The sequence below is a fragment of the Pezoporus flaviventris genome, unplaced genomic scaffold, assembly GCF_033815535.1.
Source record: "Pezoporus flaviventris isolate CSIRO_AGI_PZ_B2104156 unplaced genomic scaffold, CSIRO_AGI_Pfla_v1 ptg000005l, whole genome shotgun sequence".
Classification (NCBI taxonomy): domain Eukaryota; kingdom Metazoa; phylum Chordata; class Aves; order Psittaciformes; family Psittacidae; genus Pezoporus; species Pezoporus flaviventris.
In genome coordinates this window covers 905,011-975,102 of record NW_026892553.1, presented here as the reverse complement: position 1 = coordinate 975,102, position 70,092 = coordinate 905,011, and the positions used below count along the sequence as shown (strand labels likewise).

General features: G+C 51.2%; 2 protein-coding genes, 1 long non-coding RNA gene and 1 pseudogene across 5 annotated transcripts in view; 1 reads left to right on the top strand and 3 right to left on the bottom strand.

Moving 5' to 3' along the window:
* LOC133265189 (uncharacterized) overlaps nt 1-11,529 on the bottom strand; it is a 12,214-nt gene extending 685 nt beyond the window's left edge. Inside the window, exons 1-2 of the long non-coding RNA XR_009741878.1 lie at nt 10,647-11,529; nt 3,039-3,142 (exon numbers count right to left, since the gene is read on the bottom strand). This is a non-coding gene — a long non-coding RNA (uncharacterized LOC133265189). The remainder of the gene's footprint in view (nt 1-3,038; nt 3,143-10,646) is intronic.
* Nucleotides 11,530-18,413: 6,884 nt separating this feature from the next.
* Nucleotides 18,414-28,528, top strand: LOC133265271 (endothelin receptor type B-like). Of its 3 annotated transcripts, none has more exons than XM_061445606.1 (8): nt 18,414-18,552; nt 21,640-22,167; nt 23,880-23,992; nt 24,472-24,676; nt 25,323-25,472; nt 26,392-26,525; nt 27,187-27,295; nt 28,083-28,528. In XM_061445606.1, the coding sequence occupies exons 2-8, from the start codon at nt 21,655-21,657 to the stop codon at nt 28,230-28,232; spliced, it is 1,374 nt and encodes a 457-aa protein (XP_061301590.1). In that variant the 5' UTR covers nt 18,414-18,552; nt 21,640-21,654; the 3' UTR covers nt 28,233-28,528. The 3 variants fall into 3 exon arrangements, with proteins under 3 accessions (XP_061301590.1, XP_061301588.1, XP_061301589.1); XM_061445604.1 differs by having other exon boundaries at nt 18,414-18,570; XM_061445605.1 differs by lacking the exon at nt 18,414-18,552 and having other exon boundaries at nt 20,485-22,167.
* Nucleotides 28,529-32,634: 4,106 nt separating this feature from the next.
* On the bottom strand, nt 32,635-56,421 carry LOC133265627 (uncharacterized; annotated as a pseudogene).
* Nucleotides 56,422-56,505: 84 nt separating this feature from the next.
* LOC133265626 (E3 ubiquitin-protein ligase PPP1R11-like) lies at nt 56,506-56,778 on the bottom strand (the record flags this gene model as incomplete). The annotated part of the gene is given in 2 exon segments (XM_061446374.1): nt 56,506-56,564; nt 56,567-56,778. Coding segments are annotated over 2 exon segments (255 nt in total), but the record flags the coding sequence as incomplete, so codon positions are not given.
* Between the last annotated feature and the right edge of the window lie 13,314 nt (nt 56,779-70,092).

Genomic DNA, 70,092 nt, shown 5'->3' with positions numbered 1-70,092 from the left:
CTCTTCCATGGCTAGTGGGGATGGGAAGAGAGTCAGCTCTGGAGCCTGGCATTGTACTTCACATTGCTATGAGGGTAGGAATAGGGGCTTCGCTGGTTTTGGGAGGAAAGTCAAAGAGGATACTCAGCTTTTCTTAGATCATGGAGGGCCAGAGTAGATTGATGTGGGGTTGACGCCAGTGGATGGGGATTGTAAAATGCAGGGGACTTTGTACAACGCTTATTTCCCCCCTGGCACCTGGACTTGGCAGCAGTCAGGTCCTGATGCACTTAAACATCCAGCTACCTTCAAGATTTCAGGCTCTGAAGCTCAGGCAGCTTTGTAGGTATTTGGTTAATGCTGTCTCTGAAGGGAGGAAAACACATTTGCTGCCACCACGAGCCTCCCAGTCATTTCTAGGATCCCAGAGGGCTGGTTTGTGCAGTCCTACTCCAGACTGAACCCCGGTGTAAGTGGTTTATCCATCCTGACACAGGGAATCCCTGGATGGGCTGAGACTTGAACCTGCAAACCCTGCTTTGAGCACTCCTCTTGGTCGCATTTCCAGACTGCATCCTGGGAGATGCCAGGAGAGAGCACAGTTACGTGGGAAGGAGACTTTCAGCCTCCTACAGCTCTCACCTAGGGCTCTAACTCTGGAGGAGCACAGCTTGCCCAGCCCAAGCCGGGACTCCTCTGGTCCCAACTCTGCTCAGACCTCAAAAGCGATATCTTTCTCCAATCCAGCAGAGCCAGCACCATACACAGAGGTTTGATTAGATGAGTTCTATGACCTATTTAATATGTGGAAAATAAACAGCTTTGGTATTAATAATAAATATTTAGGGCTTCTTCCAGCTGTTCTTGTGTAGCTCTGTGATATACTGGTTAGCATTGATTTTGTTTCCCAGAAAAACCTATATCTACAGATGCAATGCTTTCACAGCCTCTGTGCCTTGATTCTGCCCTTATTTTTCTTTTTTTGAACATGTAACATAAGAAATCTTCTCAGAAGTTTTGGGCAATAGGTGTTACTAGGAAAAATCCAAGAGGCCACCTTACCTTCTAGATGTGAGCATGTAAGTTTTCCTCCATCTCTCCATTTAAACCCTGAATCTCCAGTATAAATTCCAGGCTCACCACCCAACACATCTCAGAGAAGCTGATGTAGGGATGTACGGCTGTAGATTGGGCAGGGATCTGGCAGCAGATCTAATGAAAACAAAGGCAGTGATTTCCCACACCCCAAAGCATGGGATGTGGAGAAGGCACAAGCAGAGACGACACCCACAATTGAGGCAGAGACCTACGATGTCCCAACTGAACCTGCTGGCTCCAGAGACCCTTAACTCTCCGCTGCTGGAAGCTAGAAAGCCATCGGAATTGCCTCTGCATACACACCTTTCCTCTTTTGTACGTAGCTGTGACCCATAGGAGGCAGGGGGAGACACACAGGGATGCACACACCAGCGATGTAGCAGGAAAGGGGACAAGCAAGGAGGGCTTAGCCGAGCATCTCAGGTAGCAGCATCTGTCCTGGCAGATGAGGCTTTAAGGAGGGACAAGGAGGCTTCTGGAAACACAGAACACTCATTTTAAGTGATTTCTGTGCCTGAACTAGCTATTGGCACATCCCCAGTCTCCCCAGTGCTGCCATAGCCTGCAATGCAGCATCCAGAGCTTTCCTCTGCTGCCTTGCTTCTCCTTCAGCACCTTCTCAGCGGGGTGGCGGCAGGGCTGTTGATGGGCAGCCTTAAGCTACATGACCGCTCACGCCGCTGGGGCCAGGAACCCATTTCCCCCCCCTCCCCCAGGCAGAGGTACCACCTCCCAGCCTAGCCTACCGCCCTCAGGATCTGAGCATTCCCTGCGAACACCCAAGGCTGCAAGCGCCACGGCTGGGCTCGCAGGGGCAGGGGACGCCTCTGTCCCACCACAGAGCTGCCCCCGCAGCCTGCAGAGCTGTTGATCACAGCATATGACGAGAGAGCCCTGCTCTGCCCGTGCTCACGGGGCTGGCCAGCTCCCCGCAGCCATCTGCTCCGGCCACCGGGCACGGAGCAGGAGGGAGGGACGCAGGGGTGGCCGGATGCCTCCCGCCGAGCCGCGGCTGCCCCGCGGGGCTGCATGGCCGGCCCCGGCACAGACGGGCGGGGGGGGGGGGGAGAGGAGAACAGAAGTGCTGCTTGTCCTCTCCCCGAAGAAATGAATGGAAAAGGGGTTTTCCCAAGAGCTTTCCTTGAAGGAAAGGTATTCGGGTGCTGCACCTGAATACCAGCACCTTCAGCAGCAGGGAGTTACCACCTTCCCCAGCCCTTTGCCCTTCCAGTCACTATATCCTAGAAGGAAATTCTGGGACAATGGGAGCTTGGTTCCTCTTTGAATAGGCACCAGATTTAGAAAAACTATTTCTCACAGAATCACAAATGGGTTAGAAGGGACCTTAAAGCTCATGTAGGTGTTGGGGGGGGGGGGAGGAACAAATGTTGTACAAAGCCCCCTGCATTTTATAATTCCCATCCAATGGCATTAACTCCACATCAGTCTACTTGGGTCTTCCAGGAGCTGACTCTCTTCCCATCCCCACTGGCCAGCTGGGGGGTGTCTAACGACCCACATCCACCCTTTGTGCCTCAGTTTCCCCTGACTCCAAATGAGAGAGAGCCCCTTTGGTGTGTCCTTTTCCTTTGAAGACTTGAGATCGCAGAATCCCAGCCTGGTTTGTGTTGGAAGGGACCTTAAAGCTCCTCCAGTTCCAAGCCCTGCCATGGGCAGGGACACCTTCCACTAGAGCAGCTTGCTCCAAGCCCCTTGAACACTGCCAGGGATGGGGCAGCCACAGCTTCTCTGGGCACCCTGTGCCAGCGCCTCAGCACCCTCACAGGGAAGAGCTTCTGCCTAAGAGCTCATCTCAGTCTCCCCTCTGCAGGTTAAAGCCATTCCCCTTGGCCTGTCCCTACAGGCCCTTGTCCAAAGCCCCTCTCCAGGTATCTTGTTGGCCCCTTTAGGAATTTTATGACTTTTACATATATAAAAATGTGTTATTTTCTTAGACTCACCTAGTTATATGAGGGTCAGGCACAGGGTGCCTTTTCAGGAGAAAACATGACGCTCTGGGAGGATGCACAAGGTCTGAATCGCACCCGAACTCTGGGAGAGAAAACTGGGAAGAGAACACCCAGGGGTTCAACACCAGGCACTAAGAGAAGTTCCTAAAGCTTCCCTCCTTTCTGCACAGAGTCAGTAAACACATGAGTGGCACATGGAAAAGCATCAGCTCTTCCCAGGTTATTGATTTTTGACTTCCATTCCCCCGGCTGTCTCCCAACTCGTTAGCTTCAGCTCAGGCAGCCTAATCTGACCTCAGCCTTAGATCTTCAGCTGACCAGTCTGACTAAAAGTCACCTGCCCAGCCCTAATGCACTGTCTAATGGGCCATGTGCTCACCTCAGGGATTGCTGGAATCTCCTTAGGGCATAGGAGGGATATTAGAAGGACATCTGAGGCTTTCCTGGGCTGGGAACAGATTCCCTCTTCTCATTCGCAGCAAGGCACAAGTTTGGGTCAAGGTTAAAATCAGGCTTTGGTAAATGAAGCGTCGGGGTCAAGTGCAGAAGGCACTGCTCAGCCTCCAGTTTCCGGAAGCCAAAGGCTGGTGCCAAACCCTGCTGAGACCTCATGGCGCTGGGGGGGGAGGACCTGAGGTCTGCACCCAGTGGGGAAAGGAGAGCATGAGCAGGCAGCTGGATCCTGGTTTCCTGCACAAACCTGCAGCCTTCTGTTGCTCTTGGTTTTAGGCAGAACCGGAACAAAGTGGTTCAGAAGAAAGAAATCAGCTGAAAGGAGCTGTGGTGTATAGAAGCAAAAGAGGGCTGGTTTAGACGAAGCCTAAGCTCCACATCCCACCCTACTGAACTTTTAGGCAAGTAGCATTCAGACCACTGGCCTTTCCCTAGGTGATTAATTTCTACCATTTGTGCCTCAGTTTCCCCATCCACCAAAGGTTGCCCCAGGGGCTTCTCCTTTTGCTCCGACATCTCAAGAAACATCCTGTGATGCTCTTAATCCAAGTTTTCATCAGCAAGCCATGCTCTTTGTGTGTCTGCCCTGCAGAGGCTCATGGCCAGCACTGTGCCCTTCAGCCTTGCCCTCCTGTAGCTGCTGTGGTAGCAGTTTACCAGCAAGTTTTCCCAAACATTTGGACCTGGGCTGGAAAATTGCATTCATTGCTTAAAACATGCCAGGAGCTGAGAGCTGGAGTAAGCAGCAAAGAAAGGCAGAGGCAGGAGGGGAGGGAAGGGAAGGGCAGTCTAGTGTGGCCAAGGGAATCGCATCACACCAAGACATTAGGGCCAGCAGGTCCCTGCCCTACTTGGCCAGACCTTTTGCCCTGGCTGCTCAGTGCAGCTCAGCAACAGCCATCCCTGGAGAAGCCTCTTGGTTCATCCACCGCAGCCCAGCCCATCCTTGGGGAATGCTCTGACGCTGCATGGACATGAGGAAGACTTTCTTGTCTTGGGTTTTAAGTCTGCATCTATGCAACAGATGCAGGTGAGCTGAAACCCTTCTAGATGGTGAGAAACTCTTGTCCTCTCTCTCTATCCAGGGCTCTCCCCTTCCCCACTAGCTTTCAATTATTTAATTTCCCCTCCCCCCCAGCATCTGAAAGCCAACTGTCTTAAATACAAATCACCTCCAAATCATTACGTGCAGGACCTTTCGGCCCTCTTCAGAGCAATGGGCTGTGAGTAATGAGCTCTGCTGAGAGTTTGCTGGATTTCACATACAACAGATGTAAAAGATGGGCTGGAGAGGGGGAGGAAAGGGTGGAAGGAGCCAGATCTGGCTGGGGGGGTGAAGTATTTGCCACTCACCTTTTCCTTTGACTGCAGTAGACAGAGGAGGTTCGGGTCCTCCTGCACTGCTGTGATCTGGCTCCTGAGCTGGGACCAGGCAGGCAGGCAGGGTGCTGCTTGAACTTGAAGCTCTGAGCCCTCCAGGTGCTCCAGTACCCTTTCAGAAATAGGGATCCTGGCCTGGACCCTCCCCCAGCAGACCATGAGCAAACCCTCATCTCCCAGCAGTGTCTTCTCCTTCCTGCTGAGGCACAGGGTTGTCTGAGATGCCAGAACCTGGGACTGGATCCAGCTGCTCTTGCTCTTTCCAGGCAAAGGCCATGGGGATAGACAAAACCCAGTGCAGAGGTGGACAATCCCTGAGCTCACCCCAATCATTCAATGCTATCCCTGGGTGGACATCATATGACTTGGGCTCACCAAGGGCAAAAGAGGCTTTGCACCCAGATCCAGGATGCTACAGGCTCAAGACCTGAAGATAGCAAGTGATGCATGGGGTGGTTTTACCTCCACACACTGGCCTCCAGAAGGAAGCAGTGTACAGGACACCCAGCCTGGACCTCCTGCCATAAGACCAGGTCCATGCTGACACCTCCACTTCTGGGAGCTCTCTGGCCACCAGCAGGACCAGACAGGGACCTGCTGTTCCCATGGAAGAGGGGACAGGCTGCCACCCCAGCCTCTCCATTGCCCCTTTTCCTCTCAGCATCCATACCCAGAAGACACAAATTGCTCCCTCCAGGGGCTCTACTGGTCCTGCCACCAGCAACCACTGCCTCCAGCAACCAGCAACCTCCTGCTCCAACAGCACCAAGCACCAGCAAGCTCCCACACACAGAGCAAAGGACCCTCCATCTCAAGCCAGACCCAACCACTGGTGCTGGGAGAGGCAGACCCTGTGAGGGCTGACCCTCTCCTTCCTGCCTGGGGAAAGGTGGGGATGGAGGAGATGGGGGGGGGGAAGCAGAAAACGAGAGCAAACCCTTTCACCGCAGACTTCAAAGTCATCATCAGCAGGAGCCTTCGGAACAGTTTAAGTACAAAATGAATTGTTTTAATATTTAATCAGTCTATAATAGGCCCAGGGATCCCAGTGGAGACTGTTTGCAGTTGAAAGGATGTCCAAACTGAGTTTCCTCCCCTGCAGAAGGGACAATGCTCTTTGTAGGAGCTCCTGCTCCCAAGACACATGTAAGGACCATCTCCTCTCTGCTGGCTTCACTCAATGCAGCACAGCACCCAGGACCAGCTCCCACCCATTCACCTGATGTGCTGAAAGCTTTGAGAGACATAACCATAAATCCTCATCCTGGAGCATAACGATTTAATTCTCCGATGAGCTCAGAATAAATTCCAGTCCTCCCCTCTCCCACCCTGTAACACCCTTCCAGGAGTCAGGCCCCCTTGGCCCACTGCACTCCATCTTCCCCGCGGGGTTGGGGGTGCACCCAGCTATTCAAAGGGAATTACTCGTGCTGGCAAGAAGCCCTTTGCCCTTCTGTGAATTGGGGTTCTTGGATTTGCAGGGAATATAAACCCAATTTGGCTCAGCCTTTTGCCTCCAGGATCAAGCTGTGGTCACTGTTGGGTTGTTACTACAGCAAGACCACATCCCACAGGCAGCTGTGGTCCTGCTGAATGACCTCCAGCAGCCTCATTTCAATGGAGGGATGCCAAGGGAAAGGTCCTTTCACTTCCAGCATGACCCCAGACTGCATACTGGTTCCTCTCTCCCTTAATGGGGTTACAGCAACACTTTCTGGCCCTGGAGAACAGGGCTCACTGCACAAGGGGCTGTCTTAGCACATGCAAACCTTTCATCTGCTCCAGGAACAGAGTCTGACTGCTTTGTTCTCTGGGTTGGGAGCCCAGGGCACAGAGCAGCCTCCGCCAAGCCCTTCAGCAGATCCAAGCACACCTCAGCGATGTGCACATGAGTCCCAAGGGCATGAGGGGCACAGGGTGCTTCTATTGCCTCATATGCTTCCTTTTTCCTTCGGGAAGGGGAAAAGCTTCTGTTCCCAGAAGGAGGCAGGAATATTTTGCTCAGCACCAAGCCCCTGATCCACCATTACTCCCAGAGAGCAGCTCCTTCATCCCTGGTTAGTACTTGAGTAGCTTCCTCCTGGTCATGGCATTCAGCCACATGCGCCAAACTCAAAGTCTCCCCTAAATTGCTGGAAATCTCTCACTTAAATTGCCCCAGCCTGGAAGAGGCGAATAACAAATCCAGCATGGAAACTGGCTGCTGTGCAGCAGCTCTTGCCACGCAGCTCCAAGTACAGCGAGCTCTGCCTTAGGTAGGGGCCGCTCGATACTCACAGGAGGGCCAGTAGTGAGCTGAGGATGCAGCACAGCAACAACAGACTCAAGTGAAGCAGAGCTCAGATCGCTGGTACGGATGTTAACTGCAAGGACTTCAACTTCGGCGCTGTTGACAGCCTTCCAACTCCTAACCGGAGCTGACGAGTACAGAGAGGGGCTTTGGATGAGGGATGTAGGGACAGGCCAAGGGGAATGGCTTTAACCTGCCAGAGGGGAGACTGAGATGAGCTCTTAGGCAGAAGCTCTTCCCTGTGAGGGTGCTGAGGCGCTGGCACAGGGTGCCCAGAAAAGCTGTGGCTGCCCCGTCCCTGGCAGTGTTCAAGGCCAGGTTGGACACAGGGGCTTGGAGCAACCTGCTCTAGTGGAAGGGGTCCCTGCCCATGGCAGGGGATTGGAACTGGATGAGATTTAGGGTCCCTCCCAACTCAAACCAGTCTGTGAGTCTATGACTGTGAAAGTGGGAAACACATCCCATTTCCAGCACTGGCATCTGGTGCAGGAAAAGGTGCTGTTTTCATTCCAAAAACTTTCAGGAGGACATCTCCAAACAACAGCAGTATCATAGGCTTAGTCTCTGCTGCCTATATACTGAAGGCTATGGGGTTGTCATCACCCCAGGCTCATGGCAAGTGCATGCAGGAAGAAAGGAGCCTGGACTGCGACAACTGATGATGGCTTTATTGCTTCTTACCTTGGCACAGGGGCAGGTCATCCCCTACTCCAGATGCTGAGACCTCTACAGGTACTACCAGACAGTGTGGGCAGGAGAAGCAGAGACCGGCCACAGCATGAGCAGCTGGAGGGACCAGAGATGCCCATGAGGCTCCTCAGCCTGCTGCAGGGGTGATGTGCAGCACCGCACAGGCATGCCCAGCACTGCAGCAGAGAGAACAACCCCTGCATGTTCAGAGCAACACCACCCCAAAACAGTCCTTCCCCAGGATGGGGTCATTCCTCCCCCTCCCATTTCCTACTTTTTGGAGGGAATCCCCAGAGTTACCCCACTGTGGAGTAGCCTGGCCTAGCCCAGCCCTTCAGGAGGATAAGAAAGATGTTGGGGGAAAACAAATAAGCCTAAAACCATTATCAATCAGGGTTATGCTTCCATTAGCTGCCCAGAAGCAGCCTTCTCCTCACAGGTTTCGAGTTACTGCAGTTTAGCTCTCAGTAACCTGCTGGATGTAATAAATAACTCCATGGGCCCTGCATGGTAGATCTGGGACCATTAAAGATGCCGAGTTATTTTTACAGTGTTTCTTGGCGGAGGGCGGCGGGATAGAAAACATCTCAACTCTCCTCTACCAGCAGAAGCAGAGCCAGACCTTCAATCACTTTCCTACCAGCACCATCTTCTGGCCAACACCAGCCCCTTGCCCTGAGGCAGGAGCACAGGCAGCAGCCAGGGGCTTGGCCAGATGCAGGCAGCTGGAGGCTCAGACTGGAAGTGTTGTGCTGGCTCCCGGTGTTCTGGTAGCACAGAGGACTGCAGACCTTCTCCATCCAGGCTGTGGATCTGAGGCAGGGTCCCAGCAGTCAGCACCATCTAACATCATGGTTACAGCACCATGTAACCCAATGGTCTGGTCTCTCCATCCTGGTACTGCTGTAGGGACCAATCATAAAATGGTTTGGGTTGAAGGGACCTTAAACCTCTTCCAGTTCCAAGCCCCTGCAACAGGCAGGGACACCTTCCACTAGAGCAGGTTGCTCCAAGCCCTCTCCAACCTGGCCTGGAACCAGCCTGGTGAAACCCAGAGGAGATACTTGGCATTGTTCACCTCCACATTCTTGGAAAAGGAAGGTTCCATCAACAGCAGGAGTTGAATAGCAGAGACAGAGACAGCCCAGCTGAAGGGAGAGCTGTGCCCAGTATCCAAAAGAAACCTTCTCCCCCACCCTGGGCAGTCAGCTGGCTAGATTTAGGTAAGATATTAGACATAAGTTCTTCCCTGTGAGGGTGCTGAGGCGCTGGCACAGGGTGCCCAGAGAAGCTGTGGCTGCCCCATCCCTGGCAGCGTTCAAGGCCAGGCTGGACACAAGGGCTTGGAGCAAGCTGCTCTAGTGGAAGGTGTCCCTTTAGTACGTCACTATTGCCACACCCCCCCCCCCAAGCACTTGGCCCTGGGAGTCATCTTCTCATTGTTCAGCTTCAACATTAGTAACTTCCAGGAAGGGGGAGAGAAGAAAAGCACACTGAGTCATTGCATCGACCTTCTCACGCACCCTGTGTCCAACACACACACATGAACATTCCATATGGATACTGGGACTTACTGTGGTCTGGGACAGCCTATGCCAATGACCCCATATCTCTCCATACAGACAGGCAGGATATGAGCAAACCAGCAGCTTGCAAAGAAGTTAAACTCTGGCCAAGTGTCCTGGGGAATGAATTCCACAAAGTCCTTTCTTCTCTGCAGGTCAATGACACATCAAAAGAGACTTGCATACTGCCAGTAAAGCCGAGATAAGCCTTGCAGACCACTGCACTTTTGGCTTCTGCATTTTTCTCCCATCACATGGCTGTGGCGCACTGAGATGCTCCTGCTCATTCTTTCTCTACTCCCCAAATGTTCCATGGTTGCCCAGCTTCTCCTAGAAGGAGAGCTAATGCGAACCAGTAAGTTCAACAATCCTGCTGAAGACTACAGTCACAATGTTATATGCTCTGTCCATAGTTAGCACTCGTAGACTTGTCCCAGGCTGAGATGTCAAGAAAACACACTGTAATTCCTCTAACAAAAGGCAAAAACACATGGATTGGCCTTGTGTTTGGTGTCTCAGCTTTCTCACAGGTGACATAACTTTCACTATTGTGAGCACATCTACCATCATGCTCATGTCTGAAGAGCTGTCAGTGATTCATTTCATAGGGCATGGAAAATATCTTAATTACACTCAAACTAGTTGTAGCTACAGGTTTGATCCCCAGTGGTGTGAGCTGGGAGAGAACCTGGCAAACTGTTATTTGTAACCCCAATGTCCAGTAGCAGACATCAGGGAGGTGAAATAAAGGAGGCAGTCCCTGACTTCACCTGCAAGCAATATTTGGCATAAGTGAAATAAAACCTGACCCAGCAGAAGCAGGGGGTAATGTTTTTTTGCTCCATTAACCAGGACAACCAGCAGCTCCCTGTTACAAGACAATCCCCAGCATCTATAGTGATAGCTGCAACCACTGCCAGCAGAGAGGGTCATTGCCAGGAAGACCAGGCACTATCTCCACTCCTCAGCCCCCACAGCTGTGGGTGCAGCTCTCCAGGTCTATGCCTTCCCTAGACCATCTCTCTGACCCCCCATCAACTCCTACTGCTCCCATGAGCATCCTTGCCATGACAAGTTACACTTCCGCCTGTTCTTAGCTCTCCCTGTAGGAGCCACACAGCTTCCCTCTCAGCATCAGGGATGCTGAGCAAACAAACTGTCCTACAACCAGCACCACCAGCTGCCATGAAGCCATCCCAATACACACACCAAACCACTGACCTGATTTAATGGGAATCATTTGGAAACCATGCAGGATTTGAGCCTGACAGCACTGGAGATGTCTCCTTTAACCCTACAGGCTGCTGGCAAGAGGAGGTTCCTGGGCAAGAGGTTCTTTTTCAGACTTTCTGCTTTTCAGGGCAGAAGGTTAATTAGCTAGCAGGGTAATGAGGAGTCATTAAATCTGCCGGCACCATGCTGTTAGCATAACAAGGGCAGACCAGGAAGGTTAAAGCTGGGATTCTTGTTTTGCCATTGTCTTCAATTAACCTTTCTGTGTTTTCGCAATGCTTTGGGCCCCAGAGAGGTTCTGGGTGCTCTCCGAGGCTGATAATTAGCAGAACACAGAAACAAACTTTCAAGTAACTAGCATGACCATTTTGGCTTTCAGCTTAAAATAAACAGGCAGGACCCAGCTTACCCTTTGAGCAATGCCACTGCCCCATCAAAGCTGAGGAGGGTGAACTAGGTGCCTGGGGCTTTTCAATTGTTATTCTACTCCTGCCTTCACCTCCTCAAGTGGGAAGTGCTGGGGGCATATTTCAGCCCTCCACCAACAAGATCCCTTTACTCTGCATTAGCATGGCATGCACCAAGCACAGCTAAGGCAACATTCCCTAAAACTGGAGTCTAGGTGGGTGGTTGGGAGGAAGGTGTTCCCACCACCTTAGTCCACACACGTGAAGTTGTTGGTCAATCAGCCTTTAAGAACCTGTAGGATGTCCACAGGGCAATTCAGGGCCTGTAGATTCAGACTCTCCCCATTCATTAAGAAGCAGGGCTATGACCTTACCTGAAGTTACCCCAAAATAGATGATGTAAATCACAAATATTTCTGTGGGATATACATGAATAGCTGACGCATCCCAGGGAGGCTCGGTATGAAAGCCCTGACCAAGCACCTCCTGTGAAGGATGACTTGACTTGGTCAGTATTGACACCACCTCCACACATTCTGTGCAGTTCGGTGTGATGAAAGGGGAAACAAACACCTGGCTGCAGGATTCAGTTCCTCTGATGTTGACTTTTGCCTAGTCTTATGCAGAGAATCTCCCTCTGGGGTCTTCAAAAACCTGACCCTGCCTCCGTTGATTGGAGACAGGCTCTTACTCTGAGGGAAACTGCTCTAGGACAGCTAAAGTACTTGCCCAAGCTTGGCCGGCTGCACCCTAACACAGGAAAAACTTTAAGCAAAAAGGCTTGTGAAGCATTTGGATGCACCCTCTGGATATCAGGACATCTTCAGCCCAGAGGGTTGTAAAAACAAGACGTGCAAGCCATGACCAGCGGGTTGGGGAGGGCTGATGGTGGATGAGGGAAGTGATGGACTAAATACTTTCTGGGATTCCTTATTCCATCAAACTTCTTACATGTGAGGAAGATCTGAGAAGACTGATGATCGTTAACATGGAGACAGAAAAGAGTCTGGAAAGGTCTGGGTACTTTTCTTACTGTGATAAAGCTCCTGGCTCTGTAGGAAGTGTTGGTTTCTCCTATAGCTTTTTATCATAGTATCGACATCTTTTTTTTTCCTCTTGTCACTTCATCTGCTCTCTGTTGGGGCTCTTCTCCCATCTTTGATCTACTGACAGATGCATGGTGAGACTGTGGCATCCCAGCACATTGAACCAGCTCCTTCCCTCCAGAGGCTGTCAGCAGAGCACACAGGGCTGTCTCACCTGCTGTGTTTCCAGGGTCCACGATGCATTCATTGGTGGAGAGACAGCTCAGCATAAAGGAGCCTCCCATCATCATGTGTTTAGCAGCTAATCAGAGGGAATCAGCTACTGCCCATACACTACTTTCAATTCCTAAAGGAAGTCTGTGGGTTGACCAATGGGATGTGTCCATAAGAAAAGCCTTCTCATCAGTCCATAGGAGCAAGAACCATGTTGCACAGCTGCTGCATGCAAGAGCACATAAAGCTCCCCAGAAAGCATTCTAAGAGCCTGAGATGGAATATTGGGAGTATTTTCAACATGAAGCCTCCCACCCAATAGTTTTCTTTCCTTCTTTGTTCTGCTTGTGGGAGTTAATGGAGCAGGAAGATGCTTCCCGAGACAGGATGTCCCACACCCACTGTCCTTAACTCCACCATCAAGATGGATTAGCCATGGTGGGGCTCACACGGGGGGAGCGGTCTCCAGTCACATGTGCTGCTTGTGACCCAGCAGCTCTCCTGGGACACACAGCCCTCCACAGAGGATCAGTGTCTCCTCTACACAGAGACACTATTGACAAGCCTCACATGAAATCAGTCAGTCCTAACATGCGTGACCGGGTTTTGTCTCCAGGCCATCCTTGATACACAAGGCAACTCCTCTTTCTGCATTTTTTCTTTTCTTTACCCCTTTAGTATTATCCCAGCTCCAGTCCAGCAGTATGAAAACCTTCCCCGAGCCCTTCCATACACTCGTATTGCTTGACTCACTCTAGACTCTGGTTGAGTTTCATGTTGCCTCTCCCAGCACATCCCCTCCAGCATGAAGCCTGCAAGGACAAGATGACCACTCCACATGGAACACATAGTGAGTGGGACATTTAGGAGATGCCAGAGTTAAAGGCATTTTATACTTTACCCTTTCTCACTTTACCACTGGTAAGCAGCCAACTAACACTGCTTGCAAGCAGCAGTGAGGGGGGGGATATGGTTGAATGTAGGGAATCACATGTTAATCTTGCTCTCCTCATAAAGACTCTACATATTGTTTACCCAATCTATCTCCTGCTGTATTTCCTCATTCCCATTTCCTGGAAAGGTCAACAGTACTTGCAGAAGATGAAGCTTGCATTGGTGGCTCCTCAGGAAGAAGCCATTAATCTTTATAATTATCTCCAATTATTTCAAGAGCAATAACCCTTTTGTCCAAACTCTTCTCAGCCCTTCATATCCCACCAATAGTGCCAAGCTGGTCTGAACGCCACACTAAGCCTGGTAGATGCTTCTTCTCTGTTTCTGGAGAATCCTCAAGATCTGAGGGATTTCTGAAGAAACAAGTCTTCTTTCCATCAACATCCTCCATTCGCACTAGTTTCAGCAACTTCATTGGAGTAGAGATGTCCACTGTTTCTGAGACTTCCTTGAAGGCTCCCTCAACACATGAGTAGTATAGTTATCCTGAACTCTGATGGCTTCCAATCAGGGCTGCCTTCTAAGGCATCTGAAGATGACAAGAGGCTTCTGCTCACTGAAAGCCCCAATTCATCAAACGGCAAGCAGAAATTCACCTACACACATGGACCCTCAGACAGAACGGACAACCTTCAAAGAGAAGGAGCTGGCAAACTTTCCTTTCTATTTGTGACTACTGTCACGAAACATTCTGTGCCTCAGAAGTGAGGCTGCAAATGCCCTCTCATCTCCAGACAGCTTGACTTCAGTTGGCCCCAGCTGATAAGTTACAAGAAAAGAAACAGAGTGTGGGGTCATCTTGGACTCATGGGAACAGCAGTGATCTGGCTTTGCGGTGCAGAGATGCCTTCTGAGACATTCCCTCCTCAAATGGGAAGGAAAATCCCAGCACCCCATGTGTTTTAAACAACCCATTCCTGACTGGTGGGGAGGGTTGTGGCTGCAAACAAACACAGAATCATACACAGATGAAAGTACTCAAGCAATTGCTATTTTCTAGCCCTTTGCAAAGGAGCACATGAGGAGAATTTGGTGGGATCCACCCTGGAATTCCTGAAGGTTTTGTAGTTGGGGCTACACGCAAGATTATCTGTAGTTCCTTTTAGACTGCTACAGGTCAGGAGGCATGACTGACAAGTATATGGGGAAAGTGAGACTTTTCATCCCACTGCTTCGAAGCTTTCCCAAGCAAAAGGAGCATCTCTTCAGACTCCCCATAAGAAAGGAAACAAGTAAAGGGCAGGACAGGTGTTGGCACCATCATTTGCTCTCTTTATTGTCCATTGCTATGCTGGCTGTGCCAGGGGTTAAAACCTGGTGAAACCAGCCTGGAGGGAGTGAAGGATATATAAGTTAATCAGCAAAATGATAGTAGCACTGGAGAGCCTGACCAGAATGAAAAGCACCCCTGGACAGATGCCAGAGCAGTTCTCCAGCACTTCAGACCTCTCAGGCAGAAGCAACAGTGTAAAGGAAATGCTGGTTGCAAGATTTAAGGAGTGGAGGCAACCAGAGCACTGCAGAAGGGCTGGAGGACAAAGGAAATGGGAGAGAAGAGAGGATGGGAAGGAACTGTAACTCCCATTCCTTCCTAAAGGCGAGCTCAGGAGGCAAGCTTGGATATAGCTTCTCCCTATAGAAATAAGCTCCCTCCATGACACCCCAAAATCAGCCACAAAACTCTCCTCCACATTTCTGCTCCTTGAGGTGCACCCCTACCACACACTAGCACCATTCCTTCGCTAGGGACCCACAAAAACCAGCAGCTCCCTCGAGGACAGGGAGCCAAAGGGATAGCACAGCTAGTGAGACAGAGCCCCACCACCCAGGGCCTGCCCCACAGTACCTGATCAAGGCAAGCAGGGCAGGGCTAGAGAAGGCAGCCAGGTCCAACCAAGAGCTGAACTCAATGGGTAAGCCCATAGCAACAGGCACATTTTGAGATAAGGGCATGGCTCAACAGCTGAGGAGAGTAAGGCTTTTAGACCTGAACTCTTATAGGATGCCAGGGCCCGTGGGTGGGGTGGAGCACCCAGGTGAGGCTGCTCAGGGCCATTAAGACCAACCAGCACCCTCCAGGTTCTGACAGCCACCTCCAGCCCAGGCCTGAATAAATATCTGCATTCATTTTGCAGGAGGGCGAAAGAGTGTGAATGTGTCCACAAATTAGCGGGGTCTAAAATGAACCTCTTAAACAATTCTTCCAGATATCTCTCTACTGGAGGGCCACACCTGTGTGATCTGATTCCTCTCATGCGATCACACACAAAAAACAGAGCACAACTGACTCTTTGTGGGACAGTTCCAAACTTATTTGCCTGTGTGTTAAATGCATTGATTCAGCCTTGAAGCAGAAGCGGTTGTTTTTCTCTCAAAGCTTTAAGGACTGCTGTTCCAGTGGCTTTGACTCAAAAGCCATCAACATCTTCCCACAGTTGGCAAAAGGGTTGGATGCCCCGATCTGTGCCTCTCTCTGCATCACAGAGATACGCTGATCACACCAGGAAGCTGATTTCTTGCTGTGACACTATCATGGGACTTGGCTTTACTTTGGTGTTGCAGCTTTGAATAGTTAAACCTTAGCTCCCAGGCAAAGTCATGCATGGGATGATTTACTCCAAGATGAGCAGGAGGGCTGCAGATCACAGGCCAGGAACAAACTCCACTTTAGCTCAGAGCTTTGGAGAACTAATTCCAATGAGTATTCCAAACTGGGAATGCTAGACCTAAAGCTGCTGCTCCAAGACAGTCCCAGAGTGCACGAACAGTCCAAAACTTGTTTGCCATTCACTTCATCTGACCTCTTCCATCATGGTAGCACTCTTAGTTGCATTGATTCACAAGATCTTCGCTGTGACATAAGAAATTCATGCTTCTTAGGTTTTACCTATTGGCTCTTTTTCTTGTGATACTGAAGAATCGCAGGGGTAGGTCAGATAGGAGGAGGGAAAGGCATAAGGCTGTTGGAGATGGCCAAGAGCTGATCCAAAGCCTACGCTAAGAGGAACAAAAGGATGTAAGAGGATGAGCACTGGATGTAGAGATGAATGAGGTACTTGAGACAGCTACACTCAGTGCAAAAATGTGATGTTTTCACCTTAGCTGCTTGCATACAAAATAAACTGTAGAAGCCATTGAAGTTTGCCTGCAAAGGTAAGTTTTCAGAACACATCCTTCCAGCAGCTCAAAGCAAAAGCTGTCTGCTCTTTCTTGTGATATGTTTGTGGTATTTCATTACAATGCAGATCTGTCCATCTTCTCAACAAGTATGACTGAAGCATTAGCAGGAGACACTGACAGATGGATGACGGTCTTTAGTAGAATCTCATCCAGATGCTCTCTCAAGGACTCGAGAGTATGTTTGAAATCTTAGCTCCAGGCTGCAAATCAACTGACCAGGCTTAAAGGCAGTGTGAAGACAGAGAATCAGTCTCCCCATCTAATATATCAATGAGGAGTCAGTGTTTTTCTGAGCTCTGGCTCCTCTGAGCTTGCCATGCTCGGGACTTGCCAATCTTGCCAAGCCATCTTCTGTGCTGCTTGGATGTGAATTGCAACCCAGCTGGCAGCAGAAAACCAAATTAATTATACTTGATGTGTCTTCAAAGCCTAAGGGCAGTCTGTGCAAAACAGACCTCATGAGCCTGCCTGCATGGAGCTACATTGCTGGTTGCTGCTAGATTGAACCATGACTTGCTTCAGATTAGTTTCTTAATTCTGATAATTTAAGTGACTCTTGACATCAGCCTTGAAGCTGAGTTGTGTTTCAAGGGCACTATTTGACTCTGTGTAAGAAACTGGGGGTCTCTGAAGGGGGCTGGAGCCCTCCTTTGAATCCAGCAGAAAAGAAAGGCCCATTCATTCCCCTGTCACATGCAGAAACATGACTGTCCCAAAATAGGGCTGCAGGATACCTCTCCAGTGGGGTCAGCAGGAGGGGTGCCATGTGGGCTCATGAACTCTGGGGAAAGAGCTAAGGAAAAGCTGCAGCCCTCCAAACCAGCCACAGGATTAAAGGAGGCACTGCCTGAGAGGCCGTGACTTCTGCCCTGGGTGGGGATGAGCTATTTGAGGTGCATATTTCCTGACCTGTCTGGGAGTGTAAGGGTGCAGAGGGGTAGCCTCCCTTAGCGAATGGTGGGAGGTCACCTCCTCATGCCCTTTAAAGACACCAGCCCAGGAGGCTGGGAGCAGGTTTGTCTGCAAGCTGTGCAGCAGCACTGATTGTCTGCAGGATCATATGGTTTGGAGAATGACATGAGGAATCTCATGAAGGCACTGGTCATGATTTCCTGTTCAAAGGCAGGTGGAGAGCAGAGAGGAGTCTTCAAGCCAGGACGGTGCCCAGAGCCTGGACTGGCTGTGTGGTGGATGGGGGAGGCTGGTGTGACCCTACAGCAGCACCAGTGCTCAGGTCCTGCCCTGCATCCTGAGCCATCAGACAGCTCAGGGTGCTCAGGAACCACAGCAAAGACCCCAGAGCTGCCATGTGAAAAGACAACAGCACAGCTGCTTGCAGATGAGAGCATGGTCTGAAACCTGTTCCCAGCCTGCTTCACCTAGAGCAGGGCTCGGGGAGACCGACAGAGGGAAAAGTGAGGCTTGTCTCTCCTCAGCACCTCAGGAAGGGCTTGTTAAACTCTGCTCTCTGATGGAATGGAAACCACGAGTCCCCTCTGCCTTCCTTGCTCCCCAGCATTCCCCCACAAGCTCCAGATGGAGCAGCTGCCTCCATAAGCCCTGGGCAGAGAAGGCTTTGATGTCTCTGTTCTCCAAAGGTGGTCGGGGGTGCAGGTTCCCTCCCCAAAGCTCAGCCTCGGGGCTGCTCTGCGACGGCAGCTTCCCCCGCTGCCGCCCTCCCCCTCGAGCTTCACTTCTTGACTGTTTTCGCCTCCTTCCCAGGGCAGCGCTGCGCTGCGGTTCTCCGGCTTCACCCTCCTCCATCCCTGTCCCGCGCTTCGCCCATTGGTCACAGGGGCTGGGCTCGGGGGGAGCCCTGTGATTTTGTATATAACCAACCCCTCCGTTCAGAGACCTCAGCACGTCAGGAGAGGGAAGAAACATTCCCCTGAGCACGAGCCCATATGCAACAGCACGCCGCAGGATCTACAACGTCGCAGTTCTCCCCGGGCCTGCAGGACATGCCCAGCAGCCTGTGAAGTGGGAAGGGAAAGAAGCTGATCCCAGAAGCACCTGAAGTTTGTGGTCACGAGGAAGGTGACTGAACTGCATTGAGAAGCTTTGCTGTTCTGTGTGTGCTGATTTGCAAACAAGGTGATTTCTCGTGTCAGGGTGAGTTTTTGCATGTTCCTCAGATACCCCCCCCCCAGCTCCCAAACTTGGACCATGGTGCCTGAGCAGGGACAGGGAGAGGATGGACAAGAAAAAATCCAGCACACCTTGGTGGGGGGGAAGGTCCTTCTGCTTACGGACCAAACTGGGGTCAGGTCAGGGAAGCATCTGGGGATGTGGTGTTGTCATCTGCCTTTATCCCTCTTTTCCCTCACCCATGCCATTTTTGCTGCAATAAATGCTTTTTCTTGCAGAAAAGGTCTGGTTTGGGTTTGGTGCGGTTAGTCTGGCAGAACAGCACAAGCAGAGCTGTTCTTGATGGCAGCCTGCCCTGTGTGTTGTGGTGGAGAGGGTGGCTTGAGATGAGGATACTGCCTGGGATGTGGTGGGCTCCCAGGCAAGAGGAAACCTAAGCCCCCCAGCCTGCACCTGGCACCTTTAAGGCAGAAGCTGTGCAGGGCTATGGCAATGTTTGTCAGTCTCATCTCCTCTCTGGGAGTCATTCTGCAATGTCCATATCCTGACTCCAGTGGTTTCAGCCGCAGTTTGAACTCAGCACAACATAAAGGGCATTTCCACTTCCACGTGTCTAAGCTGCTTGCTAACAGAAGAACCCCAGCCAGGCAGGTGCCCTCTTCAGGCACCGAGTTGCTTCCCCAGACAATCAGCAATATGAGCAAAGTCCAGAGGATTTGGGGTCAAGTGATGCTGACATTGCCTTCACATCTAGGCAATGAACTGTCTTGTTGATGCTCTGTCGTGCCTCATTTTCCCCCCCCCAGCTGAGGAAGGGTTATGCTCCTAAGCACTCCGAGATGCGAGAGCGTGGAGGGCAAGAAGTAAATGGGCAGGAGAAAACAACGGTTCTCTTTTACTGAATTGCTGGATTTTAAGTCAAGATTGGGCCGGGGGGGGAGTGCTGCGCTGTGAAGGGGACGGGCAGGGTCCAGTGAGCCGTGTCCTGTGACACTCACATGAGCTTTTCTGCCAAATACCCAGGGGCTGAACAGCCACACCAGGCTCTGTAGTCCTGTGTCAGGGGAGCAGACAACAGCAGCCACTGCTGCAGAGGGCACAGGACATGACTTGCCAGGGATGCTGTGGTAGCACTCTGATGGCTGCTGACTCAAGGAGCTTTCTCCAACCCCCCCCGACCGCCCTGAGTGGCAGACACTTGTCTGTGCCATCCAAAGGTGTTCGCTGTGAGCTGCCCAGACCCTCAAGGATCCCAGGCAGGACTTTTGAGCTGGATGCCCTCTCTGATAAGCTGCAGTCCTGTGGGCATGGTGGGGAGGAGAGGAGAGCATCGGTCAGAGCATCCACCCATGAGACAACTGCCCTTGGTGTAGCCTGGGGCAGGACAGAGAGCTGAGGACCTTAGCAAGAGTGCAGACTAAAGTCCCCTGCACTAAGGCAGAGCAGGAATTTGCACCCAGGTCTCCAATGAGTCGGATTTGTGCTCCATCAGGTTATTTATTTCTCTCCCTTTCTTCTCCCAGCATGCAGCTATCTGCATGCCCAGGCATTTTTAAAAAGCCCATCCTGAGGCCTCAACACACAATGAATGCACAGCTGTATCTAGAGAAGCTGTGGGTTTACCTGATGGGACTGGTGGCTCATTTGGTCAAGCCTTCCCAAGGTGGGAACAGCATCCTCCCACCATACCCACATTGCTGGTCCTGGGGTCTCCCTGGTACTGGGTGGGGGAACTGTGCTACAGCTCAGGAGTGCCTTGGCTGAATGGTTCTGGGGAGCAGATCCCTGGGCTGATTGGGCTCAGATCCCAACTTTGCTGGGTGGAGTCAGAGGGAAGATGGAAGTCCCATCTCTAATCCTGTGCGGGTATCCCAATTCCTGCCTAACTGGCTTCTCCACAGTAGAGCGCATCCCAAGGAAGCCCCCAAAAGCTCCTGTTTCTAGCACAGCAATCTTTCCTTCCTTCAAAGCTGTAAAGTTTCATAGTTTGAGAAACAGTTCTTCACCCACTGCAACCAGGGCACCCAAGATCTCTCCCTGTCTGGGACACACACTGGCAGGGTGCTGACATCTTCCACTCCCTCCTTGGGCTCACTTCCCACAGGTGATCATATCTGGATCATCCAGAAGCCCCTTTCACAAATTCCCTTATGCCAGGACAGTGCTACAGCCTCCCCAGCTTCCTCCTGTGGTTGTGGAGCAGAAGTTTAGCTAGTCCTGCCAGAAGGTACTGGCTGAGATTTACAAAGCAGAACCCACTCTGGTGATGATTATTAGCAGTGCTCCCGCCTTGGTGAGCTTGGGAGACTACTGTGCTCAGCAGTCAAAGCTGCACACAGCACAGGGAGATTTATATCCCTGAGTATTGAGTTGAATGGACACAGTGGATTTGGAAAGGAAGTGGTTCAACTAACAATGATGAGGATAGGGAAGGAGGGGCTCTACTGCTCACACATAAACTGGAGTAAGATATCAGGTATCAACAAAGCGTTTCTGGAAAAACCCTTGTAGTGTTTTCCCATCACAGTTCCCAGCAAGGCTGTGCTGGGTCTTTCCACTTTGCACTGGAAAGTGACCTGTGGTAGCCCATGGGCTCTGCTGAAGAGAGGGATTTTAGTGTGGCTCCAGACTTCCCATGGCATGAACTGGAAGAAAAGGTTCTGCTGGGTCTGTGCCCCCTGGGATGGGGTTTGTGGAATTGCCCAGATGTGCCGGTGTCGACAGGTCAGGTGCCCCAGAACTGCTCCTTCAGTCAGAACTGAATGAGAAGTGTGGGGTGGGCATAAAATAGAAGCCAAATTTGCCATGTGAGCAGCAATACCAAGATCAGGAGCTGATTTCGGAAAAGGCAGGTGCCCTCATTTGCTGAGATACTGGGTAAGAGGCATAAAAGACTGTTTTCCTTGTAGTTTGTTTTACTGAGCAGGCATGTTTAGTTTTAGGAGCAAAGACTCCCACATGCAGGGGTCTGGCTTTGCCCGATGGGATCTAATATGGAGTTATTTCTTCTCATTGTGATGATTGACTTTCTCATCTCGTTCCTCCTTCCCTTGCTCATCCTGTTCTCTCCGTTGTCCCTCTCTCCATCTGCAGATCCAGTTGAGACCCATGCAAAGGCATCCCACGAGCATTATGAGGACTCCTGCAGCCAGCTTTGATGTTCAGTCCTTAATGGCAAAAATCCCAGCTCCCACCACTCTGGCCATTTTCCTGGCTTGCCTCTTCTCTGGGGCACACAGTCAGACCCCAAGGGCTTTCCAGGAGAGCACCATCCCCTTTGAGGTGCTTAGCCAGGAGCAGGTTTACAGCCTGGTCCAGCCAAGCCTGTTCCAGGATAACAGGCAGTCGAACCACACAGAGAGCGTCTCTGGGAGCACCAGCTCTGAGCCACCCCTGCTGCCTGTGTGTGTGAAGCCCGCAGATATCAGACACATCTTCAAATACATCAACACCATAGTGTCCTGCACCATCTTCATAGTGGGGATCATCGGCAACACCACACTCCTGAGGATCATTTACAAGAACAAGTGCATGAGGAATGGGCCAAATGTCCTCATTGCTAGCTTGGCACTTGGAGACCTGCTCTACATCCTCATTGCTCTACCCATCAATGTGTATAAGGTAGGTTCCATGCGGCATGAGTGCTGCAGAAGCCTGGCAATTGCAGCAGAGGCATCTGGCAGAGGTTGCCCAGAGAAGCTGTGGCTGCCCCATCCCTGGCAGTGTTCAAGGCCAGGTTGGACACAGGGGCTTGGAGCAAGCTGCTCTAGTGGAAGGTGTCCCTGCCCGTGGCAGGGGCTTGGAACTGGATGAACTTTAAGGTTCCCTCCATTACAAACCAGTCTGTGATTCTATGATCTGCTCCCACCTGCCTCTGTGCCCTGGGGACGGAGGCATCAAAATAAGCCTGCTCCTTATTGCATTACATTTTGGCAAGGGAGGCAGGGAGGGTGTTTCTGCTCTCCAAAGGGTGAGAAAAACATAGACAAAAATCTCGGAGTACATTCCTGGGAAAGCAGAGGTGTTCCCAGCTACAGCTGTGTTATGCAGACACACACAAGCATACAACCTTCCAGATCTTTTAAGTCTCATCTAAAATTACAAGAATCACTTGCAGTCTTCTGACATTACAACGCAATGTTAATTTCAGCTGAGCAAAAATTCTTGTTCTTGTGCACTGGGCACACTTCTCAACGTGCAGCCTCAAGCAAATATAGTTTTTATTTTAGATAAATGTGGAGACTCTTCCTGAAACAAGGAAGAGAGCTGTATTATAAACCAGGGGCTTCTTGCAGGAGCACTGCCTCCTAAATTTGAGAGGAGGCACAAAATAGAAGCAGGGATACCTGAGCTCTGCAGTAGACCTGAATGAGACCTCGGTATAGAGCAGAAGTGTTACAATATCTGTGAGGTGCATACGAGCCATTACAGCTCTTTCTCACCCACTGCTTGAGTTTTTGGAGCCATAGATTTCTATGAAGGGTTGGAAGGAATGCTGTGAGATGGAGTTAGAGCTTCACATTGGCCTTGATAGTGGAAACAGAGTCCCAGAGGAGTTCTGAATCAAGCTGGCTGGATGCTGGGGGGGAGAAGGCAGAGAAATTTGAAGTAGGAAGAAGTTGAGAACAACCAGATGTGGCTGTCGGAGGGTCTGAAATCACTGTGAGTAGATACGCTTCAAGTGAAAATGGACTGAAAACTATATAGGTTTTTTAGCTCGAAACAGACACGTTCTCCTGATTGATTTGTCTTGCTGCTGAGGCCAAACTAAAGAGCTTGGTTGAATGAGTAGGGATAACCTCGGGGTGGGTTCCAGGTGTCAGGTTGTGAACCCAGGTTCACTCTCACCCTTATGAGGGAGTGCCCTGGATTTCTTCTGCCTTCAGAGCATCTTGTCCCCACTGAAACCCACTGCTTGCCCCAGCTTAGCCTGGGGCCCCAGCATGTGTTCTATAAGGAATCTAAGTGTGGTAGAGGGCCAGAGTATGGTAAGGGTGGCTTTGAAAGCACCAAAAGAAGCTGTCCTTGCAACCCAAAGCCCATTGCAGCATTTAGGATTCAGATCCATTCAGAGTCTGGGGTCAGGTCCTGGTGTCTGGACCATCCTTCTAACTGTCAACACATCTCACAATGAGCCCCTGGGGAAACGAACAGTTCCCAGTTCAACACAAAACACTGGATAGCATGCTCTGCGTAATCCCAGTGAGGGAACCTCAGAGAGCTTTCAGCTGCTCTCTGTGGGCTTCTCACACCTTGTGGGTAATCACCTGCTTGGCCAGAAAGCCGGACATGATTTCCTGAAGCAGCTTGTTAATGCTGTGGTTCTTCCCCAGCTCTTGGCAAAGGACTGGCCCTTTGGCGTGCAGGTGTGCAAGCTGGTCCCCTTCATCCAGAAGGCTTCGGTGGGCATTACGGTCCTCAGCCTTTGTGCTCTCAGCATCGACAGGTGAGAAGCACTTCTACAGCTGCACTGCCCAGCCTGACCCATATTTGACTTACAGCAGGTACCCTCTCTGTAACTAAAAGGCAGAGTGGAGGGCAGCTTTGTCCCGGGACAAATTTAGAAGTGGGCACAAAGTGCTATCACGTAGAGTTGAAATCTAACAGGAACTGACTCTGGTGACGGTTTATATCCTGCTGGAAAAGGTTGAGGGGAGGGTCATGATCTGCTGGAACAACTGCTGGAGTGGGGGGGAAGGGTGGCATCTCCCCAGTGGCAAGTAGATGTTGGCCAAGGATAGCTGCCATCAAGCCCTTTTATCTGATCTTTCCCATTTCACAGAAAGAGAAGGTTCAAGGGTGGAGAAGGAAGGCATAAGGGAAGGGCTTTTGGGAGCAACTCTGATCTGCACCTTCTCAGCCCCTTCCTGACAGTTGCTTTTCCCACTCTAATCTACTCGTGCTGTGTTTCCCCACACTGGGCAGGTACCGAGCAGTGGCATCCTGGAGTCGGATCCAGGGGATAGGAATCCCCATGTGGAAGGCAGTGGAGGTGATGCTGATCTGGGCAGTGGCCATCGTGCTTGCAGTGCCTGAAGCTATAGCCTTCGACATGGTGGAGCTCAGCTACTGGGAACAACACCTGTGGGTGTGCATGCTTGCCTCCGAACAGAAATCCAGCTTCATGATGGTAAGTACTCTGTTGCACCCCAGCTGCAGTGCAAAGGGGAGGGAGACACAGGCAACAGAAGCACCTTCTCTCCTTGGTTCGATGCTTCTGCATATGGCTTCTTCTAGCCATCAGAGTGAGCACAGGGAGAGCAGTATCAGACAAAGGACTGTAGTGGCAAGGGGCAGACTTGCTTTGAATATGGGGCCAGAAATCAGACCTTATCATCCTTATGCTATGTCATGTCTTCACCATCCACATAAGAAGGTCCTAACACATCTCAGGAAGCTTCAGAACCTGTTTCACTGTCCCAACAGGCCAAAAAGGGTCTCCACAACCAGTCTGCATGGGTAACCTTTATCACAGGGCCCCCTAAGGGCAAGCAAGGGAATGAAAACCCTTATATACAAGAGCTCCTTGCAACTGGTTCTTGCACAGGAGTGCTAAATGGGACTATCAGCCAGATGGAAACCAGCCTTCACTGCTTTATGTTAGAACATGTGCCTTGCAGGAAGATACATGCACTTAGCACAGGAGCTGACACACTTCCACACATCAGAAGTGTCTGATTTGGGCCAGCATCACCATCAGGGCCTGGGTCATCTCATGCCCCACTTATCCCCTCACCTTTCCTCACTTTCCAGTTGCTTTTTCCCTTTGCCTGTAGTTCTACCGTGATGTGAAAGACTGGTGGCTTTTTGGCTTCTATTTCTGCCTCCCCTTGGTATGCACTGGCATCTTCTACACCCTCATGTCATGCGAGATGTTGAACAAGAGAAACGGCATGAGAACTGCTTTGAATGACCACATGAAACGGGTAAGAAAACCAAGAAGGCAGAAACTGGTATCTTCCAAACAGGAGGGAGAGCTATTGAACGGAACATGTGCTGTGAAGGACATGTATGAGCACAGAGAAGCTGTGGCTGCCCCATCCCTGGCAGTGTCCAAGGCCAGGTTGGATGAGGCTTGGAGCAAGGGGCTCGAATGGAAGGTGTCCCTGCCCATGGCAGGGCCTTGGAACTGGAGGAGCTTTAAGGTCCCTTCTAATCCAAACCATTATGTGATTCTATGATTCTATGAGCTAACATAGCCTGAGGGAGGTCAACAGATACTGGCACACTGGATTAAGGGAGATAGGCATCCAGCTTTACAGTGCCCAACTTCAAGGACATCCCAAACCTTATGACCATAGACCAGCTTGATTTCCAGCTTCTTATGGTCATTTATCCTTGGCTATGCTATGCCAGCCCAGATCACACCAAACTGGACTGAATGCTGAAGATGCCTTATCACAGACAAGGGGTACAGGGAAAGAGTTATTTACTGTCCCCTCCTACCCTTTGCAGAGTGATCCCTTGAGGCAGACCAGCTGGTTGTCACAGTAAGATAGAGTGAAGAGTGAATGGATGATGGATATCCCCCTGGATTATGATATACTCCCCATGTTCTGGGAAGTGTCACCCCAGCAAAGTCACCAAGAGCAATGGTGTGAATCTGGTCCATATTGTGCTGCTCATACCCTGCACACTGCTGCAGCCTGGATCTCAGAGTCTTCTTCATGATACAGGATTTGGAGCCTGCAGATTGTTCTTTGGACTCAAAATGGGTACCCAGTATCATCAGACTACAGAAATTACTTGAAGGGCCCTTGCTCAGCATGGGGAGATGGTGCTTTGCTACATCTGTACTCTAATGCTCAGCCAGACCCCTTCTCCCTGACCACCTTCTCTTCACAGCGCCGGGAGGTGGCCAAGACAGTGTTCTGCCTTGTAGTGATCTTTGCACTCTGCTGGCTTCCGCTCCACCTCAGCCGCATCCTCAAGAAGACCATCTATGACCAGATGGACCCCAACAGATGTGAACTGCTCAGGTAAGGACAGCAGCAAGAGGGCACTGGGCTGGTAGTCCTGATGGGCACTGGTGGAGGCTCTGTGGGCTCTCATGGCAGCCTGGTGGGGTTGCCTTCCAAACACTTTGTTTCAGTAGCTCCTATTCTAGATGGCATTGCTCTCCCAGGCAGAAGCAAAGGGCGTGGGGGTCCATTATAAGAGGAGAAATTAAAATTTGAAATGTTTCTATAAAGCTATGGGTTAAAGAGGGCTCCTGGGCAGAGAAACATTCCCTGAAGGGCTACAGGGGATGCAGCACATCTGAGGACTGTGCACACTTTCTGACACATGGTAGGTGCCCATCTTCCCCTCTCCTCTGTATCCATCACACCAAAATCCAGTTCAGACCAGACATGGCTACTTGAGCCTGCTTGAGTTTGAGAATGTCAAAGTCACCAGGGGAAATCAGATCTCATGCTTTTGGTTTCCTTAGGAAATGCGCCTCTCAAGAAAAAGCGTGGGGCAGTTGCCCATTTGTGGGAGGGACTGTTTTGTGCCGAGCTCTGTGTTATCAGTCACCAGCCCTCCATAGAAGCAGGCCCCTGGGCCAGGCAATGTGCAGGCAGTTTGGAAACCCTGCCTCAGTTCTCTGCTCTGTGAGCTTCCAACACGCCTACCCTCCTGTCTTCCCTCTGGCCTCAGTTTCCTCCTTGTGATGGATTACTTTGGGATCAATATGGCCTCCCTCAACTCCTGCATCAACCCTGTGGCTCTCTACTTTGTCAGCCGGAAATTCAAGAACTGCTTCCAGGTAGGATTGATCCCTCCAGAGCTCCTGGCTACAGTGTCTGTTCACAGACACTGGCATAAACTCCCATGGACTAGACACAGCACAGACAGAGGCACCGCCACTGCAGCGGACTTCTGAGCTCCTGAGATAAGTGGAAAGGAGCTGCCACCAGCCCACAGGGCTCTCCCATTTGCTCATATTCTGATCATATTTCTCCCAGTTTTTGCCCTTGCTAGGTGCCTCTCCTTGAAGCTTCCAGTATGCCAGAGCTCGCTGCCCTCTGATGGGGATGCTTTTGCCAGTGCAGGACAAGCAAAAGAAAAAATCCCTCTCATTCTGAATCAGAAACATCCCCACAAACCATTAGACTAGAGACAAGGGGTGCTTTAAACGTTGATCCCAAGTTATTCAGAGATCATATTCAGGAGTAGTGGAGCCCTGAGAAAGGAAGGGGATGAGATGAGAAGGGACAGAAACAGATGGGAAGGGAATCACTTCCTAGATGCTGTGTCAAAAAGAGCTGAGCCCAGCTAAGCATTATCTGTATTTTCTGTCCCCCAAGGATAAGAAAACACAATTGCAAAAAATACCCAAGATTTTGGTGTCTTTGTTTCCAATCCTCACCAGCCCTATCATGGAAAACCTGCTCCCAGCAGATCTGCAGGACGGCAAAGTTCAGAAGTGCAGGCTGCGATCCCCAGCCTGGCACTGTGCAGGTTGACTTGCCAACATCAGTAAGGGAATATTTCCTCCTGTTTTACCCTGTAGCCCACACCTGAAATCTCTCCCCACTTTTGTTTCCTCGCAGTCCTGCCTGTGCTGCTGGTGCCAAAGATCCACTCTGAGCATTACACCGACAGATGACAAGGGCTCTGTTGGGAAGTGGAAAGCCAACGGGCAGGAGCTTGGGGTGGACCGGAGCAGCTCCCGCTTGAGTAACAAGTACAGCTCTTCCTAAAGCCATGCCTCTGGCAGGGCCAAGAGGAGAAGGCTCTGTGCCAGAATGGCAGGACTCCTCCATTACTCTCGCATGGCTATTTCCTGGCTGGGCCTGAACAATTTTTGTCTTCATGTGATAACCCACCTGGAAGGAGCTGCAGCATTTCACTAGACCCCTGGGACTAGCTCTGAACACAGGCTCTGTACCATTCCGATCCATCCCCTGGTCTGAGCCACTTCTGGAGGAGAGGGAAGAGGATGCAGATCCTCACATGATTTTTCATTTCCTTGCAGGAAAAGCAAATGACTTATGGCCATTTGTCTTGGTTGGAAATGTGGGGTCGGGAGATGTGTTAGAAAAGGAAAAGAAGGTTGAGATGTGGTCACATTGAGATGAGTGTGGGATGAGGAGGAGGGGGAGAGGACCATGAGTGACAATTTCCAGCTGAAAAAGCCAAAGAAAAGGTTTGGTAACATTCCTTATCATCTCCCTCTGTGATTGGGACAGTTTGTCCCTGCACAGAGCCAGGATAAGATCCTGGCCACGTGTATGTCTGGTAGACGCACTGACTGTGTGGAATCTCCTCCCGTTCATGGTAGGGAGAGATGGGCAGTAACTTTGCTTCATTGTTTGTCAACTGCTTCAGTGACAAACCTGACTCAAGGAGCCCTATAAGTCCTCCCCAGTTCACATCTTCCCCAGGCTCCCCACCTAAGGATGGTGCTCACCCCACCTGTGTATGGCACAAGAAAGGGACTGTATGGAACCGCATGGCTTAGAGGAGCAGATACCCTTGGTGGAAGCTAGTGGCTGTCAGCTCCATCTTCTCCCTCCCGAGGGCAGGTGAGCTCCTGCTAGCTGGGCACAGTTGCTGGCCAGAGGGGCTGTCCTTCAGGGAAGAGTGTGTAAGCCTGGGAAAGAGAAGGCTTAAATGTGAATGAGGCTTGCAACCAAGGAACCAGGCCTCACCTTTTCTGCCCTCTGCTGAACCTGGCAGCAGCTAATTCTCTGCCTGCCGCAGGATGCAAGGGAGAGGATCCAGGAGCTGGGCCCTTCCAGAAAAGCATCCAGCCTTCAGTTGCTGCTGTCTTCGGCAGCTGGAAACTCCACCGACTCCTTCAGCCACTGGCTCTGGGGAGGGGGATTGCCTGAAAGAGCACAGCTCTGAAGGGAAAGAAGGGGCATTTTGCTGCTGCCAACGAGGCCAAGCTCCAAAGGGCAGCAGAGCTTGACCCTGATGTCTCTTGGCCACAGCACCATGACACCAGGTTCATCCATCTGTAAGGGTGACACTGCTGCTCATCCTCATAGTCAAACTGCGGTGGAAAAGCCAACAGAGGAGGTCCAATCTCGGCTAAAAGAGCTGCTAGAGCTAACCAAAATATGGCAAAGTGTTCACAGATTTATTATTTAATTAATTTCCAAGTGCTTTCCCAGTGTGTTTTTCTAAAAAATCATGCTTGCATATCTCGCCAAAACTTTAAAACCTGTATGAGAAAGTTCTACTTACCAAGTTTTTATTACTGTTGTTTTTCCCTTCTCTCTTTTACCTCTCTGTTTCTTTTCCTCATTCCCCTTTTCATGTTGCCTAGGGAAAAACCAAAGAGAGGACAAAGGGGGAGCAGACTTGCAAATAAAGCAAAACATTTTCCAACTGTTGGGTTTTTTTAGCTTTGCTTTCACTGAAATGCAAAGGTTTTACAAACAAATGACATTTGTGAAAGACTAATGTGTTTCAAGGAAAGCAGAATGGCTGACGAGTAGCTAGACCAGTACCTTTCCATAACCCAACCCACCCAAAGGAGCAGATGCAGCTGTGTTCATGCCACAGCGCTGCTGCTATGCTCTGCCCCAGAGCTGGCTGCGTTGTGTTGGAGGACAAATAAAGTTAATGAAGAAAAATGAAGACTGAAAACTCCTGGTGTAGACACTTTAGTAAAAGGATTTTTTTTAAAGGATTTTGCTTATAATCTTGCAGGCAATTCCCCTCCTAGCCAGTTTGGACAGTGCTGTGAGAAAACTGCTCTAGTGGAAGGTGTCCCTGCCCATGGCAGGGGGTAAGAATTAGATGAGCCTCCCAACCCAAACCAGTCTGGGATCTATGAATATATGATTTGCAATTCTTGGTCACTCTCCCATTCTCATAGGTGAGCTGTGCCGAGGGCAGGTCCAATCACAGCAACTCCTGGGTGTGTCTGGTGTGCCTGACTGTGCCCAGGGTTGGAACTGGATGAGTTTTAAGGTCCCTTCTAAACCTGGTCTCTTCATCTGAAAGGGACAGAGCCTTTACCACTTCTTTGGGCAACCTGATGCAGTGCCTCTACCTTTCAAAGCAGAATCTCCTACTGCTATACACCACCACTGGTTCTTGGCTGCACTAGCAGATTTCCTCTTCATTGGTGCAGGAACGGGTTGTTCCTCTGTTAGTCCCCTGCAGAGCTGTGAAGTGGCTCTGGGTGGGGACACTGGGCTCTGGAGGAAACTGACAAAAAAACTTTTCTTCTAAAAGCTCAGGGTAGACACAGCAGTGAAGCAGCTGTTTATTAATGTCATTGCAAAAACGGGTATCCTGGCAAGTAGGCACACACAGCAAAAGCAGAACAATGAATTATATTTCCTGTGCTGTCCACAAATTCCCTCCCTTGTTTCCCCACTGGTTGGGTACTCCAAGGTTTACAGACTATCCGACGCATATAATCTACATGCCAACTGTCCCACCTCTGGTTACATCTCCCCTTATTCGATTTTGTATGCCCCTTCCTCTCATTTATTTATCTCTTTTTATGGTTCGATTTCATAACTCTGGCAGACATGTGGTACCCCGACTTATGTTTAACCAACCCGCACCTGCTTAGTCATAGGTCGTACAAAGATAGTATTCTTTTTAACCACAGAGTGTGTCTCTCATCCAGAGATGATATTGTCTTTAACCACAGTGTGTCTTTCTAAGTTACAAAACTTAGAAAAACAAAACCCTCTGTTTTGTTCCCTGAGTAACACCCCCAGCCCCAGTATTGAAAAATCTTAATATTGGAAAGCCTAAATCTTGCAAAGCCCCATCCCCAGTTATGCGAAAACAACACTGTTTCTCTTACGCTCCCTATTATTCCTCTGTATGTTAATAAAACGTGGTGGTGTTTGAAAGGAGACTTTCATTAACTAGCAATCTCCCCTCAGACAGGTTAAAGCCATTCCCCCTTGTCCTGTCCGTACATTGCCTTGTAAAAAGCCCCTCTCCAGGTTTCTCAGCCTGTCTCCAGAACCCTCCCAGCATCTCCATGGCCTCCTCTGGACTCACTCCAGCAGCTCCACGTCCCTCTTGTGGTGTTGCTCCAGAGCTGGATCAGGACTGCAGAGGGGTCTCCCCAGAGCACAGCAGAGGGGGAGAATCCCCTCCCTCAACTGCTGCTCACACTCTGGGGATGCAGCCCAGCACAGAGGGGTTCTGGGCTGCAAGCGAATAACGCTCTGTTTAAAAAGGAAAGCCGGTTTTATCTGTTGAAGTCAACTGCAGTGGTGCCTGCAACAGAAAGATTGAAACTGGGAGAGGGTGCTGCCTCTCTAAAAGCTGGACTTTGCACAGTGCTGAGCTCCTCTGCTCCCTGTGGACGTGGGGCAGACTAGCTCTGTGCACAAGGCTACCTGAAAACTGTGTGATCTCAAAATCCTGGGCAGAAAAAAGCAACGACGCTTGGAAAGAGACAGAAATAAGACAGAAGAGTGGAAGAACTGCCTTCTATCATATTTCATACCCTTCTGAGCTGAACACAGTGTCACCTCTGCAACATCAGCCTCCATAATCTTTATTATTAGAGAAAATACAGGTTTGCATCAAAGCAGTCATAAAACACTGTCGTGGTTTAAACTCAGTCAGCCACGCAGTCTCTCTCTCACTCCCCCTCTTTCCCCCCCCCCCCCCCCCCACCCCGGGAGGGATGGGGAGGAGAATGGAAAGAATGTAACTCCCACGGGTTGAAAGAAGAACAGTCCAGTAACTACGGTATAACACAAACCCACTACTGCTACCACCAATAATAATAATGATAAGGGAAATAAACAAGGGAAGAGAACACAACCACTCACTACCTGCTGACTGATACTCAGCCTGACTGAGCAGTGATCCAACCCTTCTGGGTAACTCCCCCAGTTTATATAGTGGGCATGACGTGTTGTAGTTTGGAATGCCTCTTTGGGTAGTTTGGGTCAAGTGTCCTGTCTCTGCTTCCTCCCGGCTTCCCCTCCTCCCTGGCAGAGCATGAGACTCACAAAGTCCTTGGTCAGAGTAGACATTACTGAGCAGCAACTAAAAACATTGGTGTTATCAGCATTGTTTCCAGGCTGAAAGTTAAAAACCACAGCACTGCACCAGCTACTAAGAAGGATTAAAAATGACTGTTACTGCTGAACTCAGGACAAACACACAACCAGAAATACTTGGCACAGGGAATTCAACACATAGATGTTACACACATCCATGGAGACTGCCATCCCTAAATGCTACTGTATCTCTTCCTCCCTCTGGGCCCTGTACTCCTTCACGCTCCTCTGCAAGCAAGAGCAAAGAACAAATGTTAACAGCATATACCTGAGTGGCTCATACATCCCATGCCACCACCCTGCTCTGTGCTGTGACTTCTCTGTCCAGCGCAGAGGACCCTGCGCAGCTCCGACAGAGCTCCAGGTACCTTCAGAAGTGACTGAGCTTTACATTCACTCCAAGGAACAGGAAGCCAGGCCATGCTGCAGGTCATGCAGAGAAGGTCTGAGATAACTGTAGGTTGTTTATGCCTACAACACAACTGTCAACCCTTTCCTCTCTCCTCTGAGACCAAGAGAGAGAAAAGCCCCCTGAAGTCTTCAGGAATAGTCTCACCTCAAAGGTGTTGAGCACATGTTAGCAAATGTGTCGTCCAGCCCTTTCTGGAATGGCTCAACAGCAGGAAGGGCCCCTTTGGGAAAGAAGATGGGTCAGTGGTTTCCAAAGGGGTTGGTGGCCCTCTCCCACTGGTTTGGGCAGTGTGGTTGTTCCCCTGTGATGGGAACAGGCACATGCCACACATGGCCCAGGCTGTGGTCCAGGAAGGGCAGAGCCAAATCCTGCAGGCAGCCCCACAGGGAAGGGGTTCCCTTGACAAGAAGAGCCTCAGCACTACTCATTTTTAGGAAATTAAAGTGTCAGCAAGCACAAACTAGATACTCAGGGGAACAGCCCCATAAGGAAGGAATGAACACTGTCCTCCTGCGGCAGCAGACAAAGCTGTGGAGCCTAGATGGAGGGCAGTGGGCTGAGCTGGAGTGAGTGAGTGATGGCCTGAGGCTCAGAGTTGTCAGTGCTGCCTATTAACAGGGAACACAGACCCCTTTGGGAGGCAAGTCAAAAGATAGCACAGACTGATGTGGCTTTTCAAGAGAGCTTTGGTTCACAGTCTGATGACCAAAGCTGCCAGACAAGCAAGGAGAAGCAGAAGCAAATTATCTCATTGCAGCTATGAATGCCAGCACACTTCGCGTTGGCTTTCCAAAACTTCTGCTGATTTAGGGGCAGATGAAGCACCCATCACCTCTGACAGGACATAGCAGATCGACCTTACCCCAGCACTACAGTACCGTGCCTGCACAGAAGAGGGAGAAGAGGGGTTTTCTTTATTGAAATGACTCATGGTGGAAACCTGACATGAGCAGAGGGCTTTCCACAAAAGAAGGGCCCTGAACATTAAAACAATGCACATCCCATACCTCTGGTCTGGATCCTGAAGTTGATCTTGCTTTCAGAGGGGTGCGTGATGCAGTAGCCACAGAACTCCGCATCAGGGCTGCAGGAAGGGTGAGAGGAGAAGAGAGCAGTGAAACCCAGGCCAATCCACAGCAAATCTCAGGGAAGTCAGAGGCTTGGGCCACCTCAGACCTGCAGGGGCTCAGGATGTTTCTAACATGACTGAGGGTCTTACGGGAGGGATATGCTGAAAGGACACCACCCGTGTAACCTTGTTCACACCCTTCCATCTATCTCTGAGCTGCAGCTGGAGCTTTGCAGGGGAAAGACCTGGCTGGCATCCTGCTCAAGCAGAGGATCCTGGGTGCTTGGAAACCTCCCTCCACACAGACCTGTTGCAGTTCTGCTGGGCAGAGGAGGCAGATGGCTCTAGGGCACCACAAGATGTTTGCAGACTGCATGACATCTGCCTTCACAAGCCGAGGTGGTTGGTAGAACATTTGCGCACACAGCAGAAAGCACAGCCCCTCACAAGAAGGCTGCTCTTTTTCTTGTCATGGTGATCTATCAGAGGAATTCACATGACATTTGCAATGCAGCTGTCATTTGAGATGATGCATTGAACTTCCTGATGGAACTCTTCTAAGCCTTACCAGTGAGTCTTCACAAACCCCCAGTGCCTCCCAGCTCGATAAAATCAGAGTGAAGCCATTTGTATATTTTAATGGGGGCAGCAGGATTATTAATTTCCAGCATCAATACCTGCATCTTGATGGAAGCATTAAAGATGATCAATTTGCTTAATATTGGCTGTTCCTACTCTCTTTTCTGACAGCACTTGCCCCAGAGGTGACATAGGTACTGCCTGACCACCTGTACTTACAGAGTTGCACATCATTTTACCCAGAGCCACGTAAGACATTCGGAAGTCTGTCACATGTCTGCCACTCAATTTCCCCTGTAACTAACCATAAGCGCAATGAGGGTTGGATGTTTCTTAAGGGATGGGGAGCTGGAAGCATGAACTGTAAGCCAGCCAATAGTGCAGAGAACTCACTGGCCAGCCCTGTCCCACAGCATCCAAGCAAGTGAGTAAGGTGGGTGCAAAGGTGGTAGCCAGGGCCAGCCAAGGGTCCAGGTCACCAGGCAGGTTTGTGGGGGTGAAATAGGTCTAAGGCCAGGCCAGGAAGACAATCTGCAGCTGGATGGCTTTCACCTCCGCAAACTGACTCGATTCACCCTCTCCTTCAGCAGTTTCTGCAACTTGTCGTTGAGGACTCCATACAGCTGCCTTCCATCTCCAGTGCTTTCCCACAATATGACAGGACCCATCAGTAAACAAGGCATACTGCTTTTCACTTTCTGAGAGTTTATTATATGGTGGGGCCTCTTCAGCACGCATCAGCTCCTCCTCTGGTGACATTCCAAAATCTTTGCCCTCTGGCCAGTCCATGATGACTTCTAGAATGCCTGGATGACTGGGATTTCCTATTTGAGCTCGTTGTGTAATTAGTGCAGCCCATTTACTCCATGTATCATCAGTTGCATGATGTGTAGAGGAGATCTTGCCTTTGAACATCCAGCCCAGCACGAGCAATCGGGGTGCCAGGAGGAGCTGTGCTTCAGTGCCAATCACTGCCGAAGCAGCTTGAACCCCTTCATAGGCTGCCAGTATCTCTTTCTCAGTTGGGGTATAGCTGGCCTCAGAGCCTTTATATCCCCGACTCCAAAAGCCGAGGGGTCGACCTCGAGTCTCCCCTGGAGCTTTCTGCCAGAGGCTCCAGGTAGGACCGTTCTCCCCAGCTGCAGTGTACAGCACATTTTTTACATCTGACCTGGTCTGAACTGGTCCAAGGGCTACTGCATGAACTATCTCGCGTTTAATTTGCTCAAAGGCTTGCTGTTGCTCAGGGCCCATTTAAAATCATTCTTCTTCTGGGTCACATGATAGAGAGGGCTTACAATCGAACTGGAATTCGGGGTGTGCATTCTCCAGAACCCCACAGCACCCAGTAAAGGTTGCGTTTCTTTCTTATTAGTTGGTGGAGACATTGCTGTTATCTTGTTGATCACATCTGTGGGGATCTGTCTACGTCCATCTTGCCATTTTATTCCCAAAAATTGAATCTCCTGTGCAGGTCCCTTGACCTTACTCTGTTTTATGGCAAAACCAGCTCTCAGCAGGATTTGGATTAGTTTCCTCCCTTTCTCAAAGACTTCTTCTGCTGTATCACCCCACAGGCTAATGTCATCAATGTATTGCAGGTGTTCTGGAGCTTGCCCCTGTTCCAGTGCAGTCTGGATCAGTCCATGGCAGATGGTAGGGCTGCGTTTCCACCCCTGGGGCAGTCAGTTCCAAGTGTACTGGACGCCCCTCCAGGTAAAACCAAATTGTGGCCTGCACTCTCCTGCCAAAGGAATGGAGAAAAATGCATTGACAATATCAATCGTGGCATACCACTTGGCTGCCTTTGACTCTAGTTCACACTGAAGTTCCAGCATGTCCTCTACGGCAGCACTCAATGGTGGTGTGACTTCATTCAGGCCACGATAGTCTGCTGTTAGTCTCCACTCTCCATTAGACTTTCGCACTGGCCATATGGGGCTATTAAAGGGCGAGCGGGTCCTGCTGATCACCCTCTGACTCTCCAGTCTACGGATCAGCTGATGGATGGGAATCAGGGAGTCTCGGTTGGTGCGATATTGCCGCCGGTGCACTGTTGTGGTCGCAATTGGCACTTGTTGTTCTTTGACCTTCAGCAACCCCACAACAGAAGGATCCTCTGAGAGACCAGGCAAGGTGGACAGCTGCTCAATTTCCTCAGTCTCCAGAGCAGCAATACCAAAAGCCTATCAGTACCCTTTTGGGTCTTTGAAGTACCCTCTCCTGAGGTAGTCTACGCTGAGGATGCACGGAGCCTCTGGACCAGTCACAATGGGGTGCTTTTGCCATTTCCTCCCAGTCAGGCTGTCAGCCTCCAGTACAGTCAACTCTTGGGATTGATGCACAGATAGACTCCACAACTCGTTAAAATTGTAAAGTAGGTATGCTTTCAATTCAGCGCTGAGGCATATGGGGGATAACTCCTCCAAAAGCATGTGGACCTCAGTGTTGTTTCCCCTTTACATTTATCCTCTTATACATATGCATGAGGTTGCACAACACGCCTATACATATTCATGTCCTATTCCCGCTTTGTATTATAATGAGCTAAGTCCTTTGTGCATGTGCAGTGCCTCCTAGTGGTCGTGAGCAAGGGTCTCGAGATGGAGTAAATGAGTCTTCCTCCAGCCTGAACTATTCACCTCTGGTTGTTAGGCAAGATCCCTGAAGGCTTGGTCTTTGTCCAAAGCACAGAGCCAATTTCAGCCGGCCTAGGCATCCAAAGGACGGGAATCAAGTCACGGTCCCTACTTCTTAACAATAGCTATGTCCTTATATCTAGTTCTAGCATACATGGAGGTGTCCAAAGGACAGGAATCAAGACATGGCCCCTACTTCTTGACAATAACTATGTCCTTATATGTTGTCCTAGCATAATCATGAGTGAGCAATGATATTGTTAAGCAAGTGTCCTGATCTATCCCCTTGTACATTGCAAATACAATAAGCATGAGCAAGCAGTAACATTGTTAAATAAGCGGTTTGACCTATCCCATTATACATTACAAATACCATGTACAATAAGCATGAGCAAACAGTAACATTGTTAAGCAAGTGGCTCAACCCTAACCCCCCTGTATATTTGTTAAACCTTTGCATCAGGATTCTCCTGTCACTCCAGAAATATAGATGGGTTCCACCCCTTGACAGCTTGATGGCATCAGGGTACACTGTGCACCGGTATCTACTAGAGCCTTATACTTCTGTGGGACTGATGTGCCAGGCCATCTGATCCACACAGTCCAGTAAATCCGATTGTCCCCTACCTCCACCTGGCTGGAGGCAGGGACCCTCTAATAGTCATCACAACATTGGACACTTAAGTCGTGTTGAAAGGGATTATTCTTCGTTATCACAGGAGTTGGAGTAAAATCAGCTCTTCCACTCCATTTGGGAACCTGCTCACCAGAGACTGAAGCCACAGCTCTAATGGGATGATCAGCCTTGACCCTTGTTCCCCTCTTCAATTCACGCACCCATTCCTCCAAAGCTGAAGTAGGTTTTCCATCCCACTTTGTCACATCTTCTCCATGATCCTCCAGGTAAAACCATAGGGTGTCCCACGGCGTATACCTTCTGTATCTTCTCTCTCGAACAATAGGTCGCCTTTTCTTAATAGCTGAGACGTGCTGGTGCACGTGAAGAGCTGGATAGATCAGATAGATCGTCCCTCAATTGTTTGAGATCCTGGGACAGTTTTTCCACAGCTGAGATGATGGAAGGGGTGAGATTGTCTTCAAACTCTCAGAGTTTATGAATCATTTCATCCACTGTTAGTGGTACTATGTCATTCCAGGTTACTGTTGCCAATGAATGGGCACATGATGAATGTGCATTCTGTGTAAATTTTCGCCACATGGGTCATGTACCTTCGACTTCATATGGGTCTATGGGTATATCCCCGTTATTTGGCTTGATGTGATAGATCATCTCTACGATGGCCGACTCCCTCAGAGACTGGATGCCTTTGTCTAAAGTAGTTCACTTGGCCGAACAACTCATAACATCGTCCTTGCATGGAAACCTTTCTTTCACAGCTGCCAAGAGCTGCCTCCAAAGACTGAGGGACTTTTTCTCTCTTGCAATTGCTTTGTCAATTCCCCCTTCTCTAGTAAGTGATCCCAGCTGCTTGGCTTCTGTACCTTCTAGTTCATGACCATCGGCCCCATTATCCCAGCATTGGAGCAACCAGGTGATGATGTGCTCCCCTGGTTGATGGGTAAAATCTTTTTGCGTATTTCGTAGCTCAGTTGAGGTCCAAGGTCGAGAAGTCACCTCTTCTTCTTCATCATGTGATGATGACTCCTGATCAAATGCTGGACCGGGTGGTGAGTACATTGTTTCTTCATCTTGCTTCACCCTTCTTGCCTCTTTTTTACTTTTCCTCTTGCGTACAGGTGCAACTGATATTGCTACAAATTGGTCCTCTGGTTTAGCTGCAATGACTATCACTGTGGTTTGAGTAGTGACTGTACTTGTCGCTGGGGGTGGTGTAGCTGCAGTGCTTGGAGCTGGAGTAGCTGTGCTGACTGTTGCTTTGCCCTCAGAGACAGGGACATTTTTTTCCTTTTGAAGGTGCTGGATAGTATTGAACAAGGCCCTGTAAGCACAGGCCAAGCCCCAGCACATTGCCATGATTTGTCCATCTCTGGTATGGCCAGAATGACAACACACCTCATTTAAGTGTTTTACTAATTTTTTCTGGATTTTGCACTTGTTTGTGGTGAAATTCCAAAGTACTGGAGGGGCCCACTGACCTAGATACTTGCCCATACTATCCCACACACCCTGCTACTCATGCCTGTCCAGCCTCAGGGAAAATCTCTTGGTCCCCCTATATCGTCATTTAACCCTGGACAAGACCCAAACCTGACTCTGCTTAACTCTTGAAATCTGATTAAATGGTCATGGGCAAAACACACTCTATGCGTGCCAACATGGTGATCCCCATCACAATCAGCAAACAGGTCTCAACAGTATTTAAAGGCCATTCAAAAACTTCAAAACTCTCAAATGATGCTCTCAAATGGTCTGTGAGGGGGCCTGGGACAGTAAAAGCATGTCTCCTTCACAGGTTGACCACCTGAGAAGGAGAAAAAAGATGTGTAATTGCTAAGCACTTCTATTATATACCTCCCAAAGTATAAAGGTGGTGACCACACAGGGAACATAAGCCGGATCAGTTTCATGATCAATTATTCTATTGTATTACAAGTCATTACCATAAAATACAATGAGACAACCTTAGCCCAAGCCCCACACTTGATAAACACTAACACAGCAAATACCGGCTGTTAAGTAAGGTATGTGTCCTGGGTTCAGCAGTAGCAGTCATGTTTTTTCCTTTGTGTTAGCTGGTGCAGTGCTGTGTTTTGACTTCTAGTTTTGAGAACAGCGTTGGTGAAGCCGATGTTTTCGGTTGTTGCTAAGTGATGTTTACCCTGACCAAGGACTCTGTGAGGCTCATGCTCTGCCAGGGAGGAGGGGAAGCTGTGAGGAAGCAGAGACGGGGCGCCTGACCCGGGCTAGCCGGGGAGGTATTCCATACCACAGCACGTCATGCCCGGGGTGGGGGGTAACTGGGAGTTACCCGGAAGGACAGGAGCTTCCGGGTGGAACTCGTTTTCTTGGCCGGTGGTATCGTATTCTCTTCCCTTGTTATTTTCCCTTATCATTGTTTTAGCTGATAGTAGCGGTGGTGATTTGTTGCTGGACTGTTCTTGTCTCAACCCGTAGGAGTTGCACTCTCTCGATCCTCCTCCCCGTTCCTCCGGGAGCGGGGAAGGGGAGAGCCCCGGTGCAGGGAGGGGGGGGGAGACGAACACGGACCTTGATTGTTGTCAGCTTGGCACCACTCACTGGGAGTGAGTGAACAAGTTACCTGACTGGGTTTAAACCACGACAGTTCTTTTTGGCGCCCAACGTGGGGCACGAGGGGTTGAGATAAGAACAGATCTGACTGGATTGATAGTCACTCGTCACAATGCTGATTTATTGGCTCTCAAGGTTTTTCCTCTTGATCTCACAGTTTCAGTATACCATATCTTACGTCCATCCGGTATTGGCTGTATTAGTGTTTTTCAAGTGTGGGGCTTGGGCTAAGGTTTTTATCCCATTGTACTTTATGGTAATGACTTGTAATACAATAGAATCATTGATCATGAAACTGATCTGGCTTATGTTCCCAGTGTGGTCACCACCTTTATACTTTGGGAGGTATATGATGGAGGTGCTTAGCAATTACACATCTTTTTTCTCCTTCTCAGGTGCTCAACCTGTGAAGGAGACATCCTTTTACCCTCCTAGTCGTCCCCCCAGACCATTTACATTTGAGAGTTTCGAATTTTTTAAATGGCCTTTTAATGCTCTTGAGACTTGTTTGCTGATGGTGATGGGAATCACCATGCTAACACGCATACAGAGTGTGTTTTGCCCACTACTGATTTCAAGAGTTAAGCAGATTCAGGTTTGGGTCTTGTCTGGGGTCAAACGACGATGTAGGAGGACCGAGAGATTTTCCCAGAGGCTGGACAGCCATGAGTGGCAGGGTGTGTGGGATAGTATGGGCAAGTATCTAGGTCAGTGGGCCCCTCCAGTATTTTGGAATTTCACTACCGAACAACTGCAAAATCCAGAAGAATTAGTAAAACACTTAAATGAGGTGTGTGGTCATTCTGGCCATACCAGAGATGGACAAATCATGGCAACGTGCTGGGGCTTGGCCTATGCTTACAGGGCCTTGTTCAACACTATCCAGCACCTTCAAAAGGAAAAGAATGTCGGCGGATTTGAGGGCAAAGCGACAGTCGCTACTCAAACTTTGGCTGCAATGAACTGCGCAGCTACCCCAGTGGCAAGTACAGCAGCTGCTCAAACTTCAACTGCAACAGACAGCGCGGTTACCCCAGCTCCAAGCACGGTAGCTACACCACCCCCAGCAACAAGTACAGTCGCTACTCAAACCACAGTGATAATCACTGCAGCCAAACCAGAGGACCAATTCGTACCAATATCGGTTGCCCCTGTACGCAAGAGAACAAGCAAAAAGGAGGCAAAAAGGGTGAAGCGAGATGAAGAACCAATGAATTCACCACCCGGTCCAGAATCTGATCAGGAGTCATCCTCACATGACGAAGAAGAAGAAGAAGAGGTAACTTCTCGACCTCGGACCTCAACCGAGCTGCGGAATATGCGAAAAGATTTTACCCGTCAACCAGGGGAGCACATCATCACCTGGTTACTCCGATGCTGGGACAATGGGGCCGATGGTCACGAACTAGAAGGTACAGAAGCCAAGCAGCTGGGATCACTTGCTAGAGAAGGGGGAATTGACAAAGCAATTGCAAGAGAGAAAAAGTCCCTCAGCCTTTGGAGGAGGCTCTTGGCAGCTGTGAAAGAAAGGTTTCCGTACAAGGACGATGTTACGAGTCGTTCGGCCAAGTGGACTACTATAGACAAAGGCATCCAGTCTCTGAGGGAATCGGCCATCGTAGAGATGATCTATCACATCAAGCCGAATAACGGGGATACACCTATAGATCCAGATGAAGTTGAATGTACACGACCCATGTGGCGAAAACTTACACGGAATGCACCGTCATCATATGCCCATTCATTGGCAACAGTGACCTGGAATGACATAGTACCACTAACAGTGGATGAAATGGTTCATAAACTCCGAGAGTTCGAAGACAATCTCACTCCTTCCATCATCTCAGCTGTGAAAAAACTGTCCCAGGACCTCGACAAATTGAGGGACGATCTATCTGATTTATCCAGCTCCTCACGTGTACCAACACGCGTCTCAGCTATTAACAAAAGACGTCCTATTGTTCAAGAGAGGAGATACAGAAGGTATACGCCACGGGGTACCCTATGGTTTTACCTGCTGGATCACGGAGAAGACATGACAAAGTGGGATGGAAAACCTACTTCAGCTTTGGAGGAACGGGTGAGTGAACTGAAGAGGGGAGCAAGGGCCAAGACTGATCGTCCCATGAGAGCTACGGCTTCAGTTTCTGGTGAGCAGTTTCCCAGATGGAGTGGAAGAGCTGATTTTACTCCAGCTCCTGTGATAACGAAGAATAATCCCTTTCAACACGACTTAAGTGTCCAATGCTGTGACGACCATTAGAGGGGCCCTGCCTCCAGCCAGGTGGAGGTAGGGGACAATCGGATTTACTGGACTGTGTGGATCAGATGGCCTGGCACATCAGTCCCACAGAAGTATAAGGCTCTAGTAGATACCGGTGCACAGTGTACCCTGATGCCATCAAGCTGTCAAGGGGTGGAACCCATCTATATTTCTGGAGTAACAGGAGGATCCCAAGAGTTGACTGTGCTGGAGGCTGAAATCAGCCTGACTGGGAGGGAGTGGCAAAAGCACCCTATTGTGACTGGTCCAGAGGCTCCATGCATCCTCGGCATAGACTACCTCAAGAGAGGGTACTTCAAAGACCCAAAAGGGTACCGGTGGGCTTTTGGTATTGCTGCTTTGGAGACTGAGGAAATTGAGCAGCTGTCCACCTTGCCTGGTCTCTCAGAAGATCCCTCTGCTGTGGGGTTGCTGAAAGTTGAAGAACAACAAGTGCCAATTGCGACCACAACAGTGCACCGGCGGCAATATCGTACCAACCGAGACTCCCTGATTCCCATCCATCAGCTGATCCGTAGACTGGAGAGTCAGGGGGTGATCAGCAGGACCCGCTCACCCTTCAATAGCCCCATATGGCCAGTGCGAAAGTCTAATGGAGAATGGAGACTAACAGTAGACTATCGTGGCCTGAATGAAGTCACACCACCATTGAGTGCTGCCGTACCGGACATGCTAGAACTTCAGTATGAGCTAGAGTCAAAAGCAGCCAAGTGGTATGCCACGATTGATATTGCCAATGCATTTTTCTCCATTCCTTTGGCAGCAGAGTGCAGGCCACAGTTTGCTTTTACTTGGAGGGGTGTCCAGTTCACTTGGAACCGACTGCCCCAGGGGTGGAAACACAGCCCTACCATTTGCCATGGACTGATCCAGACTGCACTGGAACAGGGGCAAGCTCCAGAACACCTGCAATACATTGATGACATTATTGTGTGGGGCGATACAGCGGAAGAAGTCTTTGAGAAAGGGAGGAAAATAATCCAAATCCTGCTGAAAGCCGGTTTTGCCATAAAACGGAGTAAGGTCAAGGGACCTGCACAGGAGATACAATTTTTGGGAATAAAATGGCAAGATGGACGTAGACAGATCCCCACAGATGTGATCAACAAGATAACAGCAATGTCTCCACCAACTAATAAGAAAGAAACGCAAGCTTTCTTGGGTGCAGTGGGGTTCTGGAGAATGCACATCCCAAATTACAGTTCGATTGTAAGCCCTCTCTATCATGTGACCCGGAAGAAGAATGATTTTAAATGGGGCCCTGAGCAGCAACAAGCCTTTGAGCAAATTAAACGCGAGATAGTTCATGCAGTAGCCCTTGGACCAGTCCGAACCGGACCAGATGTAAAAAATGTGCTGTACACTGCAGCTGGGGAGAACGGTCCTACCTGGAGCCTCTGGCAGAAAGCTCCAGGGGAGACTCGAGGTCGACCCCTCGGCTTTTGGAGTCGGGGATACAAAGGATCTGAGGCCAGCTATACCCCAACTGAGAAAGAGATACTGGCAGCCTATGAAGGGGTTCGAGCTGCTTCGGAAGTGATTGGCACTGAAGCACAGCTCCTCCTGGCACCCCGGCTGCCCGTGCTGGGCTGGATGTTCAAAGGCAGGGTCTCCTCTACACATCATGCAACTGATGCTACATGGAGTAAATGGGCTGCACTAATTACACAACGAACTCGAATAGGAAATCCCAGTCGTCCAGGCATTCTAGAAGTCATCATGGACTGGCCAGAGGGCAAAGATTTCGGAATGTCACCAGAGGAGGAGGTGGTGCGTGCTGAAGAGGCCCCACCATATAATAAACTGTCAGAAAGTGAAAAGCAGTATGCCTTGTTTACTGATGGCTCTTGCCGTATTGTGGGAAAGCATCGGAGATGGAAGGCAGCTGTATGGAGTCCTGGACGACAAGTTGCAGAAACTGCTGAAGGAGAGGGTGAATCGAGTCAATTTGCCGAGGTGAAAGCCATCCAGCTGGCCCTGGACATTGCTGAACGAGAAAAGTGGCCAGTACTTTATCTCTATACTGACTCATGGATGGTGGCAAATGCCCTGTGGGGGTGGTTGAAGCAATGGAAGCAGAGCAACTGGCAACGCAGAGGTAAACCCATCTGGGCTGCTGCACTGTGGAAAGATATTGCTGCCCGGGTGCAGAACCTGGTGGTGAAGGTACGTCATGTAGATGCCCATGTACCCAAGAGTCGGGCCACTGAGGAACACCAGAACAACCAACAAGTGGATAAAGCTACTAAGATTGAAGTGGCTCAGATGGACTTAGATTGGCAACATAAAGGTGAATTATTTTTGGCCCGGTGGGCCCATGACACTTCAGGCCATCAAGGCAGAGATGCAACATATAGATGGGCCCGTGACCGAGGGGTGGACTTAACAATGGACACTATTGCCCAGGTTATTCATGAGTGTGAAACATGTGCTGCAATTAAACAAGCCAAGCGGTTAAAGCCTCTTTGGTATGGAGGACGATGGTTGAAGTATAAATATGGGGAGGCCTGGCAGATTGACTATATCACACTGCCACCAACCCGCCAAGGCAAGCGCCATGTGCTTACCATGGTGGAAGCAACCACCGGGTGGCTGGAAACATACGCTGTGCCCCATGCCACTGCCCGGAACACCATCCTGGGCCTTGAGAAACAGATTTTGTGGCGACACGGCACCCCAGAGAGAATTGAGTCAGACAATGGGACTCATTTCTGGAATAACCTTATAGATATTTGGGCCAAAGAGCATGGCATTGAGTGGGTATATCACATCCCCTACCATGCACCAGCCTCTGGGAAAATCGAACGGTACAATGGGCTGTTAAAAACTACACTGAGAGCGATGGGTGGGGGAACTTTCAAGCATTGGGATACACATTTACCAAAGGCCACCTGGTTGGTCAACACCAGAGGATCTGCCAACAGGGCCGGCCCAGCCCAGTCAGAACTTTTACATATTGTAGAGGGGGACAAAGTTCCCGTGGTGCATATGAAGAATTTGCTGGGGAAGACAGTCTGGGTTATTCCTGCTTCAGGTAAAGGCAAACCCACTCGTGGGATTGCTTTTGCTCAGGGACCTGGATATACTTGGTGGGTAATGCGGGAAGATGGGGAAGTCCGATGTATACCTCAAGGGGATTTGATTTTAGGGGAAAACAGCCAGTGAACTCAATTGTATGCTGTTGCCTGCTGTGTAATGCTTTTATAGCCCATCAACTAGATGTCTCCAGGTCACCAGCGACTGGCCCTGACTTCCCTCCAGCCATCATCCCAACAGAGAATGAACTTGGAACATCATGGACCGAATGGACTCGGCAGCATTATAGGGATTGGTCCATGCACTAAGAAAATGATTTTTTTCCTCTTGGTCTGTATGTATATGGATGTATATATGTGGGAGAGCGATGGTGTATTGAAAATGTGGGATCTGAGCACGACGTGAATGGTATGGAATAAGGGGTGGATAATGTCCTGGGTTCAGCAGTAGCAGTCATGTTTTTTCCTTTGTGTTAGCTGGTGCAGTGCTGTGTTTTGACTTCTAGTTTTGAGAACAGCGTTGGTGAAGCCGATGTTTTCGGTTGTTGCTAAGTGATGTTTACCCTGACCAAGGACTCTGTGAGGCTCATGCTCTGCCAGGGAGGAGGGGAAGCTGTGAGGAAGCAGAGACGGGGCGCCTGACCCGGGCTAGCCGGGGAGGTATTCCATACCACAGCACGTCATGCCCGGGGTGGGGGGTAACTGGGAGTTACCCAGAAGGACAGGAGCTTCCGGGTGGAACTCGTTTTCTTGGCCGGTGGTATCGTATTCTCTTCCCTTGTTATTTTCCCTTATCATTGTTTTAGCTGATAGTAGCGGTGGTGATTTGTTGCTGGACTGTTCTTGTCTCAACCCGTAGGAGTTGCACTCTCTCGATCCTCCTCCCCGTTCCTCCGGGAGCGGGGAAGGGGAGAGCCCCGGTGCAGGGAGGGGGGGGAGACGAACACGGACCTTGATTGTTGTCAGCTTGGCACCACTCACTGGGAGTGAGTGAACAAGTTACCTGACTGGGTTTAAACCACGACAGTATGATATGCTGAAACTGTGAGATCAAGAGAAACAACTTTGAGACGAGCATTGATGAGTGACTATTAATCCAAAACAATGAATGCTTATCACAAACACGATTAGACACACTCTGGTCAGATCTGTCCTTATCTCAACCCCTCGTGCCCCACGTTGGGCGCCAAAAAGAACTGTTGTGGTTTAAAACCCAGTCAACCATGCAGTCTCGCTCGCTCACTCTCCCCTCCCGCCTTCTTCCCTCCCCCCCGCTCCTGGAGGGATGGAGAGGAGAATCAAAAGAATGTAACTCCCACGGGTTGAGATAAGAACAGTCCAGTAACTAAGGTGTAACACAAATCACTACTGCTACCGCCAATAATAATAATGATAAGGGATATAACAAGGGAAGAGAATACGATACCACCCCCCGATGGAGCCTGACCAAGGAGTGAGTGCCCTTCTGGGTAACTCCCAATTACATCCTGGGCATAATGTGCTGTGGTATGGAATACCTCTTTGGCTAGCTTGGGTCAGGTGTCCTGTCTCTGCTTCCTCCCTGGCAGAGCATGAGACTCACAAAGTCTTTGGTCAAACTAAACATTTGAGCGGTAACTAAAAACATTGGTTTTATCAGCACTGTTCTCAGGCCGAAAGTCAAAAACACAGCGCTGCACCAGCTACTAAGAAGGAGAAAAATGACTGCTACTGCTGAACCCAGGACAGAAGGGCAGAACAGGAGACAGAGGAATCCCCAGTGGTACTAGGTGCTGTGGAGCCTCCACTTACTTCTTCATGACCATGTATCAGAGGGCATTGCCAAGTGTGTAGTCCTCATCGGGCAACATAAACGTGACGCAATTCCCATCTGCCCGGACCTGCCATGAATGGGGATAGAAGAGATGCTGTAAGGTTCTCTGAACAGCAGACTCAGGGTGAAAAATCAACTTTCAAGCTTCAGTGCAGGACTTGTAGCTCTGGCTGGCCCATTGCTGTGGCTCATGTCTCAAGTGCTGGAGTGTGACCAAGAGCAACTTCACAGAGGAGGGAAGGTGGCAAAATTATCGACCTCAGAGAAACCTCCCCCTGGTTATCAAAGTGCCTGTGCACCCTTGCTCCTCACAGGACAGAAGAGGAGCCCAAAGAAAGCTGCAGCTTTGGGACCCATGGTGGAAAGCAGCTGGGAGTGGCTGTTCAGGTTGATGTGATTCTAGGTCCTTCCACCAGCCCAGGGCTAGACAGCAATGAAAGGGACAGTCAAAACTCCCCAGGGGCGCATGCTGGCTGTCAGCAGGGAAAGCTTACCGCACTTCAACTCTGAGCCCAAATTCACACACCTATGAGGAGCCTGGGGAAGCCACTGGCGAGCCTCAGGCTGCTGAGCTCACCTGTCATGAACCCCACAATGCCAGCGGCCAGCCCCTGGAGTGGGAGACCGCTTTCCTCCTGTCTGCCTGCCCTGGAGCTCAGCTCTCTCCAATCCCGAAAGACAGGGACAGGGAGCACCCGGTGCTCCCGTGCCAGATCTCCCTGTCGCTGTGACCTAGTGAAGTGCCAGCGGGGAGCCCGCCGCAGTTTTCCTGTACGCCAGTGCCATCTAGTGCTCCAGTGGAAGGTGTCCCTGCCCGTGGCAGGGGTTGGAACTGGAGGAGCTTCAAGGTCCCCTTTCTTGGATCTATTTTCACTGTCGCGATTTATCCCAGCGGCTCCGGCCTGAGTGGCCCAGCTCAGGGAAGCTCTGACTGCCGCTGCCGGGGAAAAGCAGCAGCCGCCGGCGGAGCAGAACCGACCCGCGCCGGCCCCGCCCGCGCTCCTCCGCCACGGCCTCGGGACTACAGCTCCCAGCAGGCAGCGTGGCGTGATCCCGCCGGAAGTGACGTCACGGCGTCGGGTCTCCTCAGGGGGCGGTTACCGAGCAGGGCGGGCGGTGGCTCCGGGGGCGTGGCCTCTGCTGCCGCCGGTGCTCGGGCCCGGGCCCGGGCAGGGCTCGGTGGCGTGGCGGGGTTCAGAGCGTGGTTTGAACGGCCGGAGCGCGATAACCACCTGCGGTTGTTCCCGGGGGTTATCAGCGTGCTGGGGTGCACCTGCTGCTTCCCTGGAGAGTCGCTTGTACAGCGGTTTCTGTTTCCGTGCCTCTCCAAAACATGGCGCATTGTCCTCTGGAACGGGAGAGGGGCTTGGAACAGAAATCGAATTGATCCTACAGTTTGTTCCCGAAAGGATGAAGTGAGGTGCTTTATGCGCTCTGTGGGCAGGAAGGGTGCTAATCTTTAACTTGGAAATGTGAATGAGAGGGCTGGAGCAGCTCTGCTCTGGAGCCAGGCTGAGAGAGCTGGGCTGGGTCAGCCTGGAGAAGAGAAGGCTCCGGAAGGGGAGACCTGAGAGCAGCTCCAGTGCCTGAAGGGGCTGCAGGAAACCTGGAGAGGGGCTTGGGACAAGGGATGTAGGGACAGGCCAAGGGGAATGGCTTGAACCTGCCCGATGGGAGACTGAGATGAGCTCTTAGGCAGAAGCTCTTCCCTGTGAGGGTGCTGAGGCGCTGGCACAGGGTGCCCAGAGAAGCTGTGGCTGCCCCATCCCTGGCAGTGCTCAAGGCCAGGTTGGACAGAGGGGCTTGGAGCAAGCTGCTCCAGTGGAAGGGCCTTGGAACCGGATGAGCTTTAAAGTCCCTTCAACCCAAACCAGTCTGGGATTCTAGGATTAGTTATACACCAATGGTTAATGGTTGGACCAGATGATCCTTGAGGTCCCTTCCAACCTGGTGTTCTGTGGTACTTGTCTACTTTTAAGCATGTACGTTTTACGAGGGCCTCACCTGTTACACATCCCCATTGCTACCAGAAGCAGCAACAGCAAATTTGCTCTTGGTTTCAGAGGAAATGAGGCACACCATTCCCAACCTGGCCAGAACCAGCCTCCACTTCCTGGAGTCTGTAAGGAGTAGTTGGAGCTTCAACTCAGATCTGCACATGCCAAGCAGCCAAATTCCCAGAACCCAGCAGCAGTCAGCAGGTCAATGTGAAAGTCCTCTATGTGCACCCCTGCAGCTGATTCCCTTCTGTCCCTAAGGGGCAGACCCTAAGGACACCTTAAGAGGCCTGGTATCCTGAACTGTTCTTACACTACCTTTGCCACCTGCATTACTCTTGTTGTTCCAGCTTGGAGCTGTTGATGTGTTGTTCCACAGCAGCAGCAGCTCAGGGAGACTAGAACTAGCTATAGAGACGTTAGAAGTGACTTTTTAAACTCAACCTCATGTACTCTTGACTCCGTCTGAAACTCAGCTGTTTTTTGGTTTGATGTTGTGGTTTAAACCCTAGCCAGACAGCTTGTTCACTTACTCCCAATGACATTTGGGTTTTTTTGTTGTTTTTTTTTTACTTCTGTATAGAATGTGTTCCTGCGCCTTTTTAATGTTTGTTCTAGAAGACCAAGCAGGTTTTTTATAACTGTAGTAACACTTCAAGCTGTTGTAGTCAACGTGTGTCACTGTTCACAAATGAAGGAACAGTACACAATATTTGGGTTTCTGAACAGGCAGTTGCACAGAGAGGGGCTGCTATTTAAAACCTGCCATTCAGCAGGATCTTCACTCACATGAAGATTTAATACCAGTTGAAAGTGAGCTTTTTAACAATAACCCTCCCTGCTTGATCTGATTTGAAGTGTTCCCTCTTCCAGACATCTCCCACCTGCCCTGGGTTTTGTGGCAGAGTTTTCTACTGTCTCTTTGGTTATGAAGGATTCTGTTCCAGTGTCCTTCTTCTCAGCAAGTGCTGGATGCTCTGAATGCAGTCTTAGTACAGGAAATATGTGCTGATAGCAACGTTCTCCCTGCCATCAATGTGATTGTGATAGTGCAGTTTAATAAAATGTTATGGTGCTGGAATAGATTTGCTTTATTCAAACTGAGCCTGACTGTGGGCTGGTTTTGTGCTAGAAATGAGCAGCAACTTCCAGCCTGCAGGAATTGCCTTCTGCACTTCACCTCTACCACTCTGCACAGGTAAACAGGGCTCAGAGGAAGTCTCATGTGCTGCAAGTGCTGATATTTACCTTTAATCTCCTTGGATTTCATCAGGATGAGGTGGGGAGTAGCAAAGGAAAACTCCATTCACAGCCCTCATTTCGTGGCTTTTCTAGAACATCCACAGGTTGCCCAAGCACAACAGAACAGAGGAAACACCGGTGGCAAAGAGGAAGCTTCACAGCAGCTCATTCTCAGAGCACAACCCCCTCTTTGCCACACGTGTGGCACAGACAACTCTACATCAATAGGCTTCTCTCTACCCCCTGATAAAGCTTTGCAGGTTTACAGCACTGCCCTCTTCAAGGTTTACCTTTATGGAGAAGGTTCTTTTCCAGAACCTGCTCTCTTGGTAAAGCTAGGACCTGGGTGTTGTGGAGGCCATGAAGAGAACCAGGGTGACACTTGAGGTCTCAGATACAAAGCTACACTTATCCAGAGAGGGAGATTGCTCTGAGGGGCAGCCAGAGAGGGCCTGATCTCCACCAGCACCGAGCCATTTGCAGCCACAAGCGCAGCCACAAGCACAGCCACAAGCGCAGCCACACTGACTTTTAAGAGCTCCAAAGAGCAAAGAAGGGCCAGGGTGTGGCACGCCCTGAAAGGAGCTGCTCAGAGAAGGAAGTGACAGAGCAGAGGCAGCTGCTATGGCTGCAGCGTGGGTTAAACACGGGGAGGGGGGGCACAGTGTAGGCGAAGGAGACATCTTTGGTGGGAGCCTGGGGTTGGGGGGGCAGAGAAGTGGAGAAGAGAAGGTGGAAGCAGGAGGGACCAGGGAGTGCTGTGGAGCACATGGGGCCAGCCTTGGCTCCTGTCACCTCTTCCATCCAGATTAAGCCCTGCAGGCTCCTCCCTGCTCCGTGCACAGTGAGGTGAGAGCCCGGCTGCAGCCCTGTGGCTCCCTGAGAGCACTTCCCGGCCTCAGCTGCGCGAGAGCTGCTCCTCCCCAGGCTGAACTACAGCCCCAAGTGCAGCATTCTGAGATCATGATGCCACCAACGCTGCTATCTGGAGCACGGCTTGGCCCAGCTCCCTGTCCAGCAGGATCTCCACAGGGTCCAGTTCCCCTGGGAATTTCACCCCTTCCCTGGGGAGATGATTCCAGTGGCTGATAGTTCTCACGGTGAAACATGTTCCTCTTGTGTCCAGCTGGGATCTCCCCAGGAGTAACCTGTGCCCATCACCCCTCTCCATCACGGTATGTGCCAAGAGCAGCTGTGGTCAGGTGCCCAAGGCTCTCACCCTTCCCTAGCATGCAGGGTACATGGTGCCTGGCCTTCCCTGAAAGCCAGAGGGAAACAAAACTCCATGTGTGCCCTCCCTGCATTTTTGAAGATGCCTGAAAATCCTGGTGCTGCTGAGGGAGATGCAGCCCTTTAAACTGGAATTCCATGGCTCAGCTGCCTTCCACACGTGCATCCCACCCTACTGAGCAAGTAGTGCCAGGAACTCCCGTGCACAGAAAGCCCCATCTCCTTGTGCTACAATGGGGACATTGCAGAACAACAGAGGAACTGTGGCCCTGGGGTTGTGAACTCAAGCAAACTGCATTACTCACATGCAAAAATACAGACAAAGGATCTTCATATATTCTTTTAATGACAAGGCTTGGGGTAATGAACCCGGGCCTCATGATTAAAATCCATGTAATGTTCTCTGGTACCCTGTAACTAAGGGGAGTCTGTGGCAGCAAGCTCCCACTGATTTGCCTTCAGCATCCTTCTTTTCCTTCGGGTGATTCTGTATTCCCAGGAAGTCTCAAGGAGAAGCTGAAACCAGCTCATCCTTCAAATTCAAGAGGGACTTTCCAGGCAAACTAATGCATTCCTGTTGCTCCAAATCCTTTCCAGCCAAGGCTCAGAATGTGTAGCTGCTGGAGGGGGAGCCCTGGGAGTGCAGCATCAGCAGCAAAGACATCCTCTCTGCTTGGAGGCACAATGATGTTCTGCAAGGCTCCTGCTCGAGGCAGCTCCCAGTGTCACAGCAGGAGGTGGGAGGCCCAGTGCCTGGTTCTGGTGGATCAGGATGCATTGATGGGTGCATACATGACCTCTGTTGTCACCCTCAGCTGTGGCTGGTCAGCGCTGCCTCCAGTTCAAAAGCAGATGCTCACCACATCCTCCACCTTTGTGCTTTCCACGTGAGACTCCGCATGCAAGGCCTAGAGAAGTACAAAGGAAACACCAAAGGTGGGACTTCTCCAGAGGTCGTATTGGGATCAGGAGGGGTCCAGAGCTGCTGATCATCTGCACACAACAAAGAGCTGGCAGAGGCAGCAGCTGCATAAAGCTCAGATGGCTTTACCCACCACAGTGGTGGGGGAACATTGGTTCCAGCACCCATGGGTGCAAAACTGGCTCAGCCCATCAGGTACAGCCAACCCTGAGAGAGTGCTTCACATGAATTCATGAGACTGGGAAGCAAGGAGGGATGAGCTCTCAGGCAGAAGCCCTTCCCTGTGAGGGTGCTGAGGCGCTGGCACTGTGACTGCCCCATCCCTGGCAGTGTTCAAGGCCAGGTTGGACACAGGGGCTTGGAGCAAGCTGCTCTAGTGGAAGGTGTCCCTGCCCGTGGCAGGGGTTGGAACTGGAGGAGCTTTAAGGTCCCTTCCAACACAAACCACCCTGTGGTTCGATGCTTTACAGGGGATCTAAAAGATTTTGCCCTAACCCTAACCCTGATCACTCCACACTCAGTGTTATCTGTCCCCTGGCACTGCACTGCACCGCACCATTTCACAGCCAGGTTTGCCCCTCTGGCCACCTACGTGTGAAGGAGCTCTCAGTCCTTGTGCTCCAACAGGAAAAGGGAAGGCAAAAGCAAACCCTGCTCCTGCTCTTCATCTACCAGTGGGTGGAGCAGCCGCTGCCACCATGACCCTGCTGGGACTGAAGCCAGGGCAGGTCCCCAAGGGCACGTCATGGGAATGGCAGTCTTGGGGTCACCATTGAGCTGTCACTGTCACCCAGCCAAGGAGCCCCACCAGCGTCACCCCTCCGCAGGAATGCTCCGGCAGCACAGCCCATCCCATGGGATCCCCGGCCCAGCCCCGACTCGCCAAGGAGCAGCAGGATGGAGCTGAGGCTCCATCCGCACCGGCTGGACAACAGCATCTCTGGGTCACAGCAGAGGAGCTGAAGCTCAGGCTGATGGTCACCACGCCTCTGCTCGGTGCCAGGGCTCTCAGCTCAGCCAGGGAGGAAGCTGGTGACTCTTCCTCAGGCCCCGGTGCAGCACAGGTTTTCTTCCTGCCTCAGCTCATGGGCTGCTACAACTGCTGGTGGTGGGACCTGGGGAAGAGGGGGAGTGCCTGTGACCCTTCTATGGTCCTATTTTAGAGCCTCGAGTGACGCCAGGGCAGGAGGTGAGAGCACCAGGGCTCAACGCTGCCAAAGCAGCATCACCCAGCAGCAGCAGGGGAAGCCTCCCCCTGGCTCTGAGATGGGGACCTTGAGCACCCCCAGCAAAGGCAGGACAAGGCTCATTAGGAAGTGGAAGATGATGGATTTAAGCAGTCCTCCAGCTCCAGCAGGGCTTCAGAAGCCCTAAGAGAACTGTGATGATTTGCAAAGCACCAAGAGTAACAAACAAGGATTAAAAGTGCATAAATGGTAAAATGCGACTATATAAGCAATGCTCATGACAGCGTGAACCGCCAACCTTCATAGCAGAGCCCATCACCTACAAGTGAACACAACACGTCCTAGCTCTCACCCCATCTTTCCTGCCCACGAGCATGGCCAGAGCCATCGCTGTCAGCCCAATTGCTGCTGCCTCCACTCACGCCTCAGGGGGCGGTTACCGAGCAGGGCGGGCGGTGGCTCCGGGGGCGTGGCCTCTGCTGCCGCCGGTGCTCGGGTCCGGGCCCGGGCTGCGGCTCGGTGGCGTGGCGTAGCACAGAAACGACCACAGCTGAGCCGCCTTTGTGACTACAAGGACTACTTGAACCACAGCAACACCAAGCTGCAGTCACTGTCTAACAGCCACGCCCTTCACTGCCTGCATTCTGGAATCCCCAAGCATAGGGAAAAGCGACCTACTGACTCCCCCCACTGCACAGGGATCAGCCAGGACCTGGAATTGCCGAGTGACCAGTGCAAGTACATCCCAGCATCAGCACTGAAGACAACACAGCCCCAGCAGAAGCACTCACCCGCAGGGCTCCTGGAAGTAGGTTGTGTCTGTGTGACGATCCAGAGCCAGCTTGGTGTAGGCAGTGTCTCCCCGGGAGAAGTCCGAGGTGAAGTACCACATCCTGCCATAAATGGTCTCCCTGCAAAAGGGACAGGCAGTTATAGCATGGGCTGAGGGAGCAGGGGCTAGGACAGCAGATCCTCTCCTGCTTTGAGGAGAGGTCACTCCCCTCCAGCCTCTGTACAGAGGAAATTAAAGCAGAACAACGACATTCACATTGCCAAGAGCTGGTGCTTCTTGTGCCTCCTCCAGTGTTCAACTTGTCACTCTCCTCCCCAACAGACTCATGGCAACTGTCAAACCAAGGAAGCCCCTGAGCGACACGAGGAGCTGCCAGGGCACAGCCAGCCCCTGTCTGCACCCACCCACCACCAAGCCCACTTCTGTTCTCAGGATCTTGCGTTTTCAGCCACCTTCCCCCCTACAACATGCACAGAAGGAGACAGACAGAGGGACAAACAGTGCTCAGGGGCTAAGGGGGAGGGTACCTGGAGCAAAAAGCTGCCTGGATATTCCTTGGAAGCCCTCATTTCTGTTTCTACTCATTGGAAGCAATCCCTCCTCTCCCAGCAGCGTAAGGCACGTTAAAGGCTTTATGCCGGTTGGACGAGTTGAAACACAAACCCTGTCCTGCCATGCTGTTGGGCTGTTTGAAACACAGCAGGAACATTTCTCACTGTTTTTCTTTGGTGAGAGCTACAAACTGGTTCTGATCTCCCTGGCTCCGAGGCCAGGGCTGCCCTCCTAACCTTCCAAGTCACAACAGGAAATGCCTCTCTTTGCAAAGCTCTGCTCTTCCCAGACGGGCCACTTCCTCCAGTTCCTCCTCTCTGGGCATAGCCCCACTGTCACAAAAGTCACCACACGCTCCCGAGGCAGCTCCACAGCCTCATGGTCCAGGCTCTCACCTAGGAAGAGGCAGATCCCACAGTGCAACACTCCAGCTCGGTTCAAGCACAGCGGCCAGAGGCTGTGGAAGACCCAGACGTTTGCTTTGCAAACCAGGCCACAGGCAGGACACACGGGACAAGGCAGCAGCACCTTCCCAACGAACTGAGCAGCCTGCCCTTCACAGCTCCTGACAAAGCTGTCAGTGCATTCGCAGGGCAGCCCCTGTTACCTGATCAAGCTGATCCTTTCTGCCACGATTTCTGTGTCCTCTTTGGTGGGCGCAACGTTCTCCACGAAAGCGATGCCATAAAGCAGGAAGTTCTGCAGGAATTCCTTCAGCCCCTCATCTGTGTCCAGGAAGCTCCGGCAGTCCACGGAGGGCACCTGGGCCTGGCGGTAGATTTCAGCATTCCAGAGGATGCGGGGGTGCATCACCTGCTGCTTCTGCCCCTCGTAGCTGTTCTTCACCAGCCACTCCAGCCCATAGCGCGTCACGTGCCCGTCCGGCCCTGAGGCAAGGGACCAGAGTCACAGTCACCACCAGTGGATGCCACAGTCCCAGGTCATGATCAGCACAATCACCAGTCTCACTCCCCGGGCCCCTCCCCCTCTCCAGGGCTTCCTCCTCATCTTCATCCTCATTCTCAGTTGAGCTCTCCCGGAACGCATCTTCTCATAGATGCAGCAGCACTTGGAGGTGTGGTTGCCCAGGTGTTTGTTGTCTACGGTGTCACTTGACCACTCCACTTTCTTGTCCAGCTTCCGCTTGTGCAGCTTCAGCGTCAGGCTGCGGTTCTCCAGCTTGGAGGCACTGGTCTCGGTGACAGTGGCGGTGCTGTAGCCACTGGTGTCTGCCACCTCTGCCATGATCCCAGGCTGGTGTTAACGGGTTTTTACGTCTTGGGAAATCTGTGATGATAAGGGTGCTACGGTTCATTCCCCAGTCTGACACCCCAAGTATTGTCATGGCGCCATCTTCTGGACCTCCTCCATCACTATTGCACGGTGAAACACGGTTAGAGCTTTTGCTGTTGTGGTTAGCACCACTTCTAGCGGTGGCCCGGTGGAAGCAGCAATTAACATATCATCCATGTAATGATATAGCAAACAGCCAGAGAAGGATGCCGCTTGGTTCTCAGGACCTACAATTAATATCAGAGATTTGCTCTGGTAGGGACTTATGGCCCCCTATCCCGGTCACCAAGGTCTGGGCTGGCTCCGAATCCCAATGCAGAGGCCAATCTTGGACCGCAGTGATGGTAACGTCCACTCCTGTATCTATCAGACCATTGACAGTTATTTCCTGACTGACGGAATTACAGACCTTACAGGTGAACATCGGTCTTTTTGCTTTTATGTCCTCAGTCCAATAAACCATTGGGACCCCGGTGAAGCTGAAACCTTTCTCTAGTCTTTGGGAATCAGTCAAAGTTTTTTTGATTTTCATCCTGCATTGCAAAAAATGGGATGAGCTGGGTGATTCGGGATCCTGCTGGTATAAAACATGGGGGTTGAGGGGTCCACACCATAATTTTTATTTCCCCTGTATAGTCCACATCGATTACCCGTGGCAGCACGAAGAGGCCCATAAGGGTGGTGGAGGAGCATCCCAGGAGCAGGGCGTGTCCTTCCAACTTGGGCCCTTGTACTCCAGTGGGTATAGCTACAGGCTTTCAATCTACTAAGTATGTAGACTGTGAGGGGGCCGAGTCCAACTTGGCGCTGCTTCGGGTGGCTGCCCTGAGTTGGTTGCTGTCACCCCCATCCACACCTTGGCATCCTGGGGGACACTTGGTATCCTCGCGCCCTTCCCCTTGGCGCTTTGGTGTCAGTTTCCCTACTGACAATTCCCCTACCAGGGATTCTGGTAGGAATTTCCCCTCCTTGTCATACATTGACCTGCAGTGATTGGCATAGTGCCTGCCTTTCCTACACCTTGGGCATATTTGGGGGCCCTTCGGGCAGTCCCGTCTCATATGGTCCATCTGGCAGCAGGAAAAAAAAGGCCTCCGTATTTGACAAGTGGCAAAGGCTTGGGTCATAGTTTGCATTTGCCATGTCTGAGGTCCCACTACATTACAAGCCTCCACCACTTGGGGGATATTTGCATCGGGATTAGCCGCTGGTAGCAAATCAAGGATCTTTTTGCAATCGATATTAGCGCTGGCTACCGGGACTTTCTTTAAAAGAATTTGACGGTCTTCAGGGTGTTCAATCTGTCACTCTAACACGTCATTTAGCTGGTCAATAAGCTTCATATATGGTTTGGTAGCTTCTTGTTTTATAGTGGTGAAGGACTTTGAACCACCCCCATGTCCCTCAGGAAGGCTAAACATGGCTTTCAATGCTTCATTCTGTCCCTGGACCAAAGCCTCTCTAACAATCCACAACTGCACATTATACTCAAGAAAAGGGTCCCTCTCCCAGTAGAACATTGGGCCCAATACCATATAGGGGATCCCCCTGCTGATGCCCCACATTTTCCATGGCGACATGCTCACAGGTATCCCTCCAAGCCTGCTGCAACATCATATGTTGAGTCGGGGTTAGTATTATCTGCGCCAAAGTGTGGAAGTCGTTGGGTGGTATTAAAAACTGGCTGAATGAGACCTTTCATATACGGTGAGTGGAGCCCAGACTCCTTTACACCACATCGAATCTCCTTAATCAGGCTCCATTGGAATCCTTCCCATTCCGCTGCCCCATTTGCTTGTAAAAGGACAGGCATGGCGAGCACTTTCAAGCACTCTACATCCCATTCTGCCGTAGTCTGCCGTAGTCCACCGAAGATCCGGAATGGGCGCGGAGCATTGGGAAAGGCAGGGCCAGATTGCTCTCACCACCGCCCCAGTGCGGTGCCCACCGACACCCCTGCTACCTGGAAACCAGCTCTAAAGACTGTGTCTGGGAAGCTGTAGCATGGGCTCGCGCAAGGCCTTCGCTTCCCTCCATGACCTCATGTGCCCGGCTATTTCCTCGCTCGGGGAGCTTCCACACGTGCAGGAACCGGCACCAATGAACTGGGGCATGTGTGAGCCCCTGGGGCACTCTCTCCACACCAAACACCCCCACTGGCAGACTGCTGAGCTCTCTGTTTCTCTGCCTCCCCACCACCCCCCTTTCTCTCTCTCTCTCTGTCTTTTCTGAAAGTTGCTAAGTAACACGAGGCCCACCTCGACTTCCATTGAAGCCGCAGAGCTCAGCTGGGCTCTGACTGTGAGAGGGTGAACACTTACAGGATATTTGTTCCATTAAAGTTGGTGTTTGTGCAGGGACCTCGGGTGTTACCTCAGCTGAATCCACGCACAGGGGCTTTTGAGGGAGATTCACATTAAGACATTAGGCACAAGTTCTTCCCTGTGAGGGTGCTGAGGCGCTGGCACAGGGTGCTCAGAGAAGCTGTGGCTGCCCCATCCCTGGCAGTCTTCAAGGCCAGGCAAGCTGCTCTAGTGGAAGGGTTCCCTGCCCGTGGCAGGGGTTGGAACTGGAGGAGATTTAAGGTGCCTTCCAACCCTGGTCTCTTCCACAGGAAGGGATGAAACATTTAACACTTCTGTGCGCAAGCTGTTGCAGTTCTTCTGCCTTTCAAAGTAGAATCTCCCACTGCTATCTCCTGCCACTGGTTCTTAGCTGCACTAGCAGTTTTCCTCTTCATTGGTGTGGGAACAGGTTGTTCCTCTGTTGTGGTGCTTTTGGCCATACAGCCATCTCATGGCCAGGAGAGGTTTATTCTTTTCTGGGTTGGACACTGGCTGGATGGCTGAGCCCCAAGAGCTCAGTGACTCATCACTGCTGGTGTCCCCTAAGGCTTGGTAGTGGGGCCAGTTTTGCTTAATATCTTCATAAGAATCATAGAATCACAGAACCAGATCATTGATGATCTGGATGAGGGGATCAAGTGCACCCTCAGTAAGTTTGTGGAGGACACCAGGTTGGGTGGGAGTGTTGATCTGCCATAGGGCAGGAAGCTCTGCAGGGGGATCTGGACAGGCTGGATCAATGGGCTGTGGACAGTGGTATGAGGTTCAAGAAGGCAAAGTCCTGGGTCCTGAACTTGGGAGCATCCTGGCCTGTATCAGCACCGGTGTGTCCAGCAGAACCAGGGCAGTGAATGTCCCCTTGTACTGGGCACTGGTGCGGCCGCCCCTTGAAGCCTGTGTTCAGACCTGGGCTCCAACTACTGGTGAGTCTTTGAGGTGCTGTAGTGGGGCCAGAGAAGAGCAATGGAGCTGGAGAAGGGCCTGGAGCACAGGTGTGATGAGGAACAGCTGAGGGACCAGGTGGGGTTTAGTCTAGAGAACAGAAAGCTTAGGGGGACCTTGTGGCCCTCAACAGCTACCTGACAGGAGGTTGGAGCCAGCAGGTTGGAGCCAGGAGGTGCCTGGTCTCCTCTCCTACGGAACAAGGGTAAGACAAGAAGCAATGGCCTCAAGCTGAGCCGAGGGAGGTCTAGAGTGGAGTTTAGGAATCATTTACTCAGTTCAGGTGTAGTCAGGCATTGGAACAGGCTGTCCAAGGCGGCAGTGGAATCACTGTCCCTGGAAGTGGAACACAGAGTGGTGCTGCCCAGCAGCAGCGTGACAATGCAGGAGCAGATACTCCATCTGTTGGCAATGATACCCCGGCCGCCACCTCACTCAGAGAGAACTGTCAGCAGGTGCTGCAGGCTGCCTCCTGTGCCAGTGAGCCAGGGACCCTGCCAGCAGCCTGCAGCTCAGCAGGAGCTAGCACAAACAGGGCTGCAGGGACAGGAACAGTAACAGACGCTATCCTGGCGGCCGACAGCCGCAAGGCCCCAACCACTCAGCCCACACGTCTTTCTCACACCCATGGCAGCAGCGGTGCTTCCCAGGGCAGGAACATGGAGCAAGCAGCAGAGCACCTGCCAGCAATGCTGGCAGCGAGCATCAATTCCTGCATCAACAGCAAGTTCCTTAGTGTGCACTACAGGCCTCTTGCAGGCTACCTCCTGTGACACCAGCAGCCTCTGCTGAGCACCCCTGCATGGAGGAGACTTTGAGCTGCTCCAAGCCCATCACCCCTTTGCTCCATCACCTGCTCTCCATCAGTGCTGGCTTTTTAACTCTTGTTGTGCATTTTCTGCAGCGGGATGTGCTGGGGGAAGTGATGGTCCTGTCCCAGGTCCTCCAATTGCAAAAGTAGTCATCAGCTCGTGCTGTGGTTTTTGGGAGAGTGGAACCTTGCCCGGAGGGGAAGCACTGCACTTCCCAAAGAGGCCACACTCTGGTTTCCACTAAGACTTTCCAGAGTGGCAGGAAGCAAGCTGCCTCCAGGGTGCAGCAGATGCAGAGCATGAGCAGACCCACTCTGAAAAATGCTCCTTATTGGGTGGATTGGTTGGAACTCTCCAGAGGGCTCTGAAAGTTTCTGGGAAGTGAGTCTCAAAACCTTCTTGGGTTGTGCTCGCTCTCTGTGACCACAACAAACTCGGGCTGAGAGTGAGGACAAGGGTGTGATCCCCTAAGGATGGAAAACCACACTGTGGCTAGTTGAAAATCAGAGCTCTCATTTGTCTCGTGCAGCCAGGTCATAGGTAACTTCTCCTGGAGATAAGCTGGCCAAGGTAGCTCCTGGAATTTGGAGTAGAGCACAAGCCCAGACCTTCCCAGCACTGCCAGGGCCAGCACTGCAGTGCTGGGAAGTCACCAATGGGGTCTGAGTGAATGGGTCCGCACCCAGGAGATGCCTTGGATGGAGATGTCTCTTCTCCTTGCAGGTAGAGAGCTTGAAGAGCTGTGCCCTTGCTGCCTTCTGCTGATGGTAGGTGCTGCCTGCAGGGCGCTGGACGACCGATGCTGTCCAGCCTCTTCTGGGCTCACCTCTGAATTGCTGAAGGGCTGAACCCCACGAATATTTTTGTGTAAAACCCCAAATTGGGCTGTTCCTGTGCTGTCCTGCTCCTCCCCTGGCACCGTGCACATCCCTGGCAGGGCTGGATGTGGCTGTTGTACTCCAGAGCTCCAGAACTCGCCTGGCTTCCTCCAGAAGCCATGTGGGCTGAGTGCTTGTGGGTGGGCTGATGGTTCTGGAAGGAGGCACCATCCCCACTGGACAGACACCTGGTCCCGGGAACGCTGGTGTGTGCTGCAGTGCCAGTCCTGCCTCCCCAGGGCTCGGGCCCCTCACCTTGGCCTCCCGGGGTGCAGCTGTATGCTGTGCCTGGGACTTGCCAGGGTGGATCAGGAGCTGGGACCACGGGCATTCTACTCAGCTTGGTCCTTGGAAGGAGGGAGAAGGGCAGGATTTTGATGTCATGTGACTGGGGAGTCCAGGAGATGTGTGAAGGTGGCAGGGGATGGAGCAACAAAGTTGTTTCAGAAAGCAAAACTCCCCATGCGGGTGTGTTAGAACCACGGTGTGCCTGGAGGGGAGATGCCCCAGCCCAGCTCCTCTGTCTTCCAGCCTCGGGTTCTGGCCATGCCTGGGACATCCTCTCCTCTTCCAAGCAACTGCCACCTGTGTTGTACCTGTGCTGATGTGAGCTTGTCCTTCCCTCCTGCACTTCTGTGGGTGACGGGAGGTGATGGGAGACTTGATCTTGTTTGGTTTGGCCAGGGCAGCACTGGTCCATCCCTCTCCTGTCGCTTCCCTTCACCATGCCGCTTCTGTGAGGAGGGTCTTATTTGTTCTTACAGTGGAAATTACTGGAGAAAACTGGACGCTCCCCTAGGAGCACTGAACCTCACAAAATGCCTGGACCGATCGTGGGGCTTGGGTGCTCACACCCATCGTTCATTCCAACGGGTCAGCTCCAGGTCCAGCACCTCACTGAGCCAGCCCCCAGCCCCACTGCGGGGTGCAGGCATTTTGGGTGCCTTGGATTAGCTACTGGATGGTCACATCTCTCCCAGGACAGCTGGTGGCCTGGCGACATCTTGCTCCAAGGCACTGCCAGCAAACGGAGAGTGGCACAGGGGGATGTTTCTGTTGCTTGTGTCTGCTTCTTCTGCAGCAAAAGGCTTTCCTGACCTGAGGAGCAGTGGGTTTCCCTCTCCTTGGAGCAAACAGGAATGCAGGCACGTGATTACAGAAAATACTTCATTGAACCTTTCAGAGTTGCCTGTGAATCATTTTGGAGATGTTTCGGTGTTTTAAGGTTTGCTGCTACTAATAAAAGTGTGTGTGTTATCCCTGTTGATACTGTTGTGATCTTCAAGGGTGGGAAATGACCCCTCAGGGGTACCCAAAGGCTGCGGCAGCGCAGGGATGTGCTCCCCGCTGCTGGGCTTTGGTGGGCAGAACTCGGGAATGCTGTATTTCCGCTGATATCCAGCTCTCCTGCATCCCCATCCCCTCCCTCGCCAAGCAGCCCAGCTTTTCCTGCAGCAGTTGCAGCTCAGGGGCTGAGTTGGCTTTAAAACCAACCCACAGCCTTGCTCCTAAGTCAGGTGAGGGTATTTTTAACTGGTATCAGTGCCCTGAGTCACTGGGACCTGGCACACAGCCACCCTGGCACGGCCAGTAGTCCCAGGGGCAGCTGGACGGGGCAGAGGATGCCACCCGGGTGAGACAAGGCCAGAACTGCCTCTGGGCTTACCCTGTGGGGGCATTTCAGGGGAGGTCTTAGCTTCAGGTTTCACCTGGTGGCCCTTGGGTTTATGCAGGTTTACGCAGAGTGGCTGTGTCTGGAGTCAGAAAAGCCTCCTCTAGGCTGCAGGAAATACCTTTGTGCATCTAACAGCTAAACGTGGTGGGGAAAAATAGCCTTTGGGAAAGGTAGGAAGTATATGAGAGTTTCAGTGTGTCCTGAGCAAATAGGTTCCTGCTTCTGTATGTTGGAGCATGTCAGATGAGCCAGGATGCGCCTGTGGAAGAGATGTTGCAGCATCCAGGTTCTGCATGTCCTCCTGCTTGTGCCCTGCTGTCCTTCCTCATCGTGTGCCTCTTCCCCTTCCCTGGGAAGCCCTGGCAGCTTAAGGAGCCCTGCGCCAAAATAGCAGAGCTGTTAGCACCAGGCTGGGCACTTCAGTCATTTTGCTGTAGAGGGTAGACAGGACCTGACCAAACACCCGTCCTGAGCAGCACAAGTGCTTTGGCCCGCTCGAGGATGCCAAGAAAACAAACTGCTACTGGTAAAGCAAGTATTTCTTTCAAGTTACTACAAAATTACTTCCAGAAAAGCAAGTGTGTGCATATAGTTCAAGCTGCTACTGAAATTACCACTTCCCAAGCAGCAAGTATCTACGTATCTATATACCAGTATCAGAAGTATGTGTATCTGTGATTTATCAATATTAGAAGTACGTGTATCTATTATTAATTTCTTACATGAATTCCTATATATATGTATCGTTTGAAATGTAACTGGTATAGTGCTCGTCAAACCGCTCTCAGGAGTGAGGCCACTCCGTGCCGGACAAAGTCTCCCTGCATGAACGATGCATGGCTGGGAATCTGGAATCAGACAGGCAGCCCTTGATGGGGATGTAGAGTAATTTCTGCAGGGAGAGGCTCCATTTCGGGTAGAACGTGAGTAATTCTTTTATACCATAGCGACGAGAGAGGGCGTTGGACACCACTGTTTGGAGCAGATGTTTCTGTTTTGCCCATAGATCATGTTCTTTCCTGGTTTTGTCGGACCAGTTTTGCTTTCCCAGGCTGTTTCACTCTCCCTCCAGCTGAAGCAGCCAATACCTTTTGCCGCTTCCTGCTTTCCCAGCCTGCTTTCCACCTCTTTTGACTAGTTTTCCCCTTTCCAGATGGTACGTCTGTGACTGCTGTTTCTTGATTCTGTGGTTATCGAGGGTACCTTGGGCTGTTCCAGGTTCTTGGTACCCAGCTGCAGTCCTCAGGGATGCTCCTGCTCCCAGGACTGCAGACATCTGCTGCGGGTTTAGCATACGTTTTCTGGCTATTTTCTGCACTAAAACCTTCAGGGCTGCTCCCTTCAGTTGCTCACACTGGTGCTCACCCGTCACTGGTACTGAGTCCTTGGGCATATCCCAGGTGGGATAGAGAGGAGGTGACCCATGTCGTTAAGAAAGGATTTAATATGAAACTGGGGCAGACTGCGGTGGTCACGGCTCAATCAGACAAGTGCTGCTTACACCCAACCGGCCCCTTGTACCCTCCTCCTCCTCGCTACCCCTTCCCCCAACCATTCCTGAAGTTTCACACAGTGCCTCCCTCAAATATCCCGACTCCTCATCTTCCTCCTGCTTTTCCCCTGTCTTATCCCTTGCAGACTCCAGGTTTGTCCTCTCCAAAGCTCCACTTGTTAGTTCCCGGTGGCCCACCACTTGGTGACTGGAGATTCTGGAGCTTTGGCATCGTCTCCCTTTGTCTCTGCCAACACGGGCTGTCTCCCTGTGCTACCCTTTATCCCTTCCCCTTTGCAATCAGATAACCCAAAACAGGATGGATGCAGCTCTGGCCTGTTGCCCTGGGGACCTGGAGCTCTCTGAGAGTCATGTCATGGGGTTGGTAGCTGGGTGAAGGAAACTCATTATATTCTGGCTGATGGCTGGAGATCCTTGGATTTGCCAAGTCCCTGATCCTGGTCCTGCCATAGGGGTGCAGCAACACGGCAACTCCCAGGCCAGCACTGTGTGGCTGGAAGGATGTTGTTCTCCTTCCTAGGTTATACCTTAGGAAGAAGTTCTTCCCTGTGAGGGTGGTGAGGTGCTGGCACAGGTCCAGCGAGTGGGGGGAGAGGCAGGAACCAGCCTGTGAGTGGGGTTGGGTAGAGGATGGAGTCATCTTCAAGATGGGGACACACAGAGACGTATCCGTGTGAAACGAGGAGAAAATGATACAACTTTGAATGATTCCATCTTTGAGATATGGGACTCTTCCTCAGTTCTCCCCTCGTCCTTCCTCAACGACGTCCCGGGCAACACGGTGCTCCTGGCCAAGAGCAGCTTCAACAAATGCGTTCTGAATGTCACTAGGAGTAAGCCAGGGTAGACCTAAGTGATGTTGACCCTCCTCCAGAACCTTCTAAACTTCTAACATGGTCTTCATTGAAGGCAGAGCATGAGACTGAAAAGTCCTTCATCAGGATAAGTACTACTAAGCAACAACTGAACCATCGGTGTGTTACCAGCACTGTTCTCAGACTAAAGTCGAAACACAGCACTGTACCAGATACTAGGAAGGAGAAAAAAGACTATTACAGGTGAACCTAGGACAACATTCATCCCTTTTTCCATACCATTCATATCATGCTCAGTTCCCACATTTTTTCAATACACCGTTGCTTTTTGTCTCAATATATATACACATACACGCACACAAAGAGACAGATATAGAAACATAGAATCACAGAATCATAGAATAGTTAGGGTTGGAAAGGACCTTAAGATCATCAAGTTCAAACCCCCCCTGCCATGGGCAAGGACACCTCACACTAAACCGTATCACCCAAGGCTTCGTCCAACCTGGTCTTGAACACAGCCAGGGATGGAGCATTCACAACCTCCCTGGGCAACCTCTTCCAGTGCCTCACCACCCTAACAGGAAAGAATTTCCTCCTTATATCCAATCTGAACTTCCACTGTTTACGTTTTAAGCCGTTAAACATTCCTTAAATATAATTCCTTAGTTCATGGACCATCCCTATAAAGCTCACTGAGTTCATTCAGTCTGTGAAGTCAGGCTCCATCTGTCATCACAGTCTTTCAGGGCAGGAGAGACGGTGTGTAGTGTTGGACTTTTCAGTCTCATGCTCTGTCAGCGAGGAGGGGCACAAGAAGCCAGGAGGAAGCAGAGACAGGCCACCTTACCCAAACTAGCCAAAGGGGTATTCCTTCCTAAAGCACGTCATGCCCAGCATGGAAACTGTGGGGAGTCACCCCAAAGGGTCAGGCTGCAGCTAGGGCAGGGGGTGCTGAGCAACTCTGTTGTGCATCACTGCTGGCTATTGTTCTTTTCCTTTGCCCTCTTAGTTTTATATTCTCTCTCCTCCTGTCATCAGAATTATGACTATTATTAGTACTGGTAGAACTAGTTGTATATTGTACTTTAGCTATGGGACTGTTCCTATCTCAGTCCATGGGGTAGCAGTAGTGGTTCTATATTATACTTTAGTTATGGGACTGTTCTTATGTCAAAGCGTGCAGGATTCTTTCAGTTCTCCTCCCCCCACATCTTGCCTGGAGGGAGGCTGGGGAAGGCGGGCTGAGCGAGCGGCTGTGTGGTGTGGAGTTACCAGCTGGGCTTAAACCACAAAGCAGCTAAGGCCAGTGAGTTACCATGGTGTCCGTGACTCATGTGCTCTGTCTGACACACTGCATCTTCATCTCCTTCCACCTGGGACAGGAATCTGGAAATAAAGGAAAGGCCAAGTAACTCCTGGGTTTCCAACAAGGCCCTGGAAATTTTGGATGCACCCTGCAATTCACGGGATGGGTGAAGACAAGCTGGCTGCAGAGAGCGATGGAAATGGGAGCCTTCCACTGGGGAGGGCCCATCCATCTCCAAAGCCAGTCTGGCAGGGAAGCAAGACAGCAACACGGAGAGTGGATGTCTGCCTGGACAAGCCTTACCTGCAGCCCATCAGCGCTGCTCTGCCTCCCTTTGGCTGTATGGTCTTGGTCCAATATTACCTATATTTCAGACTGGGAGATGCTCTGCGTGTTCTGGAAAAGCCTGGGAGTTTCCTTTCAATCCTCCCTTCGAGGGCATCCTCTCCTCAACAAGATACTGATTCATGAATCATTGAATCTCAGCCTGGGCAGGGACATCTTCCTCTAGGGCAGCTTGCTCCAAGCCCCTGCGTGCAACCTGGCCTTGACCACTGGCTGGGGCAGTGGCTGGGGCAAACACAGCTTCTCTGAGCACCCTGTGCCAGCGCCTCAGCACCCTCACAGGGAAGAACTTGTGCCTAATGTCTTAATGTGAATCTCCCTCAAAAGCCCCTGTGCGTGGATTCAGCTGAGGTAACACCCGAGGTCCCTGCACAAACACCAACTTTAATGGAACAAATATCCTGTAAATGCTCACCCTCTCACAGTCAGAGTCCAGCTGAGCCCTGCGGCTTCAATGGAAGTCGAGGTGGGCCTCGTGTTACTTAGCAACTTTCAGAAAAGACAGAGGGAGAGAAAGGGGGGTGGTGGGGAGGCAGAGAAACAGAGAGCTCAGCAGTCTGCCAGTGGGGGTGTTTGGTGTGGAGAGAGTGCCCCAGGGGCTCACACATGCCCCAGTTCATTGGCGCCGGTTCCTGCCCGTGTGGAAGCTTCTCTCGCCCAGTTCCAGGAGTGACTGACACAGCAGTCAGTCAAGAGAAGCTGCTCCAGGCCCCTCCCCATGACTTCCCTTTCCGACTTGTGGGACTTTCTCTCGATGCATTCTGTCTCTGCCCTCACAGCCACAGACCCCGAGCGAGGAAATAGCCGGGCACATGAGGTCAGGGAGGGAAGCAAAGGCCTTGTGCGAGCCCATGCTACAGCTTCCCACACACAGTCTTTAGAGCTGGTTTCCAGCAAGATCAAGCTGAGCCCCCGTGCCGTGCCCCGCAGGCTGCCCGGGCATGCCGGGGGTGCTCTGGGCAGTGGCTGTGAGCTGCGGGTGGCCAGGCCTCTCCCGAGCCAGCTCTGAGCCCTGCCCTGGGCCTGGCAGAGGAGCCCAGCCGCCTGAGCTCAGCCAGCTGGGACACGGGCACAAGGGACACCGTCACACAGCCTCTCTGCTGGCTTCTTTTGCTGATGGGCAGCCTGGGGTGTAATGTGTGGGGTTTGTTCATCAAGAAGTTTGGGGGGAGGGAGGCTCTCTGTGGCTGTCGTTATGTGAAACAATACTCCTTTTGAGTACTCTGTAGGTAATGGGGGGAGGTCAGTTGTATTGTTGCGCGGGATTGTGAGAGAGAAAAGGGGGCTGGGTGGCTCGAAGTGGTGTCTTGTTGCAACGCTTGAGGGGAGGGGGCTGCGACGGCGAGGAGGCTGCGAGTTGGACGCTTCTCGAAGCCTCTGGCAGCTTCTCGAAACTTCCGGAAACTTCTCGGTAATGAGACCCCTGCAACAAAGGGAACTAATGGGGAAGAGCCATGTCAACATCCGAGTGAGGAGGGGCGACAGGATTGGCCGGGGCCTTGAACCGGAGAAGATAAAGGACCGCCTCCCAGGGACCGCCTGTGCGCGTCTTGGGCGGAGCGGACGGCTCCTCGGCGCACCCAGCGCTGTTTTATCTGCTATCCCTTACTCAGTTTAATAAAATTCATACTTTAAACCAAAATTGGTTACAATATTGATAACAAATTGGTGCCGTGACTCGGATGGAGAAATTCTGACGGGACTCACATTTTAGGGGGGGGGCGCCCCACTCTCAGGAGTGGCCCCCTGTTTGTGGTTCATTCTGCCAGCTTCTCCACCGACAAACCCAAAATTCGATAGCAGATAAAAGATGAAGCCGGCAACCCCTTAATTTTGTGCACGAAGCCGAACGAAGAGGACAGAAACGACGTGAGTATATTGCGAAACTGAGATCCGTTCAGTTGGGGTTGGGATCCCGGTGTATGCATGAGTGAGATGTCCAAGTGCGGACGAAGCGAGTGTGGACCTCTTAGTAGTGCGGTTCCCATCTCCCGCGAGGGACTGGGCCACGAGGAGAGGACATACGAAAGACTGAGTGAAACAAGGCACACGGAAGATGGGACAGCAAAAGAATAAGGGTTCTGATCCCATGGGAGGTTCTAAGGAGAGATTAAAGTTACCTTAGATATCTCCAGATAGTCCTTTAGGTTTAATGATTAAGTATTGGAATGATTATTCCTCTAGAAAAGGGAAAGACAGGGCAAAAATGATACATTATTGTATGGAAGTATGGGGGGGTAAACAGATTAGGACTCATCACCTACATTGGCCAGTATATGGGTCTTTTGAAAATTGAATATGTCAGGCCCTGAATATCTATGTCAATTCGAAAGAGCCTTTTGATTTCGAAGAAAGTGAATATGCCCAATTGTGGATAGGATCAGAGACTAGAGCCAATCTATACCCCTTAAAAAGGGGGATGAAAAAAGACTAGGCCAGAGGAGGAGGTTCCCATGTCACCCCCACCATATATACCTCCTCCTTCTCTACCTCAGCCTTTGCCCCCACCTGAGACTCCCTCTAACGTTCCAAGTGCTCCGTGTGAGGACCCGGAGGCACCCCCCAATACTTTTGAGACTGAGGGACCGGTCACACAAAGTAAAAGCAAAAAACAAACTGAAGCCCCGCTGTACCCTTTAAGGGAAATA

What these genes read in the sequence shown, in the direction of transcription:
- LOC133265271 (XM_061445606.1), top strand. Translation starts at nt 21,655, where the DNA reads ATGCAAAGGCATCCCACGAGCATTATGAGGACTCCTGCAGCCAGCTTT. An exon ending in TACCCATCAATGTGTATAAG is followed by an intron (nt 22,168 to 23,879) that starts GTAGGTTCCATG and finishes GTTCTTCCCCAG; the next exon opens with CTCTTGGCAAAGGACTGGCC. An exon ending in TGTGCTCTCAGCATCGACAG is followed by an intron (nt 23,993 to 24,471) that starts GTGAGAAGCACT and finishes CACACTGGGCAG; the next exon opens with GTACCGAGCAGTGGCATCCT.